The following is a 52,836-nucleotide window of genomic DNA, read 5'->3' as shown; positions in this document are numbered from 1 at the left end:
TTGGATGTCGCCAATCGTGAGGTGCCTGGCAACAAGTTTGATGCAACAACTTTTGTTTACTAAATTGCAGCCATTCAAACTTTCGACCTCGGGACTATTCAAAAAGTTTGTCCCTTAAACCATTCATTATCGTAACTTCGATTTTGATTTTATTTTCTTCCTTTAGACTTTTAGGGGTTTTGTTGCTAGGAATGGTTTATATGAGGAGTACAAGAAGACGTGAAGAAGAAAATGACACGTAGATGTTTTTTTAAAGAGGCGTGGGTAGCATTTTTCTTTAAACTAAATTTATCCCATTTATTCTTATTTTGTAAGATATAATGTTGGGTCGGCGAATTTTTTGTGACGACTAAGTCCAAAACAACAATAGTCTTTACAGAGTAATAATTTGACTTTATCTCTACGTGCGTTACAATGACAATGCATTTAATCTTAGTGTATTTGTATTTGTATTGTATTCAAATTAAGTGATGGTAAAGAGTTTATATAGATTATGAAATGATATATAGATATTTCTTGAAGCAATACCTTTTCAATTAAAAGTCCTAATCATATATTGGTTTATAAACTAACATGATTTAAATTACTAAAAGATATTTAATATCTTTTCTATAAATAGTTACACATTTTAATACGTAGAGTTGGCTGTAGAAAACAACACATCATTTGACCAAGTGATGATCATTACACCTTTTACATATGCCTTTAGAAATCAATTTTGGTATCCCTTGATGTCGTAACTTTTTACATAACTTTTCATATGAATATGTATTAAATTATATAAAGACATAGCATCTCATATAAATATATTAATTTATATGAGAACACAATACTCACACAAATTTATTAATTTAATAGATTTACATATCACTTTTAAAAAAAACATATTCTTTTTCATTTTAAAAATATTCTAACAGGTTATGCACTTGAGCAATTGCTTTGCTATGATGAAATGCCACACACGTTAATTAAGACTCTCCTTAGTTTCTTACTTCATCTCCTAGGTTTCCCCACTTAACTATTCTTTTCTGTTTTTTTTTTAAGTCTTATTAATGTTTGTGCTTAATTATTAAAGTGATACACAACATTAAAAAGCCAAGATTTTTTAAAATTGTTTTAATAGAATATATTCCAATGTAGCATTTTTTGACTGAGGTCCAACTTTTGGTGACAGTGGGTTCAAACAGATGATGAGGCGTGTTCAGCTATTTAAGCAAATTATAGATATAAACGCTTAATTTCTCCTCAGCGGCTGTTATTACTTATATATCAGTAAAACTTAGTGCTGCTTCTCCTTGAAGAGAACGTCAAGCACGTCTGAATAGAACCCTGTCACTCTTTGAGGGCGATGTAGTTTTAAAAATACATATAATTCTTCTTGCATCTTTTTGTTGCTAAAAATTATCTATATTAATGGTAGAATTCATTTTGTTGCCAAATGATGCCTTTCTTGCTTTTTCAAGGGAGAGAAGGATTGAAGTTTTGTTTTAATGATATATAGGGACAATGTGTGTGTGTGTCAAAAACTACCGAGAGGTGTCTTGGAAGTTGCATACATCAAATTGATTGGAATACTTGTGACTGTATTTAAGTAACATGTATAATCACTATATATGTATGATTGTTTTACTTCCCCAGATGTTGTTGAAGAACATTGTCACAGTGATATTTGGTTTTTGGATAACTTATTTAGCTACACATAGTTTGAGTGGGTGGAAAGTATGAAATAAAATATAATCCTTTCTGTATTTACTACTATTATTTATGAGTTGAAGTTTTTATTGGGTTTGAATGAAAAGAAGGAACACGATGGAAGCACATTCCATTCCCATCACAATGATGAGCATAGAGTGTTCATCTTTTGATGTTGTATGATTTAGATAGTCTAGATTAAATTTAATTTTTTTATATATTTTAATAGATACAAAATTAAAAATAAAGATAATCTTATAGCTAACACTTTTTTAAAAGAATAAGTTTATCGTTGCAAAATTTTATATTAAAATTTTTAAATCTAAAGCATCTATATCAGATTTTGGATAATTTAGATTACATTATAGTAATGAGCACATCATACTCATCAGAAACCAATTTCAGTGCTCATCATAGTGATGAGCATTATGACGTTGATCACTACGGTAAAATCTAAATTATTCAAAATCAATTTTAATATTTTATATTTAAAATTTTTAATTAGTGATTTTGAGGTAAAAAATTTATTTTTTAAAAACTTACAGTTAAGATATTACATTTATTTTAGATTATGTACTTATTAAAAAGAAAATATTTTTTGAGAAGCAAAAGTATTAAATATTAAATATTAAATCTTGGTCTTTCATATTAAATTTGAATGGTTGAGATTTGATGAGAATCATGGTACTCATTACTACGATAAGCACTGAAACTGATTTGGTACTCATTATGTGATTGTGGTGATGAGCACGAATGAGGATCCAAAATGAAACACGATTATTCATTTGAGAAATTGAGATTGATTTGTTTGCAAGTGCATTGATTGCAAGGATCTTGAATTGGCAATTGAGTGATAGAGATTGCAATGTGTTTTGGAAATTGATCGATTTCATTGAAGTTAACTTTTCAATGCTAGTTGCTTGGCAATAAGTTCGCTGCAACTACTTTGTTTGCTAAGAGATTGCAGCTACTCAAACTTTCGACCTCATAACTATATATTCATTCCCACTCTCTTTATAAGTCATTTTATAAATTTTTTATTAAAATAAAAAAAATAAAATGCATGAATTCTATTTAAAAATTAGATATTGTTTACTTTATTCATATTAAATATACCTTTTAAAAGAATTTAGAGTTTTGATTCATTGAAAACTCAATCTCTGATTTTAACTTTCTACCACTTAATTCGCATAGTTTCAACAAATATATAATTTTATTTTTAAAATATAGAGGGACCAATATTTTATATAATTACAATTGTAGGGATTAAATTGTATTGAATCAACTAAGTTTTAACCAAATGAAAATTATAGTGATTGAGTTGTATCAAATCAAATTCCGATGATTGGGTTTTAAAGTTAATTAAAATTATAAAGATTAAATGATTAATTTTTTATATTTTATAATTATGATTACTACTCATTAACTTGTATCTTCTTGTTATTTTTAAAGAGAGCTAAGAATAGTCTTTTTTTTTAATCGGTAATGTAGCTTACTTTTATTTATTTTTTTATTTTCCTTCATATGTAAAAACAAACCATTTAATTAAGAAACAAAGAAACTCCTATAGAATAATTAAAAAAAATACTATATGCCGTGAGGAGGTTCCTTAACTAACTATTACACCAATCTTAACTAACTAATTATTAAATTTTATATAGCATAAATGAATATAAAATATTTTATAAGCTAAAGTGTATATTTGGTGGTTTAACTTTATATGAGGTTTTAATTCTAAAAAATATATTGTTAGTCTTTTAAACCTAAAATTATTCGTGTTGAATAATGAATTTTTGTAAAATCATATTTGTTTTGAAGATTAAACTTAATATATTAGTATTTGAGAATATTTTATCAACATTTAAGATCTTAATATCATAATTTTTTATTAAATATTTTCAGGTTAAAAGATTAAAAATATATTTTTTAAAGTTAAAAGAACAAATTGAAACTTTTTACAAAATTAAAAGATTAAAAATATACTTTAGCCTGTTTTATATCAACCAAATAAGAAATATCTGTAACTTGATTTTAACGTGATTAATAGCTGTGTTTGGGCCTAGATATGAGATGCCTGAATATAATTCTCATCCGTCAAGAAAACAAAAGGTCGAGCTGAAACACTTGGTAGCTACTATGCCAAGTTGCCAACGGATGTGAAGCGGGAATGCCTCGAGGGCCTTTGCTCAATCTTTATCTTAAAATTTATATTTTGAAAGACATATATCACTGATTTATTATAAATATATAAAAATTTTATTTTACTTTTTTAAAATTTTGCGTACATATTTTACATCTTAGGGTCTCATTATATGTCCTTGTTAATCATTAACCAATAAGATTCTCACATTGGTGGTAAGATTAAACCCATCATCATATAGATTATTAATCAAATCCTTACCAATTAGAGCAATAGTACTTGTTAACTATAACGTTACCGTTATCTATAAACCTATGATTGATGGCTTCGTTTCGACTAATGTTACTACTTTAAAATAGTACTTAGATTTAATAATCATTATTCCACATATATAAAGTAGGGGTGTGCATGAAACCCGTATGCCCAATGAGTTCGCCCGAGCCCGCAAGAAAAATGCTCAGTCCAACCTAGTAAAAAGCTGCCCAAACAAAAATGGACATCTTCAGGCCGGGCTGATTTACGGGCAGGGCAGGGAGGGCAGGGTATGCTGCCTTGCCCATTTGGCCTTGCCCAAAAAAAATATATAATTATATATATAAGATAATATTATTTTAAGCAATTATCTCTTTTATTTTGGCCAAAAAAATTAGCTAAAATTAGAAAAAATGAAAGGAACATAAAATTATAATTATATAAAAGAGCTAAATATCAAAATATAAGATTCAATATGCTAAATTACTCCAAGTCAAATTTCCTTCTTTTTCTTTTACATCCAAATTTTTTAAAACAAAAAAAAAGAAAAATAAAACCACATTTTAAATTTTGTGCTTTCACATGATTATAAGAATATGCCAAATATATGAATAAACTAAGGAATTTCACTACTAATTTAGCTTAATTATTAAATGTTCTAATTATTAAATTTTTTTTTTTACCTCCCATAAGAAATTGAGAGCTGAAGAACAAGACTACATAGGCCTTATATATATGATCGATAAACTCATTCATGATAATTTTTTTCCTTTGACTTGTCTCAAAACACGATAATTGAATTTTTTTTTCTACATATGATATAGGGCATGGTGTCATTATGCTAGGCAAAAAAGCCTGCCCTGCCCAGCCCAGCCTGCTCTTGCCCTGCCCAAAATGGTTAGGGCTTGCACTGGGCAGGGCTGGGCAGCGGGCTGCAAAACGCAGCCCGCTCATCTTTCGGGCTGGGCATCAGGCAAGAGGTTTGCCCTACCCAGCCTTGTCCGTGTGCAGCCCTAATATAAAGTGGTGATCAAGATTGAACATGATGCGTGAGACATCAGATTGGCACAATAATAACATACATCAAGTAGAATCTAAAACAAAATATTGTGATTACATTTGTTTAGGTTTGATATGCAGAGTTTTAATTTTCAAAGTTAGGATAAAGATTGATAAGGCGATTGGGCATATATATATATATATATATATATATATATATTCTCACCCCCATAAATAATTATAATTTTTAAAATCATTCCCAATAAATATTATTTTTTTGTCTTTCTTCATAATTTTTTCTTAATTTCTTCCAACTGTATGCACCATAATTAACTAACCTCTAATTATTATGGATTATATATATTTCCTCAGATTTAAAGTAAGTCACTTTAACGAATTTATCAAAATCAAAATATAATAGTTAACCCATTAAATTTATTTCGAATTAAATTTTTTTTTTTTAAAACTTTACCCATATTATGATATTGTCAAATGAGAGAGAAAAGTGCAAAAAATCACATCTAAGTATTAATTGCTGAAACAAAATTAATAAATAAGTATGAATTTTTTTCTAAGTAATTCATATTTTGACGCAAATGGAATATAATTACATCGTGTTGAAAACCAACCCTCATAAAGACAGTATCTCCTTCTTGGGAGGTGTTTGGATCGAACCAAATTAGGGTTTGAAAAATAGCTTCTGGAGAATAGATTCTAGGAAAAATAGATTTTCTGAAAAAGTGAGAGTGTTTGGATAGTTGTTGTCAGAAACACTTTTCATATATACAAATTACTAAAAAAGACATACAAATATGATAATTACATAAAAGATAGATTTTATAATATATTTCAATTTGAAGGAATAAAATTGTTAATAATATATTTTTTTACCAACATAATTAATAATATATAAGAAAATATAATTAATAAATAATTAATATATGTATATATATTTATAAAAAAGATTAAATATGTTTATAGAAAAATGAATAAAAAAGTACCATAATAATTAAGATATTGCATCAATATGGAGCATTTATAATAAGTTTTTTTTAAACTACATATTACTAGTCTGGTTGAAGCTTTCCTTCAATAAAAGTTTAAGACCTTGTCTATATATTAACTCTCAAATTAGGTTTTACATTAATGACCGGAATAATAATCTTACATTTAAGGACAATATTAACTATCCAATTAGGTCTTACATTAAAGACTGGAATAATAAATTTGTTAATTTTTTTTTTGCCAACATATTAAACAATGTATAAAAACATATATTAATTACTATATCTAGTTCTAAATATGAGAGCTAGTTGACTAATTTGAGTAGATTAAACAAATAAGTTAAGTTATTTATTTGTAATAAATAGGTGTTGTCTTTCCTACAATATCACTATTAATCAAGTTTATTGGTTATAACTTGAAAAACAATAGACAAATATGAGAAATAAAGTAGATTGAAGTTTTATATTTAGGACCAAATAAAAGTCAAATGAGGTCTTATATTAAAGACATGATGTAGTAATTGTTAATATGTGTATATATAATTATAAAATATAAGATTATGTTTTTTGAAAAATAAATAATTGTTTTCAACCAAAAGAAATTACCGTAGGGGGTGGGGGAAGAACAGCTCAAAAAGCAAAATTTTGTTGTTTATTACAAAACTTTAGTTTTGATATGCAAACCATGGTTTCAAAAAATTGATGGGCGTTTAGGTTATTTTTTTCTCAAACCATGGTTTGGGCAATCACCCAAACACCTCCTGTCAAAAAAAATAAAATAAAATAAAGACGGTATCTTCTTTATGCCCCCTTTCGACCACATATCTCCTTCCACGTGTTTCATTCCCTCCCATAACATTACCATCAATAATTTATTTATACCCACAAAAACTTCACAAGCATACTCCTTCACAGAAAGGAGGAGGAGGAGGATACGGAGGAAGCTAAGTATAAGGTATAATTGAAAATTTTTTCCATTTTCGAATAGTTTCACCTCTCATAATATGGTAGGTTCGAATTTTTAGTAAAAGAAATACTCACATGTAGTGTCTAGGAGTATTTCAAATATGAACCTCCTCTAATCAAAAGATATCTGTACCAATCCTTCAAAATATAGAATTGATGGTTTGCCTACTTGTCTTCAATTCTTAAAAAACATTTAGAATTGTCTTATAAAAACTATCCGGATATTTTAGGCTCGTTGGAGTAGTAATGACTTGATTTGATTGGGGAACGTACGCATTTGAACCAGATTGAATTTTCAACAGGTCTTCATGAAACACCGAAATATTAGTTTTCCTGATAACATTGTACCTGCTCATTATTAATGGAAAGTTTAGGGTGTAACTGTTACTCCATTTTTGTATCGAAGCAGAAGCGGATTTTACAAAAATTCATGGTTAAATAGTGATGCTTTTCAGATTATGGATATTTTCTCTTATATTCACTACAAAAAAATTGACTTTCAGCGGCGACAAAAGTCGCCGTCGAAAGTTTTTTGCGGCGACAAGTCGCTGCTGAAAAGTCGTTGCCGTAGCAGCCGTGGCTAAAAACTTTCAGTGGCGACTAAAAAGGTCGCCGTTAAAAGATACTTTCAGCAGCGACTTTTAGAAGTTTCAGCAGCGACAAATGTCGCCGCCGAAAACACTTTCGGTGGCGACATTTGTCGCCGCTGAAAAGCATTTCAGCGGCGACAAAAAAGTCGCCGCAGAAGTCACCGCCAGTGTCACGTCATCGTCTCCGGCCGCCACGTCAGCACCGTCGACCTCCACATCATCTCCATCGGCGGCCACGTCATCACCACCGACTGCCACATCATCACTAGCCACCTCCACGTCATTGCCACGTCACTCCTCCTCGCCACGTCATCGTCTAAATATTTTCACCTTAAATGTGTCTTCTTCCAGGTTCGAACTCGTGACCGCCTCCCTTCGTGTCCAACCTTCTTGCCGCTGAGCCAGATTGAATTTGTTTATTAATATTGTAAAATAAAATATATATTATTATATTATACTTTCGGCGGCGACAAAAAAAGTCGCCGCTGAAGGTCCATTTTCGGCAATTTTTTTATTAATATTGTAAAATAAAATATATATTATTATATTATACTTTCAGCGGCAACAAAAAGAGTCGCCGCTGAAAGTCCACTTTCGGCGGCGACAAAAAAAGTCGCCGCTGAAGGTCCATTTTTGGCAATTTGTTTATTAATATTGTAAAATAAAATATATATTATTATATTATACTTTCAGCGGCGACAAAAAGAGTCACCGCTGAAAGTCCACTTTCGGCGGCGACAAAAAAAGTCGCCGCTGAAGGTCCATTTTCGGCAATTTGTTTATTAATATTGTAAAATAAAATATATATTATTATATTATACTTTCAGCGGCGACAAAAAGAGTCGCCGCTGAAAGTCCACTTTTGGCGGCGACAAAAAAGTCGCCGTTGAAGGTCCACTTTCGGCGGCGACAAAAAAAGTCGCCGCTGAAGGTCCTTTTTCTGCAATTTGTTTATTAATATTATAAAATAAAATATATATTATTATATTATACTTTCAGCGGCGACAAAAAAAGTCGCCACTAAAAGTCCACTTTTGGCGGCGACAAAAAAAGTCGCCGCTGAAGGTCCACTTTCAGCGGCGACACTTTTGTCGCTGCTGAAAGTCTTGGTTTCAATGGCGAACTTTCAGCGGCGACTAGAAAAGTCGCCGCTGAAAGTCGACTTTCGGCGGCGACACTTTTGTCGCCGCTGAAAGTCTTGGTTTCAATGGCGAACTTTCAGCGGCGACTAGAAAAGTCGCCGCTGAAAGTCGACTTTCGGCAGCGACACTTTTGTCGCCGCTAAAAGTCTTGGTTTCAGCGGCGACTTTTTTTGTCGCCGCCGAAAGTCGTCGCCTAAAGTCTATTTTTTTGTAGTGATTTTTATTATTTAATATTTATGGCTATTTTTTCATAATCTTTATTCAGCAACACACAAAAAATTATTTTTCACTTATGAGTTGTGTTTGCAATAAAATGGCTATATATGTAACGAAATTTTATTTAGCCAGTAAATTATAATAAATTTATTTTTATATGAAAAAAGTACAAAGAACAAAAAAGGCTGGCTGATCTATAATTAGGCAAGTTTTGATCAGTTTGGAATCAATATATATGTATATATATATGGATATATTTCATCATATCAGTTTAATACGCAATCCATGCAAGTTTGATAAGAGGTTCGAATTACTATGAAATTGGTAGTGACAGCTCAACTATAAAGAAGAGCAACGTGATAAAAAAAAGCTGGTGTAGTAAAGAATGTTAAGATGAATATTTGATCATATAAAAGATGATAAGTAATAACATATACCAAAAAAGGGGGAAAAAAAAAAGAGCCGGCGTCTATTGGAAAAAAATGGTATAATATCATTTAAGGTGGCAAGGATATGTACAAAACTGATCATCCGAGGCGCTGTTAAGGAGATCTTGAATAGATAGTTTGAGTCCTTTTTGAAGTTTGATAGAACGAAGACAAAAAAAAGAAAAAAGAAAAACAACATTAAAAAAAAGATGCTGTTAAGCGATACCTTTTAGTAAATAATACTCCTTCGGTTCTTAATATAGGACCCAATTCTTGAGTTAGTTTTAGTCTTAAATATAAGACCAATTTCTCATATTTATCAACTTTCTCTAAATTACCCTTATGGATACTCTCTCAATCATAATCAAGTAGAAAAGAGAGATGTGGTATTAAGAAAGATGATTATGGTGTTTTAGGAAAAATGTGTCATTTTTCTTATAATTAACTAACTTACCTAACTTCCTTAATTTAATCAAATTAGTTAAATGGGTCCTATATTAAGGACCGGAGGAGTACTACCTCTTATTTTTAATATAAGACCCAATTGACTAATTTGAAAAAATTAAAAAAGTTAATAAATTACATTAAAGTTTTTACATTTATCATTTTTCTCCAAACTAATTTGATTCACTTTTATTTTATAACTTGATATACCATCTAATGATACACATCAGTATTTTAAAAAAATCATGTAACATATACTATAATTAAGTAATTTAGTAACTCTTTTAATCTCTCTAAATCAATCAATTGGGTTTTATATTAAGATTGGAGGTAGTACATCTGAGGAAGGTGATTATTGAGACGGATTCAACTGTGATTGCTTTAGGTTATGTTTGATTCAATGAAAGAAAGAGGAGGGGGGTTTTAATAGAGGGAAGGAGAGGGAAGGAGAGTGGAAGGATTTTAATATTATTTTGTTTGGATTTATAACAAAAGAGGGAAGGGGAGGAAAAAATATTTTAGTATGGACAATTTTGCTCTTATTTTATTTAAGATATGGGCATAATGGTCACAATATGACAGAATATGAACATAATAGTCACAACATGACAAAATATGGACATAATAGTCATAATATGGAAAAATATTACCCTTTCCCTCCAAATCCTCCCAATTTTGGAGGGGAGGCTGAGGAGGAGAGAGGAGGAAAAATTTTAAAAATTTTTTCCTCTCCTAAAATTTGTGTATTGCCAAACAAGGAAAAATGATTAAAATCCCTCCCCTTTCTTCCAAATCGCTCGTACCAAACACACCCTTAATGTTATTAGGGCAGTAAAATCCTCTAGTAGTAGCAAAGTCACTTGCAACAAGACACTCTATCACGTGACTGTTTTGTAGATATTTTCAAATGAGCTTTTACACTGTGCCGTTGCCTTCAATATTTTATTGTTTGCTCTAGCAACTTAGAAAATAAGAAATCTTTAGCTTACAAAAATAAAACGTGAAAGGTGTGGATCCATGCATTTTAGAATCCAAGATAAGCTCGAAACAAGGCGGCTCTCTCTCTCTCTCACACAAAAATAAAACATGAAAGGGTGTGGATCCATGCATTTATTTAGAATCCAAGATAAGCTCGAAACAAGGCGGCTATCTCCCTCTCTGTACCCCACCCTCACCGCCAGGCTTATTTAAGGCTCAGCCAAATGAGGTCATCGCATGTATCCTTAGTTCCTAACTTAGCCGTACGTCAACATGATGAACCTGTTGCTCCTCAAGTCTTTTTTGATAGCTGCTTCAGCTTCTGCTTGTGTTCATCATGAATTCAAATATGTTCATCCATCTCTAATATTTTCTTGCTTCTCTGCGTCATTCCTCCTAACCCTAGCCATTTTTCATCACTTGAAGAGACAGCCAAGCAAAGTATACTTAGTAGACTTTGCCTGCTACAAACCAAACGATTCTTGTGCTCTCACCAAGGAAATGTTATTGGAAACACTAAAGAGCTTTGGAGTTTTCTCAGAGGAGAACGTGAGACGAATGGGGAAAATTTTGGATAAGTCTGGTTTAGGATCTAAGACGTACATCCCTCGAGCTCTAATGCAGAACCAACCAAAAGTATGTCTGATTGAGGCAGGGAAGGAGGCAGAGACTGTGCTTTTCGGAGTCATTGATGAACTTCTGGAGAAAACATGGGTCCACCCAAAGGATATAGGAATTCTTGTTGTGAATTGTAGTACGTTTTGTCCCACACCATCTCTCTGTGACATGATCGTGAATCGATATAAACTCAAACACAACGTTTTGTGCTATGATCTTAGCGGCATGGGGTGCAGCGCTGGAGTTCTTGCTATTGACTTTGCCAAACGCCTCCTCCAGGTTCTTCATATTCTTTTTCCAAATAATCTAATTGCAAAAGAAACAAGAAAAAAAACAAAACACATTTCAGAAGTTAGGGCATTGCAAAAGGCATTATATGGAGGGATGTTAGAGGCCCCAAACCCTAAAACGAACTAGGCTAGTTGCTATGTAATCAAACAACTTGATTATTTTGCGTACCTATCTAACTTGTACACCTTATTGTTATGCTTTGGCAGTCACACCCGAGCTCGTATGCCATGGTTTTGAGCACTGAAAATGCAATTATGGGGACGTACTTGGGAAACGACCCTTCAATGCTTCTCATCAATTGTCTCTTTCGCATGGGTGGTTCTGCTTCTCTTCTCTCCAACCATCCTTTAGATCGTCATCGTTCCAAGTACCAAATCATTCACACACTTCGCACCCACATGGCTTCCGATGACAGAAGCTACAACTGTGTGTTTCAACGAGACGATGACCAGAAAATAATTGGTGTTTCCATCTCAAAAGACCTCATGAACGTTGCAGGTCACGTCCTCAAGTCTCACATCACATCGCTCGCCCCATTGGTCCTTCCTGTCTCAGAAAAACTCAAGTTTCTTGTAAACTCTGTCGGAAGGAAGGTTTTGAGATTGAAGATTGAAGCTTATGTTCCGAATTTCAAGTCGGCTTTTGAGCACTTTTGCATTCACACTGGAGGAAGGGCAGTGTTGGATACGATGCAGAAGAGTCTTGAGCTTCAAGACTGGGACGTGGAACCTTCAAGAATGACACTTTATGGGTTTGGGAACACATCTTCGAGTTCAGTGTGGTATGAATTGGCTTACTGTGAAGCCAAAGGAAGAATCAAGAAAGGTGACAGAATCTGGCAATTAGCATTTGGGTCAGGGTTCAAGTGTAACAGTGCAGTGTGGGGTGCATTGGACAACGTTGAAGCAGGTTCACTGAAGAATCCATGGAATGATGAGATTCATAAATTCCCTGTTAATGTGGTTGGAGAGGGTACCTCCCGTTAGTTAAGATATATGTCGGTCAATACTAGCTAGGAAGTTTGGTGTATATATATGCAATCCTATTAACTATTGTCCTAATTATTATGGTTGGGTCGCTATGTTGTGCTATAAAAATATGTTACTGTTTTGTGGAATAAAGACTTGTGGCTTTGATGGAATTGAGGAGAAAATGAAAATTGATGATATTGTTGATTGGTGTGTGATCCCTTAATTAGCTGCAAATCAATCTTCTATATTCTTCCCACTAATCTTTCATTTGGTCTTTAATTTTCAACATACCCTTGATTATATTCAACTACATAAGAAAAATATTTCCTCCAGCTCTATTTAAAGGCCACTCATATGCTTCTAAACATGAAGACTTTCTAAAGGGGTCCTTTGTCTCGTCATTCTCCCCCAGTAACTATATAAAAACAATAGAAATTAAAAAGAGAGACACTGCAGAAGTTTACGATGAGGATTTCGCATTTTCTAGATAATTGACTGCTAGAAGTGGGAGACAATGGGGAGAAACCACCCTAATTCTTTTCGATGAAAGCATGGTGAGAAATGAATTTTCATTTTCTAAATTTTATTAAGAGTAATTATGAAAAACTACAAAAGATTTTGACGCTTAATTAATTTTTTTAAATTTTTGTACTAGATATATACTTACAATAGGGCCTTGGAAGAATAAGTATATATTAATACATCATTAGCAGAGTTGACACCCAAAGTTGACTTTCTTTTCATGAGAGCGTAGTTTCTGAACTCAATTCATTGAAAAGGCACTTTAAACAGTGAATATAGTGGCAAAAGTTTATATTGGTAAGCATGAGGAGCATATGGATCCCACATACTAACAACTCTAATTTCATTATATAGAAGCCTTAAAGCAAATTATAGATTTATTCATTTATTCATATAACAACCTAACCTTCGATTATTAATATTATGTATGATTAAAATAAAAAAAAAAGGTCTAGCCACATCCAACTATAATCAGAGGTCAATTTGAATTTTCTCAGTAGTGGCAATCATTGATGAAATATCGACGCTTACAAATTAAACTTTTAATTTGCCAGCAGCAACCAATCGCTAATGAGATGTTTAGACAGGAGATGCGGGGAAAAAAAAACCAGGATCAAAAGAAGGTTGTTTCATTTCACTCATATGAATGTTTGAGTTTATCATGGTCAGGGAAAATTGTGGTAATGTAAAAAATATTCCCTTGGAATTTTAACCTTCCTCGCGTAAATTTTCTAGCCCTGTGCTGACTTGAGAATGTTGCGAATATCATAACTGGATAACTTAGAGATATGAACTAAATTTAAGGCATTAGAATTACAAGAAAGGCTTTTGTCAATTACAAATTTCCGTGAGGCTGTGAAAGTAACCTTGGAATTTTTGAATTATTTGTCATGATTTGTTGATGAATTCTTTACGAAGAGCCTCAATTCACTTAATCTAGATGAGATTGAGTAAGATGATCGGTCATTTTAACATTGTCGCGTTGCGGTCAGAAAATAGCTGATGCACTGTTCTACAAAGCGATGCAAGAAAGCCTTGTGCGGAATAGTCACCTAATTAAACAGCAAAAATAATGCACCAAAAATAGACGGCCTTTACATAAAGGCAAGAGTACAGGAGATGATCAACTGTTTCAACCGTATGATAACCAAAGACATAGCCAAGTTGTACATTTAATGATGCTTTCTCAGCACCTTTCTAACAGTCATTGCAGAATGGACTGGTTTCCAAATAAATAGGAGTTGTTTGAGGCAGATGGATATTTCATATGAAATCGCAACGTTTTAAATGGAATGAACTGCTTCATCATAGCATTCTGAATAGACAAAGTATAGTCCTGTTTAACGCTGTACTTGCCAATGATGTCACATTACAAAGTGAGATAGGTGTTCAAAGAATGATAACAACCACCGCTAAACAGTATGTGGATTTAATTAGAGGCGCGTTCCAAGAATGTGAGAGTCAAGAGTTAGGATTATGAATAGAAACTTCAGAGATACTTTAATTTGAATCCTAAGCCGTGGATTGATGAGTCATAGGCCGCCAAAGGTTGTGATCTAAGAGAATATACATATATATATAGAGAGAGAGAGAGGGAGAGAGAGAGTCTTCTAAGACAACTTGTCAACGAAGGTGTTGAAAAATGAGATTAGATCATTCCAAAATTTCTTTCAAAACCAAGAAGCATTATAAGGCCTTTTCAGCTTACAACTCGAAGAGAGATCCAAATATTTTAATCTCAAAGTGTTGGTGAGAAGAGAGTGAGGTTTAGATAATAGAATCCTTCAAATTTGTTTGGCCAATAAAATTAGATTCATGTGAGCCGTAGATCTGATACCTAAGCCACTATTGCTTCTAGAAGTGAAAAGTAGACTCTTCTTAACCAGGTGAATTCTTGGTTTTTTATCATCTTATCACTATAAAAAAAATCAACAAGTCTAGAATCAATTATAGTTGTTAGTATTAAGGGACGTCTGAATGAAAACCAAATCATGATTTTAAAAATAATTTTATGAAATTTGAGGTAAGTATATGAGAAGAGTTTTGTCTCGACTTATATGAAAATATTTTTTTTAAAATACTTCCAAGAGCTCCCAAATACTCCCTGACTTTTTACAGGTTTGAAAGAAATATTTATTACTCATTTTCAAAAATATCCTTATTTTTTGTTCTTCTCAGCGAACTGTGAAAAATAGAAAAAGATATGCACGGTTTAAAATGAGGACTTGCCACCTTCTGCCTTGGATAATTGACTCCAAAGTATTTGAGGGATTGAAAAGAAGCCACCATTTTTTCAATGAAAGTTTTGTGGAAAAGGAATTCTATTCTTTTTAACTTGATGAGACTTGAGAGTAATTCTGAAAAATTATAAAATATTTTGATGCTTAACTAATTAATTTTAACTAACAATTTGTTAAATCTAAATCTAAATATATAATAATTAATGACAAAACGTGGCCCATTTTGAACGAAAATTATTAGAAACAAAACAAAATATGCACTACACATCTTGCAGAGGCTCCATTATCAAATGCCTCTATGAATCTCACTACACAATTGGGCCAACACTTAGGATCTATAACCTCATTCTCTTGGGCTTCAGAAACCCACCTTTTCATTTTAGACTTGCTTTAAACAGAAAAAATTGGGGGAAAGTCCCTTTAACAATTTTATTAATAAAATTCTTTTCCGATAATTTTAATACACAAAAACTACTGGTTGGTTTGCAAATTTTGTACCCACAGAGTATCAGTGCTGTTGTCACAAATTAATATATCAGTACTCTGATTTAAACTCTTCTCACTAATAAAATTTTCAATGCAGACCCCCCCCCCCCAAATTTTTCACTTTTAAATATTGCATCAGTTAAATTCTAAAAAAAAATGCTTTAAATGTGTAAGTAATATTTTCTGGCATGCATGTTTACGTAATATTTCTTCATGCATCCCTCGTAGTATGTAGGCATATGTCACTTTTATGTCCACATAAGATTATTTCGTTTTCCTAGCTTTATATTCAAAAGACATGTTAGTCATTTAAACTCTGAGCAACATGAATTTAATTTGCTAATGAATCTATATAAACTACAGAGTTTAAAATACTACTACTTCCAGTCCTTACTATAAGAGCTAGTTGACTAATTTGAGCAGATTAAGGAAATTAGTTAAATTAGTTATTTATAATAATTAAATAGATGTTGTCTTTCCTAAACCGTCTTTGTTAATTAAGTGTATTGACTAGAATTATCATTAAACTATCTTAGAAAAAAATAGATAAATATGAGAGACAAGGTGGATTGAGGTCTTATATTTAAGACTAAAATAAAAGTCAAACAGGCTCTTATATTAAGAACTAGAGGTACTATATTTCAAAGTTAAAGAATATCTTATTCAACTATAATTATATATATTATCGACACTTCACCAACTATTAACCTCAAACGTACATATATAGAGAATTCTCAAGCGCCATTGCTGCTTAATTAATTAACCTTCAACATCAACATGATGAACCTATCATATTACGTTCTTTGCATTTTTCCTCCTAATAAGCCTAGCCATTTTTCTTCACTTATGGAGACAGCCAAGAAAAGTCTTCTAGTGACGACTTTTTTGCCACATAAAATCGAGTTTCAGCCGCGACTTTTTAAAATTGCAGCAAAAAATCACCCCGAAAAGTCTATTTTTATTTATTTTTGTAGTGGGTGAATGAAACCAAAAGCCACTCTTAAAGATTTTAGAAAAATTTGGTTTGAGATTTGGAGGCCGAGATCCCACCTAAAGTTGTCTTTGGTTGAGGCAAGGAAGGAGACAGAGACTTTACTGTTTCTACCAAACTCCTATGAATAAATTTGAACATTTCATTATCAATTTCTTGCACACTTTTGTCATAGAATTTGAGATTTTTTTTTGCCAATATGAAATTTGAGAATTTTGACTCCTTTAACTGTAATCTTTTGATGAAAAGTATTCGATATCACTAATGCAAGAGATCACCATAATATAATATCAAGATGCATGGTGTGTATTAAGCGTTGCTTAAAAAGCAGATGATATATATGCAATATAATCTCTTGATTGTGAGTATCATAATCCTATGAATAACTTTGAAAAATTCATTATCAATCCCTCGCATTTGTTTTTTGGCTAAGCACATGATTCTCTTGTTGAAGGTAATTATATTTCAGATATTGTTGGATACTAATTAAGTATCAGGATTTGAGATCTCGAGTAGAACAGTGAAGGCAAAAAAGTAATTAGGTTTTGTTTCATAGACAAAGTATTGAAAATCAAGCTCCTCCTTTGTTTTTCATTTTTGGTAGGGATCACTAATTTAGAGATTCTGTTACATCTGCTCCTTCCCCACCATTCTCCAGACATTCTCCTCCTCCCTTCGGTTTCTCCTCCTTCTCGTTCGTGAAGGTCCACTTTTCAGTCAAACTCAATTCTACTTGGGATTGATTTTAGCAAAGGGCTGAAGAAGGTTAAAAGACTCAATAAATTAAAAAAGGAAAAAAAAAATTTAAGGAAAACTATAGAGATCTCCAAATTAGTTCTTCCATTCTGTTATTTGTAATTCCTTTACGTTTTGATATAAATCCATCCAGTCACTTTTTTTATACGAAGGAAAAGAAAAAGAAAAGAAAATTAAATGGGCCAAATCAAGTCTGAATATGATATACAGTGTGGGATTAAATTTGAAATCATATACTAACAAGCTACTGGCTCCAGTAAGAAAAACACAAGTTCGAATCACTACAAAAAAAATTGACTTTCAGCCGTGGCTAAAAACTTTTAGCGACGACTAAAAAAGTCGCTGCTAAAAGATACTTTCAGGGGCGACCTTTAGAAGTTTCAATGGCGACAGACACTTTCAGCGACGCAAATAGTAATGCCTAACAAGAATATGCTTTACCAACACCACGTTATTATCGCCGACCGCCACGTCATCATCACCGGCTGCCACGTCATCACTAGCCACTTCCACATCATTGCCACATCACTCCTTCCCGTCACGTCATCGTCCAAATATTTTCACCTTAAATGTGTATTCTTCAAGGTTCAAACTCGTGACCACCTCCTTTCGTATCCAATCTTCTTGCTGCTGAGCCAGATTGAATTTGTTTATTAATATTATAAAATAAAATATATATTATTATATTATACTTTCAGCGGCGACATTATAAAGTCATCGCTGAAAGTCAGACCTTCAGCGGCGACCATAGAATGTCACCGCTGAAAGTGAATCTAATGATTCTCAAGGTATACTTTCAGTGGCAAAAAAAAAAAGTTGCCGCTGAAAGTCTTAGTTTCAGTAGCGAACTTTCAACGGTGACACTTTTGTCGCCACTGAAAGTCTTAGTTTCAGTCGCGAACTTTTAGCCTTGACTTTTTTTGTCGTCGCCTAAAGTCTTTTTTTTTTTGTAGTGAATTCTGAAAAATCTATTTGTTAGGAGAATTTTAATCTTAATACTTTCGGCCCGACAGAGAGTAGTCTTACACCCAAAATGACTTGATAATACTTTGATAAATTATACAAAAAAAAAATGGAAAGACATGAAAACGTGCAGTAACAAATTTTCAGCTGTGCAATAAAAGAATATCAATATGTTTATATTTCCTTATTCGATATATCCTATCAAGACACTAGCTTTTTAATTTTCCTCACATATTTTGTTATATATTTAAGTTTTAATTTAAATACGTACTATATTATTTTGATAAGATATATAAATCAAAGGGCAAGATGTAATTTTCCATTAAATAAGATGTCATTACATATTAAAAACTATAATGAATAAAAGACATTATCTTTTTTCAAAAAAACAATAACCACACATGAAATTTGGATATGTTTGGGGTGGCAATTCATATGGGTTACAACATGAGTTTAAACGTTATTTTTATGGTCAATAGGTCATTTAAAATGTGAGCAATAAGAATTTAAAAAGAACAAGTGTTGACAAATACCATAAAGGATGACCTGTCTTCTTATTTGGGAAAAATTGGTTGGACAAAAATGCCCTCCCTCTTTTTTCTTCACTTTGCCCCTTTAATTACAACCTATATTGTGGAAGCCACAGTTTTTACAAGCAATCTTTTAATTAGAATTTTTTTTTAACATCGGCACTTATAGTTCATTATACAAAATCTATGAATCAATTTATTTTCCATTAGAGCCCTTAATATAAATATTGTTGAAAGATGATATAATTTTAACTTATAATTAACTAATTTTTCTGATTTATATAAAGTAATTAAAAATAACTTATAAATAGGATATCGAGTGAGTACGGATTTGGTTCCATGGTTGATAAATGCCTTTTTCCAACTAATATGGACACCTCAACAGCCATTAAATAATACTACATAGGATTATAGTATCACAGTATAGGATTTGTCATATCAAATGATTTGTTTGTGTGAGTAAACGTAACTATCTTTGTAATAATGGGCTTCATGGTTCGTTAGTTTCTTCGTTTTATCCGTTTTTAACGACAAATATATAACTTCTGCAGGCCAAAGGGATGTAGTCGTCAAATGTTATCATTTAAGAAATGTGCAATATTATGTATTATATTTTTAATATAATTAATCCATGTGTGAATTAATGATTACCTTAAACATCACAATCTACATTTCAACAATATTTAATTCTTTATAAGTTGAAATGAATTAATGTGCATACGCGCGAGGATGGACTGAAGTTAATTCTGCACTACTTAGGGGTAGCCTATTCACTAAAACCGTAACGCCAAAATTGAGAGGAAGCTTATTGATTGTTTATATTGAAAAGAAGATTGTAAATAAATTTTCTCAATTAAAGACATGCAAAAATTCCATTCATCAATTAAGTATCACAGAGCATGATGATTCTGTTGGGGAAAAAAAAATTGTAAGATTCCGATTACTATTACAAATACATATATGGGTGGTAAAACAATTATATTGTATCTATTTTGATGTTGATATATTTTTTATTTTCTTATTATCAAATTTTATTAAATTTATTAAATTTTTATTCTTATATAGGAAAGTATTTAATTAAAATTATAATTTTTTGTAATTATTAATTTGTGTGGGCTTATATATCTTCTAATTATACATTAGATTTACTAAATACGGGGCAGTACATTTTAACAAATATTTAACCATAGTAATATGATTTATACATAAACATATTTGGCACATTTTAGTTAATCAAATTATTTATAAATCATGAAAAACATAAATCACCCCAAAACGTGTACAAAACATGATCCCATAATCTACTTCAACAAACGAGTCTACAAAAAATAAACCGTAGTTTCTCCTACGTATAAGCAAAAAAAATAATGTAATTTTCATCTAACTTTTCTCTATATATAAGCTCAGAAAATGGAGAATTCTCAACTGCCATCACTGCGCTTAGCCTTCACCCTTTGAGATGATGAACCAACTGTTCATATCGTTTCTGGTAGCAGCTGCTTGGGCTTTTGTTTTCATTCATAAGTTCAATCATCTTCAATCATCCCTAAAAGTTTCTGGCTTCTCTACATTTCTCCTCTTAATAACCCTAGCCATTTATCACCATATGAAGAGAAAACCAAGACCAGTATACTTAGTAGACTTTGCATGCTACAAACCAAACGATTCTTGTGTTGTCACCAGGGAAAGGGTGCTGGAAAGAGCGAAGACCATTTGGGAATCAGAACAGAGCTTGAAGCTTGTGAAGAAGATTTTAGATAAGTCTGGTATAGGACCCAAGACGTACGGGTGTCAGGCTATATTGGAAACCCCACCAAATGACTCTCTAGTTGAAGCAAGGAAGGAGACAGAAGCTATATTTTTCCGCGCCATTGATGAACTTCTGAAGAAAACGTGGGTTCAGCCAAAGGATATGGGAATTCTTGTTGTGAACTGTTCAGTATTTTGCCCCACGCCATCCCTCTGTGACATCGTTGTGAATCGGTATAAGTTCAGAAATAATATATTGTGCTATAATCTTAGTGGCATGGGATGCAGTGCTGGGGTTCTTGCTATTGACTTTGCCAAACACCTCCTCCAGGTATATATTCTCTTAATTTTAAATTTAATATTGTTGCTGTCTCAATTTTAATGACATAAACTTATCATATTGATATATACTCATATGAGCCTCATTATTATCATAACATAGTCACATCCTAACTCATACGCCATGGTGCTGAGCACTGAAATTTCCACGGGCTTGTATAAGGGAAGGAACCCCTCCATGATCCTCCCATTTTGTCTCTTTCGCATGGGTGGTTCTGCTTTGATTTTGTCCAGCCATCCTTCAGATCGCCTTCGTTCAAAGTACCAAATCATGAACACACTTCGTACCCACATGGCTTCTGATGACAGAAGCTACAACTGTGTCCACCAACAAGAAGATGAGCAACAACATATTGGTGTTGCGATCTCAAAAGACCTCATGCATGTTGCAGGTCAAGGGCTCAAGTCTCACATCACATCTCTCGCCCCACTGGTCCTTCCTCTCTCAGAAAAATTCAAGTTTCTTGTAAATTTTGTGGGAAGGAAGGCTTTTAGAATGAAGATTGAAGCTTATGTTCCAAACTTCAAGTCTGCTTTTGAGCACTTTTGTATTCATGCTGGAGGAAGGGCAGTGCTAGATACAATGCAGAAGAGTCTTGAGCTTCAAGATTGGGACATGGAGCCTTCGAGGATGACGCTGTATAGATTTGGGAATTTATCTTCGAGTTCAGTGTAGTATGAATTGGCTTATTGTGAAGCCAAAGGAAGAATTAAGAAAGGTGACAAGATCTGGCAATTAGCATTTGGGTCAGGATTCAAGTGCAATAGTGCAGTGTGGGTTGCATTAGACAATGTTGATGCAGCTTTATTGAAGAATCCATGGATGGATGAGATTCATGAATTCCCTGTTAGTGTTTCTTCTAAAAACTAGCTCCTAGATTTGAGCCATAGCTAAAATAAAGAAGAAGTGAATTTTAATTTGATCTTTCATGTATGGGTCATTTGTTAGTTTGATCCCTTTTTTAAATGTTCAATCATAGTTAATGGTGTTTGTTTAAAACCTTATATATATTCTCAAGTTGCTTCTTCTTAGTATAGCATGGAAGATGTATAAATATTATAAAGGTAAAATTAATTAGTTTTGATTCGGCAGTAATAGGCAAATTTGTGCCACATAGGATGACTTATACTGTAATTAATAGTATATTTTCTCGCATACATTCTCTCTATTCATTTTTACTATAATTAATAGAGATAGAATTAGAAATAAAACATTAAAAAGGATACAAGTGGCAAATAAAAACGGTCAACATTCAATCCTATAAATGATAAATAATAAGAACCAGAATGGAATATAAAAAGATAGTAGTATAAAAAGTCTGAAAAAAGTAAGGGGACACTTTAACAAATTGTACCTTTGAAGTACTACTACATAAAATGAAATTGAAACGATACAAAAATAATAAGGATAGAGATGAGACTAACAAAAAAGTTGCTTTATTGTCACCGAAAAAAAAAAAAGTTGCTTTATTTTATCAGGCCAACAACGAAAAAAGTGGTTTCAGTATCATGACCTCGTCATTATTAAGACCCTTCAACAACTAATAAATTCTAAGATTGTGATGTCATATATTTATGTATTTGGGTTGGGCATTAATGTTAATCAAATAAAATAAAATGAAAAATGTGCATAATAAATTATATTTTTATAAAGCATGGATTGTATGAATTGATTGCATATATGTAAGACCATATTGGGTTTATAATACATACCATGAAGATGAAGTGTATGGGGGGAAAAAAATATAATATATCAACGATATATAGGCTATTTAGAATGTGAACAGTATGAATTATTATTGATTATCAATATAGTAATAAACCTGAAAGGCAAATCAAAGTAATGCATTATTTTATCTAAAATATCTATTCTTCATTTTTCTTGTGCTCTTAAGGCTTGATAATTATTTGATTCGTTACTTTACCACTAAACGTTTTAAATAATAATAATAAATAAATCTGATGAGAGCTAATAATAATAACAAAAATAATAATAAACTGAATTCAAAATAATTTAAAACTACAAATATTTAATTTGAAATAAGGACAAAACTTGGATTAAGTTCTCCATTACACATGCTATTTTGTTATTATTAATTGTTAAAATATGTATGTGCACTTGTAAATTCACCTATAAAAACTTATAAATTTTTGTATAAGCTCTTGTAATATAAATTAGGATTTATAAATTTTTATATTGACACTTGTTATTTCGTTATTATTAATCATTAAAATGCGTATGTGTACTTATAAATTCACATATGAAATACTCCTTTGGTCCTTAATGTAATACCTAATTAACTAATTTGAGTAGATTAAAGATATTAATTAAATTAGTTAATATAATATATTTTTTCTAAAATACCCTAATCATCTTTCTTATTTTCCTTCTTTTCTTCTTTACTTGATTATTGCTGAGGGTATCAATAAGGTTAATTTAGAAAAAAAATTGATAAATATATGAAATAAGTCTTACATATAGGACTTACATCAACTCCCAAATTAGGTCTTATATTAAGGTCCAAACGAGTATGAACATTTATTATTTTACTATTATTAGTTGTTAAAATATACACACATGTAGGGTTGGAAATTTGCCTACACTACTAGAAAAAAGACCTTTAACGTCGCAAACTAACGGCGGTTCAGCAGAAAAACGAAGTGGAAAAAAACGCGGTGGCATTTTTGTAAATAAGTTGAAAGGTTTACTACTTTCCACGGCGGTTTCTAATAAAACCGCCGTGGAAAATATTTTTAACGGCGGTTCTTTAAAGAACCGCCGTTAAAAACACTTTCCACGGCGGTTTTATTGAAAACCGCCGTGGAAAGTGTGTTCTTCTTACCCCTTCGGGCCGCTCGACTCCTCCACTTTCTTTCTCATTTCTTCAGTGCGCCGTGGTCCCCCTCTGCCCCACCACCGTGAAACTGCCATTACCGGCCATTCCCGCCTCTAGCCCACCGTTTAAACTCCTCCATTGAGCCCTTGGAGCCTTGCCGCCGTGCGCCGCACCCCGCCGTGGTCGACGGCGCCTCCCATTTCCGTCCGTCGCCGTCCGCCACTGAAAACCGTCGTACCCTCCACTATCTAACCGAAGACCAGTCCGTTGCCGCCGTCCGCCACCGTCCGCCGCCGCCTCACTTCTAGTTTAAAGCTTCTCTGCTCTGTGAGTTTCCTCTTCTTTCATTCTTTTCAATTTTTCTTGGTTTGTTGAATGTTTTAGCCATGAAAATCTGTTATATATGAAATGGGTTGTTAGTTTTACATTGTGGTTAGCTTCTATTGTTCATTTTGCATTTTTATGTGGTTGAACCGTTGATTGGTGTTAATTGGTAGGCATTAGATGTGAGAAAACCTTAATTCCTTTTTACATACTGTATTAGAAATATGTTAAAATGTTTGGAGTTGATTAATTGTGAAGTTTTTAATTTTTTTAATAATTTTTTGATATTTATTTCGAATTTTTGATAATTTTTTGTAATAAATATAAGAATTTAGTGATAAATAATCTGTTAGTTATTTTGTGTTTTTTTCCTTCGTTATGAATTTTGATTGATAGTAAAGTATTGTTTAAATAATCTGTAGAACAATGGATCGTAGTTGGATGAAAGCTAGGAGAATTAGCAAGAAATATGAGGATGGGGTTGAAAAATTTCTTGAGTTTGCTCAGAGAAATGCCCCTAGTAAAGGAAATGGATTGTACTATTGTCTTTGTGTCAAATGTTTAAACAATAGTCGACGGAGTATTTCTGAGATAAAAGAGCATCTTATCTGTAATGGGATAAATTTGAGGTATACAAATTGGATATGGCATGGAGAAATTAGAAAGACTACACTGTCTGCAAATGAGAAGGTTGTTAATGAAGACTTTGGTGATAGAATTTCGGATATGTTTCGTGATATAAGGTCTGAATCCTCTACACAGTTTTCTTCCACCTTTGAAACTTTGTGTAGTGATGCAGAGACACCTTTATACCCGGGGTGCAAAGATGATTACACAAGATTGACAACCGTATTGAAACTGATGAATTTGAAGGCAAGAAATGGTTGGACCGATGCTAGTTTTACGGAATTGCTTGAATTGCTGAGTGATATTCTTCCCAAAGGGAATTCACTTTCGAAACGAATGTATGAGGCAAAAAAGATTTTGTGTCCGATGGGTTTGGAATATGAGAAGATACATGCGTGTCCTAATGACTGCATATTATTCAGAAATGATTATGAAGAGTTGAATAAGTGCCCTAAATGTGGGACTTCAAGATACAAAATGAAGAAAGATGATGGTGATTATAATGAGATGACCAAAGGTTCTCCTTTAAAGGTTCTGTGGTATCTTCCAATAATACCACGATTTAAGCGTCTATTTGCTAATGCCACAGATGCAAAGAACTTGAGATGGCATTTTGATGAGAAAATAGGTGATGGAAAGCTTCGTCACCCAGCAGATTCTCTTCAATGGAAAACAATAGATCAAAAATTTCCTCAATTTGGTAGCGAGCCAAGAAACCTTCGGCTAGGGCTTTGTACGGATGGAATTAACCCATATGGTAATCTTAGTAGCACACACAGTGCTTGGCCACTAAACAAATGAGAGACCGTCTGTTGAAGCAAATTGCTGAACGGTGGAGGGATTTTAAGTCCATGCTTACAACACAGTATATTAATGGAAAAAGAAAGGGTGTGCATCCTAAGGAACGATACCAGTTTATTAGCGATGAGGCATGGGAGAATTTTGTGAAGCAACGTGAAGACCCCGCATTTCAGGTTTGGTTTCTTCAAACTTAATTTTTAATCAGGTCATATTTTATTTACCTAAACTAATTTTGTCGATTTGGTTTCATTGTCATAGGCATTGAGTCAGAAGAACAAACAAATATCTGAGCAGAATGTATACCCACATACCATGTCTCGTGCAGGGTATGGTGGGTTGGAAAGAAGTATGATGGAGGAACGACTGAAGAATGCACAGATGGCTGCTGTTTCAGATCCTACTGGCTACATGCCATCCATTGAGCGTCCTTCTCGCCAAGAAAAATGGAAGGCGGCGAGGATTAAAAAGGGTCAATACATTACTCCACAGTCTGCTACTGTTGCTGAGAGGATTGTAAGTAATATTTAAGAATTATGCTTCATTGATTGTTTTTTTTCAATTATCTTAAATTGAATTTGTTGTTTTAATGATATAGGATACACTTGAGGAGCAACTATCTCAAGGTACATTCATCCCTCAAGGACGGATGGATATCTTGGCCACTGCTATTGGAAAGGCTGACCATCCCGGAAGAGTCCGAGGGGCCCCTAAAGGGATTGGTATTAAAGAATTTTTTGGCTCTGCTTCACGAAGAAGCACCAGATCATCCTCCGCTAACATGGTATCTAAAGAGGAGCTCGACCAACGACTACAAGAAGAAACAGAGAGAGTTCGAGCTGAACTAAGTCAACAACACATGGCAGAGATGCAAAAGATGCGTGATGAATTCGATGCCAAGTTTCAACAGACTTTGATGATGATGGGTACGAGCGGATTCCAGATGCCCCGAGTATCTGAACCTTCCCAGGTAATAATCACACATCTTTTTAAATCTTCTAAAGATTCATTTGATCCATTTAAACTTATTTAATGTTTCTTAACTAATTTCATATTATGTTTCAGGGTTCACCTGTGATAAAAAGCGGAAAGGGCAGTAATAATCAGACTGTGCCACTGACAGTGTCTGACCCTGACCCTAGCCCTGACCCTGTCGAAGACAATGGGATGCCGTGTTCTCTCTATGTGGATTATGAAAATTCACATGTTCATGTTGCTAATGGTCGAGCATTCATGGGCACAACGATTCACGGCAACAAAATTCCGAGCAATCAAGCAAGGGTGACAGTGGAGAGGATTGTTCGTGGTCAGGGGGGTACACCAGTGCCTAATCCTACTGATGAGGTTCGACTCTTGGCCCAAGCTAAAGGACATTTCATTTTGTGGCCAAAGAGACTTATTACAAAGCCAATAGTGAAGAAGGCGGCAGCAAAGAAGGCCACAACGAGCGCATCATCTGATCCTGTACTCTTGCCTCTTCCTAGTGATGTTGCGCTTATGTATTCCAGTTTGGAGGTTCTTCATTCCATAGTGCCAAACATGGATAAGCCTGTGACTTTCAAGATGCCGTTGGGGGTTGTGGGTTCAGATATAACATACGACTTCACCATTGACAAGAGGGACCTCGTTCAGTTCCTCAACTTTGAGGAGCTTGATATAGCCTTCATGCAGCTTGCTATTTTGTAAGTTACAATATCATTTTCTTATTACATATTATACTTCATGCATGTCCTAATGTTTTTTACTTGAACAACAGGCATTTTAATCAAATCTGTCGAAACGGAGGACTTGAAAGAACATATGGCTTTATGTGTCCTCAAAGGGTGCAGAAAGAATTTAATACTGTGGAAGCAAGGTCAATCTACATTATGACCGTAATGAGTCAGACCAAAAAGCAAATATATTTTGCACCTTACGTGGAATGGTAAGTGTATTATTGTATTTGAGATATACAAGTTGTATGTGTCGGGTTATAATTAACATGGTTTGCCTTTTGCAGTTATCATTGGACTCTAATTGTTTGTGCCCCTTTTGACAACAAAGTTTACTGGTTCGATTCACTCTGTGGAAGTCCATCCGAAGAAACCAAAGATGTCATCGACACGTTAGTTTTTATTTATATATTTATTACTTGTGAAGTTTATACAAGCATGCTCTAATATCATTTTCTCTTATAATGTTGATAGGGCTTTTCATAGTTTTAATGTCGTGGCGATTAAACAAAATAGACAAGCACCAACATGGATTCTTCCACAGGTATATGTTGTTTTGAACTAACTTTTAAACATTTTTTGATGAATTAAAGTTAATGTTTATAATCAATAATGTCTAATATTCAATTTTATATCTTATTTTTTAAGTATCGTTGTCAACAAGGACATGTTGAGTGTGGATATTATGTCATCCGCTACATGAATGACATAATTGAGACAGGAACGACTGAGAAATTAAACGAGGTAAAGATGAGTTACGTTGCATGACGTTCTTCAATTTATTTCACATTTTTTACTAAGTTTACTATGTTATTTTTGATTAACAGATATTTCAAAATACTGCGCCATATCTCATGGATGACATCAACTTGATGAGGGACACTTTGTCAACAACATTGGTAGAAAAAATTGAAATTTAGCTTTCAAATAGATAGGTTATTTGTCAAAAAATTCATTGTTAGATGCTTTCTCTCGGTTCCCTCTTATATTGTTCATGATTTCCATTGTACAAAGAAGTAGTTACTTCTATTTCAGAATTGTTGGACCTAGCTAGCCAATACGTGTTCCTTGGTTACCACTTAGTTCTATTATGTTGGCCGGTTTCCCTATTTTGGAATTGTGTAAAAAAAAATTTCATTGCTGTATATTAACTAGCTAATTGATCTTGTTCTGCGTGATCTGCACTGCCTACATTTGTTTGGAGCTGTAAACTGCAGGGTGGTAAACACGAAAATTTCACAGAATTTTTTAAAAAAAAAAAATTTAACGGCGGTTATACATATAACCGCCGTTAAAACCATTTTCCACGGCGGTTCTATAGTTAACCGCCGTGGAAAGTGGATTTTCCACGGCGGTTCTATAATTAACCGCCGTGGAAAGTTGACTTTCCACGGCGGTTAACTATAGAACCGCCGTGGAAAATCCACTTTCCACGGCGGTTAACTATAGAACCGCCGTGTTTTCCTTGCCTTTCAACGTCGCCTTCAACAACTACGCCTTCAAAACCGCCGTTAAAAGCCACTTTTAACCGCCGTTAAAAGCCTTTTTTCTGGTAGTGCTATGAACATATTATGATATAATTTTCAATTTTAAAATATTTTCCCCACTATAACTAATTGAATGGACACTTCAACCGCCATTAATTTCGATCTTTGACCATAATGCTAACCCAATATCATGTCCACATCTATCTCACATAAACCTTGTCAAATTAATTGATTTGGGATATGTGATAATTAAGGCAAGAATAAATTTCCAACACGTCTTTAAAATGCACACCACACGCATTTCATTTATATTAAATATGTAGTCAAGATTAATGTGTGAGAGTATTTGGGACCGAGGGGTTGAGATTCCCCACCCCCCCCGGGTCACCATCAAGAGCGGCTGAGATTAAGGATTTAAAATATTAGTCCTTACTTTTTAGAAAATAAAACTGTAATGACTAAAGTTATTTATTGAATGTTAGGAACCGATGTTTTAAATGGTTAAAATTGCAAAGATTTAATTGCATCAAATCAAAGTTTAAAGACTGAATTTTAATTAAGTCAAAACTATAGAAATTGAGTTATTAAATCAAAATTTATATGTCAGTTTGTAGCTAAACCAAAACTATAAGAATTAAATAATTAATTTTTTTAATAAAATTCCTCAATGCTTTTCAAAAGTTTAGAAAAATGTCCTTACTATCATAAAAAAAAAAAAAAGAAGGAAAAAAGTCTTTACCATTTATTTCTAAATTCTGTTAATCTCTTTCCATCTCATGTGTATACTACTGAGGTAATGACCTAAAGAGCCACATTGGTGCCATCTAGTCCATTCTTTTATGTGATTTCATGGGCTCTTAACTTTTACTTGCATTTCAGTGCTAATTTTTTTTTTAAAAAAAAGCAGCAGCAAATTCAGAGCATACTTACTTGTGTGCTGTAATAATCAACCAAGATAAATGCTTCTCCCTTTGTATGTATTCAAAACTTATTATAAACGAACTACGTTAGTCTTTGAAATTGGCTATGCGGTTTATTTTCTCTATTTTAACTGATAATTTAATAACATGAATAGGATTAGGAGCCATTCTTATTCCTGGTTCTTTTTGGGACATTCTCTCATCATATCACCTTTTTTCTTTTTTCCCCCAAATATATGAATCAAAGGGAACATCACAGTCTAAAAGTGATAGAGCCGCTACAAATAAATGACATAAAAAGGGTTGCGTTATATATGGTAGCTTCAAACTTAAATATGAACAACGTAGTTTTATATTAAAATCATTAGTAATATTTATTTCTCCATCTGTTTTTCTCTTTTTTGCCTATTTAAAGCTCAACCATATGGAGACACTGCAGCATATCTATCATTACTTAGCCCTTCACATGATGAACCTATTATTGCTCATTTCGTTTCTAGTAGCAGCTTCAGCTGCTGCTTGCGTTCATCATGATTTCAAATATCTTCATCCATCTCTAAGAATTTCTTGCTTCTTTGCGTCATTCCTCCTAACCCTAGCTACTTTTCATCACTTGAAGAGAAAACGAAGCAAAGTATACTTAGTAGACTTTGCATGCTACAAACCAAACGATTCTTGTGCTTTCACCAAGGATATGGTGATGGAAGCATGGAAGAGCTTTGGAGTTTTCTCAGAGGAGAACCTGAAACGAATGGAGAAAATTATAGATAAGTCTGGTTTGGGACCTAAAACGTACGTTCCTGAAGCTATAATGCAAAAGCAACCAAGATTATGTCTAGCTGAGGCAAGGAATGAGGCAGAGACTGTACTTTTCGCAGCCATTGATGAACTCCTGGAGAAAACAAGGGTTCGACCAGAGGATATAGGAATCCTTGTTGTGACCAACAGTGTGTTTTGTCCCATACCATCGCTCTGTGACACCATTACGAATCATTATAAACTCAGCCACAGCGTCTTATGCTACGATCTCAGCGGCATGGGGTGTGGTGCTGGGGTTCTTGCTATTGATTTTGCCGAAAACCTCCTCCAGGTTCTCCATATGTTCTTTTTCTTTCTTTTTTGCATTTTTGTCCCCTTAATTAAGAATATGAAGAATAATTTAGTGTACCTATCTAACTAATACACCTTAATATATTATTATGCCATGACAGTCACACACTAGGTCCTACGCCGTGGTGTTGAGCGCTGAAATTACAAACACAGGGTTTTACTTGGGCAACAACCCTTCAATGCTCCTTGTCAATTGTCTCTTTCGTATGGGTTGTTCTGCTTCTCTTCTCTCCAATCATCCCTCAGATCGTCATCGTTCCAAATACCAAATCATTCACACACTTCGCACCCACATGGCTTCAGATGACAGAAGCTACAACTGTGTGTTTCAACAAGATGATGACCAAAAAGTAATTGGAGCTACCATCTCCAAAGACCTCATGAATGTTGCAGGTCATGCCCTCAAGTTTCACATCAAATCCCTTGCCCCACTAGTCCTCCCTGTCACAGAAAAACTCAAGTTTCTTGCAACTTTTGCGGGAAGGAAGGTTTTGAGAATGACGATTGAAGCTTATGTTCCGAACTTCAAGTTGGCTTTTGAGCACTTTTGTATTCACACTGGAGGAAGGGCAGTGCTGGATGCAATGCAAGAGAGTCTCGAACTTCAAGACTGGGACATGGAACCTTCGAGAATGACACTTTATAGGTTTGGAAACACATCTTCGAGTTCAGTGTGGTATGAATTGGCTTACTGTGAAGCTAGAGGAAGAATTCAGAAAGGTGACAGAATCTGGCAATTAGCATTTGGATCAGGGTTCAAGTGTAATATTGTAGTGTGGATTGCATTAGACAACGTTGAAGCAGGTTCATTGAAAAATCCATGGAGGGATGAAATTCATGAATTCCCTGCTAATGTCGTAGACTCTCGAAACTGTTAGGAACATCAACATGTCGGCCAATACTATGAAGCTTGGATTATATGCTCCTATATATTGGCTATTGTCCTAATTATTATGTGGTTGTGTTGATGCATTTTGTGCTTTTATATATAAAAATGTTGTAGTTTTGTGGCATATAAAAACTTTTGGCTTCGATGAAAGTTGGGTAGAAAATAAAAATTGATGTTTGTCGATCGCCGTGTGATCCTTTAATTACCTATAGATCGATCTTCTCTTCTGTATTCTTACCATTGCTCATCTTCGATTAATTAGTTTTGAATACCCCAACTCCAATAACTAACTTTTAGTGTGTGATTTGTACTTTTCTTCTTTTCGTTAAATTCCATTTCTATTTCGGACGAAATATTAATTAGGTGAGTTAAACTCCAGCGTGCACAAATTTGAAACTCACGGCAACAATTTCATCCACACTTATTCATACTCTATATAATACTTCCTTGATTTTTTTTGTCCTTAAATGCTAACTAATTTGGACAAATTAATGTAATCAAAGAAATTAGTTAATCATGACGAATGTAACATGTATAATATTTTATTTATTAGTTTGTAAGTTCAGTAAATTAGTTGGAGAAAAATAATATATATGAGAGACAAATAGGATTAAATATTATATTTATGACCAAATCAAACCTTAATTAACTTCTATATTAGGAATTGAAGGGAGTACATCTTATTTATGAAATCTTATACCAATATATAATATATTTCACTTTTCATATGAAATCTAATATAAGTTATGTTATTCGTAATTGATGAAAATATAACTTCTAATGGATTGTGTGTACTATATAATGAATGCATTGCCAAAGAAGATCTCTCGAGATCCGTCCATTGTGTCCTAAAATTTAAAATTTTTTAATTATTTGTAAAAATGAAAGAAATTTAACCATCCAAACATCTATATAAGAAGTTCTAGTCCAGAAAATGACAATAGATTTATACTATTCACTTGTTAGGATTTCTTAATGCTTAAATCCATCTCTTGAGATTTCATAGTAATTTTTCCTAACAAGTAAATGTATTAAGATTTTGTATGGTTGGGTTGGGCCAAGCACAACCCTAGCATGGTGCCCATTTATCTTTGTAAAAATGATTTTACAAAGTCCGAAATAAGTATGTAATAAGAGTTTTGTTTTGATTTAAATGAAAATAATTTTTTAAATATTTTTGGGATTCCAAACACTCTTGAGCCAACTTGATGTTCAAGTGGTAATGACATCAAGCTAGATTTGGCCCTAACCCAAAAAAATAATTAAAAAAAAAGGTTAAAACTATGAAAAGAAAAGCTTGTTCATTAAATAAAGATAACTAGCATAAATGAAAATATATGCCTCTTAAAAATAATATTAACATAAAAATTTATTTTTAAATACGTAAAAATTATTCATGATTTATGCATACTATTAAATTAACAAAATCAATTTAAACTGTTAAATCCAATTGAAGATAAAAATCAGAAACAAAAGAAACATATACATGATAATTGTAAAAGTAAAATATTAAATAAAAAATACGAAGAAATTTTAATTAATAAAATAATTTATATTGACAAAAAACAAAAAAAGAATGAAAATTTTTCGCAAAGATACAATGTAGGGTCGAGTCAAGATAAAACAAGCTAGACTCTAACCATGCGTTCGGCCTGACCAGCTTGAATGGCCCGACCTGCTGTGAGCGAGCAAGCAGAAGCCAGCCCATTAATGGATGTCTCTAATTGGGCTGACAATTGGGATTATGGCCTCATTTTCTTAGGCCTCAAAAGCCCAACTTTCGTGGCACCAAGTAGCCCAGGCCCATCTCTCAAGCATGAGAGGTTTGCCCTCTTGCCAAGGAGACATTTTTTCTCTCTCATAGTTGATAAATTTTCAGAATTTATTTACATTTTTTCCAGCTGATGTTTTACATATTGCATCAGTGAATTTAGATATTATTTTTAAGAAATTCAAATGATTCAAACATAATCTGAATGTTGCTGGTCAAAAAAACATAATCTGAGTGTTTTTATTTTAAATATAAATCCTATCATATCTTTGGAAATAATCCATATTGCGAAGACGCAATAGTATCTGACTATCTGAGTACTAACTATTATCTCCGGTCCTATTTATAAGATCTTATTTGTAGATTATAAATAAGTTCTTATAGATAAGATGGGGGTAGTAGTATCCAATGAGCCTGTTGTTCTTAAAGTGATTGGTTGTTAGTTTATAGGAGGTCATATAAAATCCTACTTTGAAACAATAATATAAGAGCTGGTAAAAAAGAACAATATAAGATGTTTTATTTTGTTTTTTAATAATCAGACATTTTTACCCATATCTCTTTAATTACAAATTGTAAGACGAGTTATTTTGCTTTGAACAGGAGTAGATGTAATACTAATTACTTTTAATAAATAGAAGTAAAAGTGCTTACGGAAAAAATAAATAGAAGCATAAGTGGAACATTAGCTTACTCTTGTACCATTTTAATCATCTAACAAATTTTTATTTGTCTACATGATATAGTTGGAAATAACTTATGTATAAAATCAGAAGTATTAAAGTTGACAGTATAAACTTAAAACTAATATATATATATATATATATATTTACCTACCAAATAAGAAATGCACGCATACGTATAAAACCTAATTAATAAATAGGGAAAAAGACAGAAAAAATACTCTCAAAAATACTACTCCCTCCGTTCCTTATTATAAGAGACAAATAACCGAATTACGTTGAAAAAAAACAGTTAAAATTAGTTAAGAACAATCAATGTGTAAAAAATATAATTTTTTTCCCAAAAATGCCCTCATTAATAAGGAGAGAGAGCATGAGAGAGAACAGTTAAATTATTAAAAGAAAGAGAAGTAGGAGGGAGAGAGAGTGAGTTGGAGACAATAAATATGGGTAAAATAGGAAATCAACACAAAAAAATAGAGACAACTTTTAAGTGTCTCTTATATATAGGAACATGCCATAAGCATCAAATGTCTCTTATAATAAGGAACGGAGGGAGTAAATGACAAATAATGGCAGGTGAATTTCAAAATCTTAATTCAGACCCCAGGCACCATTTTAGAATTTTCAAATCTTGTAAAATGACAACACTATTTTTACTCTCAGTGACTACTTTCATGTAGCTATTGACTACTCTAATTTAACTATTAACTACTTTTGTTTTCAAAGTTCCGGTGACTATTTTTATATAGCTATTGACTACACAAGAGTAATAAATAACTAAACAAAAAGTATTCACTAAATTTCCAACAACACTTAATGCATTTTTTGAATTTTTGAAATAAAAGTAGTTAATAACAGAATTAGAGTAGTCAATAGCTAAATAAAAGTAGTCATCAAAATTTTAAAAATAAAGTTAGTCAATCGCAATATTAGAGTAGTTAGTAGCTTAACAAGAATAGTCATCAGAGTTTAAAAACAAATATAGTTAATAACTAAAAAAGAATAATCAATACATAAGAAAGAGTAATCATCAGAGTTCTGGTGACTAGTCATCAGAGTTCCGGTAACATGTCACTGGAGCTCCGGTGGCTAGTCACTGGCAAGGTTACCGATGTCAAAGCTCCGGCGGCCGGAAGTGCTAAAATGACAGTATTTTAAAAAAATAGTAAAAAAATAATAAAAGGTATTTATATAATTTTACAAGATTTAAAAATTCTAAAAAAATACCTAGGATCTGAATTGGGATTTTGAAATTCACATACCCTTATTTATCATTTAGTATTTTTGAGGGTACTTTACTATCTTTTTTCCTAATAAATAATGTGATAATTATATTTGTTTAGTTTTTCTTTGTCAACTACATTTGCTTAGTTTTGTTGCATAGACTATAGAGCTTTTCTTTTTTTTGACCAGCAAGCATAGACTATAGAGCTTTATTTTGAAAACTTAAGAGAAGGATTATAAGATGTGATGATTATATATGTCGGGCGACGAAATAAAATGTCTGGCTAGAATCACTAGATAGGCTATTCGCTATTGTGCCAACGATGTGAAAGCCTCAAACGTCTTGCTCAACACTCATCATACTTTAATGTCTAGGAAACAAACATGTAACTGTTTTTTTTCCCCTTAAGAAACATATGGAGCATGACTGATTCTTGTTTTTAGAATAGTTTTTTAGTCTATAAAATAAATATATAAGTTTTTTTTTGGAAAATATGTTTTTGGTTACATATTCTGAAAAATTAAAAAAATTAAAAATTGTTCCGAAAAATATTAAAATATTTTCTTACCTTTTGTTCTACAAATTTTTAAAAAAGGTGGAGAAACATGTTTTTATTAAGAATGATTATGTAAATATAAGAACCGATATTTCACCTTTCGTTTTATTGCTTGATATATGTTTCTCAAAGTAATGATTTAAATTTTTGTAGTTTTTGGTTTTCAAAACTTCTTCTAAAAACTATTCTACAGAATTGTTTTAAAAACATAAAAATAAAGAATAGAATCAAACAAGCTCATAACTTTTGCCATTAGCGAAATGAGTTCATGAGTTAAATAGTGATGATTTTTTTTTTTTCCAGATTATGGATATTTGATGCTACTATGTATGTAGTCCCTATATGTGTATTTTCACTAAATATGAATGATTCGTCATAAGTTTCAAACTATTTATATGTGATTATTCATGGAAAATTATGGGTTTTGAGTAGTATATTTGGGTTTGATGTGTTGGAGATCATATTGATGCATTTGGTTGTGGCCAACGTTGCCGATTCTCCCTGCTTATCCTGTTTTGATATTTTTGTGATTTTTGGCTTTTCCTATTGGCTCCAAACATCTCCTAAACTTATTTCACCAATGGATTAATTTAAATTCTCCATAATATATATACGTATGCACATATTTATACAAAGGGAGAGGCCTAACGCCCAAAACTTATGCTTTTATTTGTAAATCACTTTTAATATATTTTACAAGAAATAAGAAAAATTTTAAAATTTATTAATGCTGTCCTAAAATTTTAAAAAACTTTAACGTTTTCCTATTTAATATATACTTTTTTTAAAAAATAAAATTTATATAATAATAAATAAAAATTAAAATAGTATACTCATCTTATAAATTTAATTAAATAACTTATAAATAGGATAAAAAATTTTAAATATTTTATTATAAATAGTATTCTAGCAACCGATGACTGACACCATCAACAGTGAAGTGATGAAGAAGGTTATTTGGCAATTAGGTGTTTTTTTTTTAATCAAGGGCATCCTGATAATAAAATATTTTTGACAAATAATTAATTCAATTAGTTTTTAATTAATTTAAATTAATTAAATAGATTTTATCTTAAAAAGTAGTAAATTTTTTTAACAGTTTGAGACCTTGAAAGACAGAAGAAGTACACTCGTTGTTGTTTTTTTTTTTAATGCCAACCAGAATAAGTGCACTCTAGACAAACAACATAACTAATTAGTTTTTTTTTAAGAAACTGTACAATCATCTTCCCAAACAATGTTTGTCTAAGAATACTACACACACACACAGGTTTGATTTTAACAATTTAAAATCCCCCTTCGTTATAAGGCCAACATTCATACACTCCTCATGTGCGCGCGCGCCCTATTTTATCACTTCTGAGATGTATAAAAGGAGATGTAAACTACCACTTCAACAATGAAGTTTTTTTTATATTTATAAATCATTTTATTAAATTTTCATTAAATAGTTATTTTTCTGAAAAAAAAATACTCTTCTAGTTTTATTTTAAGGTATTTTTAATGTAGATTAATAAAAATTTAAATTACATTAAATTTTTATTAAAATATAATAAGTTTTTAATTTTATTTCTATTTAATGTATATTAAATAAAAATAAAAATATTAATTAATAAAATTTAAAATTTTTTTATGAAACATATAAGATAATGGTGAAGGGTGGGCCCCATGATGGGCCCGGAACCCTCCTCCTAATTAATACACCTACAGTGTTTGAGAAGACGTTCCACCCTGCAGACTAGACTGCTATTGGATGTCGCCAATCGTGAGGTGCCTGGCAACAAGTTTGATGCAACTACTTTTGTTTACTAAATTGCAGCCATTCAAACTTTCGACCTCGGGACTATTCAAAAAGTTTGTCCCTTAAACCATTCATTATCGTAACTTCGATTTTGATTTTATTTTCTTCCTTTAGACTTTTAGGGGTTTTGTTGCTAGGAATGGTTTATATGAGGAGTACAAGAAGACATGAAGAAGAAAATGACACGTAGATGTTTTTTAAAGAGGCGTGGGTAGCATTTTTCTTTAAACTAAATTTATCCCATTTATTCTTATTTTGTAAGATATAAGTTGGGTCGGCGAATTTTTTGTGACGACTAAGTCCAAAACAACAATAGTCTTTACAGAGTAATAATTTGACTTTATCTCTACGTGCGTTACAATGACAATGCATTTAATCTTAGTGTATTTGTATTTGTATTGTATTCAAATTAAGTGATGGTAAAGAGTTTATATAGATTATGAAATGATATATAGATATTTCTTGAAGCAATACCTTTTCAATTAAAAGTCCTAATCATATATTGGTTTATAAACTAACATGATTTAAATTACTAAAAGATATTTAATATCTTTTCTATAAATAGTTACACATTTTAATACGTAGAGTTGGCTGTAGAAAACAACACATCATTTGACCAAGTGATGATCATTACACCTTTTACATATGCCTTTAGAAATCAATTTTGGTATCCCTTGATGTCGTAACTTTTTACATAACTTTTCATATGAATATGTATTAAATTATATAAAGACATAGCATCTCATATAAATATATTAATTTATATGAGAACACAATACTCACACAAATTTATTAATTTAATAGATTTACATATCACTTTTAAAAAAAACATATTCTTTTTCATTTTAAAAATATTCTAACAGGTTATGCACTTGAGCAATTGCTTTGCTATGATGAAATGCCACACACGTTAATTAAGACTCTCCTTAGTTTCTTACTTCATCTCCTAGGTTTCCCCACTTAACTATTCTTTTCTGTTTTTTTTTTAAGTCTTATTAATGTTTGTGCTTAATTATTAAAGTGATACACAACATTAAAAAGCCAAGATTTTTTAAAATTGTTTTAATAGAATATATTCCAATGTAGCATTTTTTGACTGAGGTCCAACTTTTGGTGACAGTGGGTTCAAACAGATGATGAGGCGTGTTCAGCTATTTAAGCAAATTATAGATATAAACGCTTAATTTCTCCTCAGCGGCTGTTATTACTTATATATCAGTAAAACTTAGTGCTGCTTCTCCTTGAAGAGAACGTCAAGCACGTCTGAATAGAACCCTGTCACTCTTTGAGGGCGATGTAGTTTTAAAAATACATATAATTCTTCTTGCATCTTTTTGTTGCTAAAAATTATCTATATTAATGGTAGAATTCATTTTGTTGCCAAATGATGCCTTTCTTGCTTTTTCAAGGGAGAGAAGGATTGAAGTTTTGTTTTAATGATATATAGGGACAATGTGTGTTTGTGTGTCAAAAACTACCGAGAGGTGTCTTGGAAGTTGCATACATCAAATTGATTGGAATACTTGTGACTGTATTTAAGTAACATGTATAATCACTATATATGTATGATTGTTTTACTTCCCCAGATGTTGTTGAAGAACATTGTCACAGTGATATTTGGTTTTTGGATAACTTATTTAGCTACACATAGTTTGAGTGGGTGGAAAGTATGAAATAAAATATAATCCTTTCTGTATTTACTACTATTATTTATGAGTTGAAGTTTTTATTGGGTTTGAATGAAAAGAAGGAACACGATGGAAGCACATTCCATTCCCATCACAATGATGAGCATAGAGTGTTCATCTTTTGATGTTGTATGATTTAGATAGTCTAGATTAAATTTAATTTTTTTATATATTTTAATAGATACAAAATTAAAAATAAAGATAATCTTATAGCTAACACTTTTTTAAAAGAATAAGTTTATCGTTGCAAAATTTTATATTAAAATTTTTAAATCTAAAGCATCTATATCAGATTTTGGATAATTTAGATTACATTATAGTAATGAGCACATCATACTCATCAGAAACCAATTTCAGTGCTCATCATAGTGATGAGCATTATGACGTTGATCACTACGGTAAAATCTAAATTATTCAAAATCAATTTTAATATTTTATATTTAAAATTTTTAATTAGTGATTTTGAGGTAAAAAATTTATTTTTTAAAAACTTACAGTTAAGATATTACATTTATTTTAGATTATGTACTTATTAAAAAGAAAATATTTTTTGAGAAGCAAAAGTATTAAATATTAAATATTAAATCTTGGTCTTTCATATTAAATTTGAATGGTTGAGATTTGATGAGAATCATGGTACTCATTACTACGATAAGCACTGAAACTGATTTGGTACTCATTATGTGATTGTGGTGATGAGCACGAATGAGGATCCAAAATGAAACACGATTATTCATTTGAGAAATTGAGATTGATTTGTTTGCAAGTGCATTGATTGCAAGGATCTTGAATTGGCAATTGAGTGATAGAGATTGCAATGTGTTTTGGAAATTGATCGATTTCATTGAAGTTAACTTTTCAATGCTAGTTGCTTGGCAATAAGTTCGCTGCAACTACTTTGTTTGCTAAGAGATTGCAGCTACTCAAACTTTCGACCTCATAACTATATATTCATTCCCACTCTCTTTATAAGTCATTTTTATAAATTTTTTATTAAAATAAAAAAATAAAATGCATGAATTCTATTTAAAAATTAGATATTGTTTACTTTATTCATATTAAATATACCTTTTAAAAGAATTTAGAGTTTTGATTCATTGAAAACTCAATCTCTGATTTTAACTTTCTACCACTTAATTCGCATAGTTTCAACAAATATATAATTTTATTTTTAAAATATAGAGGGACCAATATTTTATATAATTACAATTGTAGGGATTAAATTGTATTGAATCAACTAAGTTTTAACCAAATGAAAATTATAGTGATTGAGTTGTATCAAATTCCGATGATTGGGTTTTAAAGTTAAAATTATAAAGATTAAATGATTAATTTTTTATATTTTATAATTATGATTACTACTCATTAACTTGTATCTTGTTGTTATTTTTAAAGAGAGCTAAGAATAGTCATTTTTTTTAATCGGTAATGTAGCTTACTTTTTTTTTTTTCCTTCATATGTAAAAACAAACCATTTAATTAAGAAACAAAGAAACTCCTATAGAATAATTAAAAAAAAATACTATATGCCGTGAGGAGGTTGCTTAACTAACTATTACACCAATCTTAACTAACTAATTATTAAATTTTATATAGCATAAATGAATATAAAATATTTTATAAGCTAAAGTGTATATTTGGTGGTTTAACTTTATATGAGGTTTTAATTCTAAAAAATATATTGTTAGTCTTTTAAACCTAAAATTATTCGTGTTGAATAATGAATTTTTGTAAAATCATATTTGTTTTGAAGATTAAACTTAATATATCAGTATTTGAGAATATTTTATCAACATTTAAGATCTTAATATCATAATTTTTTATTAAATATTTTCAGGTTAAAAGATTAAAAATATATTTTTAAAGTTAAAAGAACAAATTGAAACTTTTTACAAAATTAAAAGATTAAAAATATACTTTAGCCTGTTTTATATCAACCAAATAAGAAATATCTGTAACTTGATTTTAACGTGATTAATAGCTGTGTTTGGGCCTAGATATGAGATGCTTGAATATAATTCTCATCCGTCAAGACAATAAAAGGTCGAGCTGAAACACTTGGTAGCTACTATGCCAAGTTGCCAACGGATGTGAAGCGGGAATGCCTCGAGGGCCTTTGCTCAATCTTTATCTTAAAATTTATATTTTGAAAGACATATATCACTGATTTATTATAAATATATAAAAATTTTATTCTATTTTTTTAAAATTTTGCGTACATATTTTACATCTTAGGGTCTCACTATGTGTCCTTATTAATCATTAACCAATAAGATTCTCGGTGGTAAGATTAAACCCATCATCCTATAGATTATTAATCAAATCCTTACCAATTAGAGCAATAGTATTTGTTAACTATAACGTTGCCGTTATCTATAAACCTATGATTGATGGCTTCGTTTCGACTAATGTTACTACTTTAAAATAGTACTTAGATTTAATAATCATTATTCCACATATATAAAGTAGGGGTGTGCATGAAACCCGTATGCCCAATGAGTCTGCCCGAGCCCGCAAGAAAAATGCTCAGCCCAACCTAGTAAAAAGCTGCCCAAACAAAAATGAGTATCTTCAGGCCGGGCTGATTTACGGGCAGGGCAGGGAGGGCAGGGTATGCTGCCTTGCCCATTTGGCCTTGCCCAAAAAAAAATATAATTATATATATATAAGATAATATTATTTTAAGCAATTATCTCTTTTATTTTGGCCAAAAAAATTAGCTAAAATTAGAAAAAATGAAAGGAACATAAAATTATAATTATATAAAAGAGCTAAATATCAAAATATAAGATTCAATATGCTAAATTACTCCAAGTCAAATTTCCTTCTTTTTCTTTTACATCCAAATTTTTTAAAACAAAAAAAAAGAAAAATAAAACCACATTTCAAATTTTGTGCTTTCACACGATTATAAGAATCTACCAAATATATGAATAAACTAAGGAATTTCACTACTAATTTAGCTTAATTATTAAATGTTCTAATTATTAATTTTTTTTACCTCCCATAAGAAATTGAGAGCTAAAGAACAAGACTACATAGGCCTTATATATATATGATTGATAGACTCATTCATGATAATTTTTTTCCTCTGACTTGTCTCAAAACACGATAATTGAATTTTTTTTTCTACATATGATATAGGGCATGGTGTCATTACGCTGGGTAGAAAAGCCCGCCCTGCCCAGCCTGCTCTTGCCCTGCCCAAAATGGTTAGGGCTTTCACTGGGCAGGGTTGGGCAGCGGGCTGCAAAACGCAGCCCGCTCATTTTTCGGACTGGGCATCAGGCAAGGGGTTTGCCCTACCCAGCCTTGTCCATGTGCAGCCCTAATATAAAGTGGTGATCAAGATTGAACATGATGCGTGAGACATCAGATTGGCACAATAATAACATACATCAAGTAGAATCTAAAACAAAATATTGTGATTACATTTGTTTAGGTTTGATATGCAGATATATATATATATTCTCACCCCCATAAATAATTATAATTTTTAAAATCATTCCCAATAAATATTATTTTTTTGGTCTTTCTTCATAATTTTTTCTTAATTTCTTCCAACTGTATGCACCATAATTAACTAACCTCTAATTATTATGGATTATATATATTTCCTCAGATTTAAAGTAAGTCACTTTAACGAATTTATCAAAATCAAAATATAATAGTTAACCCATTAAATTTATTTCGAATTAAATTATTTTTTTTTAAACTTTACCCATATTATGATATTGTCAAATGAGAGAGAAAAGTGCAAAAAATCACATCTAAGTATTAATTGCTGAAACAAAATTAATAAATAAGTATGAATTTTTTTCTAAGTAATTCATATTTTGACGCAAATGGAATATAATTACATCGTATTAAAAACCAACCCTCATAAAGACGGTATCTCCTTCCTGGGAGGTGTTTGGATCGAACCAAACCAGGGTTTGGAATATAGCTTCTGGAGAATAGATTCTAGAAAAAATAGATTTTCTGAAAAAGTGATTCTGATAAAGTGAGAGTGTTTGGATAGTTGTTGTCAGAAACACTTTTTATATATACAAATTACTAAAAAAGACATACAAATATGATAATTACATAAAAGATAGATTTTATAATATATTTCAATTTGAAGGAATAAAATTGTTAATAATATATTTTTTTACCAACATAATTAATAATATATAAGAAAATATAATTAATAAATAATTAATATATGTATATATATTTATAAAAAAGATTAAATATGTTTATAGAAAAATGAATAAAAAAGTACCATAATAATTAAGATATTGCATCGATATGGAGCATTTATAATAAGTTTTTTTTTAAACTACATATTACTAGTCTGGTTGAAGCTTTCCTTCAATAAAAGTTTAAGACCTTGTCTACATATTAACTCTCAAATTAGGTTTTACATTAATGACCGAAATAATAATCTTACATTTAAGGCCAATATTAACTATCCAATTAGGTCTTACATTAAAGACTGGAATAATAAATTTGTTAATTTTTTTTTTGCCAACATATTAAACAATGTATAAAAACATATATTAATTACTATATCTAGTTCTAAATAGGAGAGCTAGTTGACTAATTTGAGTAGATTAAACAAATAAGTTAAATTAGTTATTTGTAATAAATAGGTGTTGTCTTTCCTACAATATCACTATTAATCAAGTTTATTGGTTATAACTTGAAAAACAATAGACAAATATGAGAAATAAAGTAGATTGAGGTTTTATATTTAGGACCAAATAAAAGTCAAATGAGGTCTTATATTAAAGACATGATGTAGTAATTGTTAATATGTGTATATATAATTATAAAATATAAGATTATGTTTTTTGAAAAATAAATAATTGTTTTCAACCAAAAGAAATTACCGTAGGGGGTGGGGGAAGAACAGCTCAAAAAGCAAAATTTTGTTGTTTATTACAAAACTTTAGTTTTGATATGCAAACCATGGTTTCAAAAAATTGATGGGTGTTTGGGTTATTTTTTTCTCAAACCATAGTTTGGGCAATCACCCAAACACCCCCTTGTCAAAAAATAAAAAAATAAAATAAAGACGGTATCTTCTTTATGCCCCCTTTCGACCACATATCTCCTTCCACGTGTTTCATTCCCTCCCATAACATTACCATCAATAATTTATTTATACCCACAAAAACTTCACAAGCATACTCCTCACAGAAAGGAGGAGGAGGAGGATACCGAGGAAGCTAAGTATAAGGTATAATTGAAAATTTTTTCCATTTTCGAATAGTTTCACCTCTCATAATGTGGCAGGTTCGAATTTTTAGTAAAAGAAATACTCACATGTAGTGTCTAGGAGTATTTCAAATATGAACCTCCTCTAATCAAAAGATATCTGTACCAATCCTTCAAAATATAGAATTGATGGTTTGCCTACTTGTCTTCAATTCTTAAAAAACATTTAGAATTGTCTTATAAAAACTATCCGGATATTTTAGGCTCGTTGGAGTAGTAATGACTTGATTTGATTGGGGAACGTACGCATTTGAATCAGATTGAATTTTCAACAGGTCTCCATGAAACACCGAAATATTAGTTTTCCTGCTCATTATTAATGGAAAGTTTAGGGTGTGACTGTTACTCCATTTTTGTATCGAAGCAGAAGCGGATTTTACAAAAATTCATGGTTAAATAGTGATGCTTTTCAGATTATGGATATTTTCTCTTATATTTTTATTATTTAATATTTATGGCTATTTTTTCATAATCTTTATTCAGCAACACACAAAAAATTATTTTTCACTTATGAGTTGTGTTTGCAATAAAATGGCTATATATGTAACGAAATTTTATTTAGCCAGTAAATTATAATAAATTTATTTTTATATGAAAAAAGTACAAAGAACAAAAAAGGCTGGCTGATCTATAATTAGGCAAGTTTTGATCAGTTTGGAATCAATATATATGTATATATATATGGATATATTTCATCATATCAGTTTAATACGCAATCCATGCAAGTTTGATAAGAGGTTCGAATTACTATGAAATTGGTAGTGACAGCTCAACTATAAAGAAGAGCAACGCGATAAAAAAAAGCTGGTGTAGTAAAGAATGTTAAGATGAATATTTGATCATATAAAAGATGATAAGTAATAACATATACCAAAAGGGGGGGGGGAAGAGCCGGCGTCTATTGGAAAAAAATGGTATAATATCATTTAAGGTGGCAAGGATATGTACAAAACTGATCATCCGAGGCGCTGTTAAGGAGATCTTGAATAGATAGTTTGAGTCCTTTTTGAAGTTTGATAGAACGAAGACAAAAAAAAGAAAAAGAAAAACAACATTAAAAAAAAGATGCTGTTAAGCGATACCTTTTAGCAAATAATACTCCTTCGGTCCTTAATATAGGACCCAATTCTTGAGTTGGTTTTGGTCCTAAATATAAGACACATTTCTCATATTTATCAACTTTCTCTAAATTACCCCTATGGATACTCTCTCAATTATAATCAAGTAGAAACGAGAGATGTGGTATTAAGAAAGATGATTATGGTGTTTTAGAAAAAACGTGTCCTTTTTCTTATAATTAACTAACTTACCTAACTTCCTTAATCTAATCAAATTAGTTAAATGGGTCATATATTAAGGACCGGAGGAGTACTACCTCTTATTTTTAATATAAGACCCAATTGACTAATTTGAAAAAATTAAAAAAGTTAATAAATTACATTAAAGTTTTTATATTTATCATTTTTCTCCAAACTAATTTGATTCACTCTTATTTTATAACTTGATATAAGATCTAATGATACACATCAGTATTTTAGAAAAATCATGTAACATATACTATAATTAAGTAATTTAGTAACTTTTTTAATCTCTCTAAATTAATCAATTGGGTTTTATATTAAGATTGGAGGTAGTATATCTGAGGAAGGTGATTATTGAGACGGATTCAACTGTGATTGCTTTAGGGTATGTTTGGCTCAATGAAAGAAAGAGGAGGGGGGTTTTAATAGAGGGAAGGAGAGGGAAGGAGAGTGGAAGGATTTTAATAGTATTTTGTTTGGATTTATAACAAAAGAGGGAAGGGGAGGAAAAAATATTTTAGTATGGACAATTTTACTCTTATTTTATTTAAGATATGGGCATAATAGTCACAACATGACAGAATATGAATATAATAGTCACAACATGACAAAATATGGACATAATAATCATAATATGGAAAAATATTACCCTTTCCCTCCAAATCCTCCCAATTTTGGAGGGGAGGCTGAGGAGGAGAGGGGAGGAAAAATTTTAAAATTTTTTTCCTCTCCTAAAATTTGTGTATTGCCAAACAAGGAGAAATGATTAAAATCCCTTCCCTTTCTCCCAAATCCCTCGTACCAAACACACCCTTAATGTTATTAGGGCAGTAAAATCCTCTAGTAGTAGCAAAGTCACTTGCAACAAGACACTCTATCACGTGACTGTTTTGTAGATATTTTCAAATGAGCTTTTACATTGTGCTGTTGCCTTCAATATTTTATTGTTTGCTCTAGCAACTTAGAAAATAAGAAATCTTTAGCTTACAAAAATAAAACGTGAAAGGTGTGGATCCATGCATTTTAGAATCCAAGATAAGCTCGAAACAAGGCGGCTCTCTCTCTCTCTCTCTCTCTCTCTCACAAAAATAAAACATGAAAGGGTGTGGATCCATGCATTTATTTAGAATCCAAGATAAGCTCGAAACAAGGCGGCTATCTCTCTCTCTCTACCCCACCCTCACCGCCAGGCTTATTTAAGGCTCAGCCAAATGAGGTCATCGCATGCATCCTTAGTTCCTTACTTAGCCGTACGTCAACATGATGAACCTGTTGCTCCTCAAGTCTTTTTTGATAGCTGCTTCAGCTTCTGCTTGTGTTCATCATGAATTCAAATATGTTCATCCATCTCTAATATTTTCTTGCTTCTCTGCGTCATTCCTCCTAACCCTAGCCATTTTTCATCACTTGAAGAGACAGCCAAGCAAAGTATACTTAGTAGACTTTGCCTGCTACAAACCAAACGATTCTTGTGCTCTCACCAAGGAAATGTTATTGGAAACAGCAAAGAGCTTTGGAGTTTTCTCAGAGGAGAACGTGAGACGAATGGGGAAAATTTTGGATAAGTCTGGTTTAGGATCTAAGACGTACCTCCCTCGAGCTCTAATGCAGAACCAACCAAAAGTATGTCTGATTGAGGCAGGGAAGGAGGCAGAGACTGTGCTTTTCGGAGTCATTGATGAACTTCTGGAGAAAACATGGGTCCAACCAAAGGATATAGGAATTCTTGTTGTGAATTGTAGTACGTTTTGTCCCACACCATCTCTCTGTGACATGATCGTGAATCGATATAAACTCAAACACAACATTTTGTGCTATGATCTTGGCGGCATGGGGTGCAGCGCTGGAGTTCTTGCTATTGACTTTGCCAAACGCCTCCTCCAGGTTCTTCATATTCTTTTTCCAAATAATCTAATTGTAAAAGAAACAAGAAAAAAAACAAAACACATTTCAGAAGTTAGGGCATTGCAAAAGGCATTATATGGAGGGATGTTAGAGGCCCCAAACCCTAAAACGAACTAGGCTAATTGCTATGTAATCAAACAACTTGATTTTGTGTACCTATCTAACTTGTACAGCTTATTGTTATGCTTTGGCAGTCACACCCTAGCTCGTATGCCATGGTTTTGAGCACTGAAAATGCAATTATGGGGACGTACTTGGGAAACGACCCTTCAATGCTTCTCATCAATTGTCTCTTTCGCATGGGTGGTTCTGCTTCTCTTCTCTCCAACCATCCTTTAGATCGTCATCGTTCCAAGTACCAAATCATTCACACACTTCGCACCCACATGGCTTCCGATGACAGAAGCTACAACTGTGTGTTTCAACGAGACGATGACCAGAAAATAATTGGCGTTTCCATCTCAAAAGACCTCATGAACGTTGCAGGTCACGTCCTCAAGTCTCACATCACATCGCTCGCCCCATTGGTCCTTCCTGTCTCAGAAAACTCAAGTTTCTTGTAAACTCTGTCGGAAGGAAGGTTTTGAGATTGAAGATTGAAGCTTATGTTCCGAATTTCAAGTCGGCTTTTGAGCACTTTTGCATTCACACTGGAGGAAGGGCAGTGTTGGATACGATGCAGAAGAGTCTTGAGCTTCAAGACTGGGACGTGGAACCTTCAAGAATGACACTTTATGGGTTTGGGAACACATCTTCGAGTTCAGTGTGGTATGAATTGGCTTACTGTGAAGCCAAAGGAAGAATCAAGAAAGGTGACAGAATCTGGCAATTAGCATTTGGGTCAGGGTTCAAGTGTAACAGTGCAGTGTGGGGTGCATTGGACAACGTTGAAGCAGGTTCACTGAAGAATCCATGGAATGATGAGATTCATAAATTCCCTGTTAATGTGGTTGGAGAGGGTAACTCCCGTTAGTTAAGATATATGTCGGTCAATACTAGCTACTAAGTTTGGTGTGTATATATGCAATCCTATTAACTATTGTCCTAATTATTATGGTTGGGTCGCTATGTTGTGCTATAAAAATATGTTACTGTTTTGTGGAATAAAGACTTGTGGCTTTGATGGAATTGAGGAGAAAATGAAAATTGATGATATTGTTGATTGGTGTGTGATCCCTTAATTAGCTGCAAATCAATCTTCTATATTCTTCCCACTAATCTTTCATTTGGTCTTTAATTTTCAACATACCCTTGATTATATTCACCTACATAAGAAAAATATTTCCTCCAGCTCTATTTAAAGGCCACTCATATGCTTCTAAACATGAAGACTTTCTAAAGGGGTCCTTTGTCTCGTCATTCTCCCCCAGTAACCATATAAAAACAATAGAAATTAAAAAGATAGACACTGCAGAAGTTTACGATGAGGATTTCGCATTTTCTAGATAATTGACTGCTAGAAGTGGGAGACAATGGAGAGAAGCCACCCTAATTCTTTTCGATGAAAGCATAGTGAGAAATGAATTTTCATTTTCTAAATTTTATTAAGAGTAATTATGAAAAACTACAAAAGATTTTGACGCTTAATTAATTTTTTTTTTAATTTTTGTACTAGATATATACTTACAATAGGGCCTTGGAAGAATAAGTATATATTAATAAATCATTAGCAGAGTTGACACCCAAAGTTGACTTTCTTTTCATGAGAGCGTAGTTTCTGAACTCAATTCATTGAAAAGGCACTTTAAACAGTGAATATAGGGGCAAAAGTTTATATTGGTAAGCATGAAGAGCATATGGATCCCACATACTAACAACTCTATATATCGAAGCCTTAAAGCAAATTATAGATTTATTCATTTATTCATATAACAACCTAACCTTCGATTATTAATATTATGTATGATTAAAAAAAAAAAGGTCTAGCCACATCCAACTATAATCAGAGGTCAATTTGAATTTTCTCAGTAGTGGCAATCATTGATGAAATAACTTTTAATTCGCCAACAGCAACCAATTGCAAATGAGATGTTTAGACAGGAGATGCACTACAAAAAAATTGACTTTCAGCGGCGACAAAAGTCGCCGCTGAAAGTACAAAAGTCGCCACTGAAAGTTTTTTGCGGCGACAAGTCGCCGCTGAAAAGTCGTTGCTGTAGCAACTGTGGCTAAAAACTTTCAGTGGCGACTAAAAAGGTCGCCGCTAAAAGATACTTTCAGCGGTGACTTTTAGAAGTTTTGGCGGCGACATTCTTGTCGCTGCTAAAAGAATTTTCAAAATGTCACCGCTAAAAGAATTTTCAGCGGCGACAAATGTCGCCACCAAAAGTGTTTTCTGCGGTGACTTTTTTGTCGCCACCGAAAGTAATGCCTAAGAGGAATTGGCTTTACCAATGTCACGTCATCACCGCCGGTGCCACGTCATCGTCTCCGCTTGCCACGTCATCATCGTCAACCTCCACGTCATCACCATCGGCGGCCACATCATCACTAGCTGACCGCCACATCATCACTAGCCACCTCTACATCATTGCCACATCACTCCTCCTCGCCACGTCATCGTCCAAATATTTTCACCTTAAATGTGTCTTCTTCCAGGTTCGAACTCGTAACCATCTCCTTTCGTGTCCAATCTTCTTGCCGCTGAGCCAGATTGAATTTGTTTATTAATATTGTAAAATAAAATATATATTATTATATTATACTTTCAGCGGCGACAAAAAAAGTCACCGCTGAAAGTCCACTTTCAGCGGCAACACTTTTGTCGCCACTGAAAGTCTTAGTTTCAGCAGCGAACTTTCAGCGGCGACAATAAAAGTCGCCACTAAAAGTCCACGTTCGGTGGTGACAAAAAAAATCGCTGCTGAAAGTCTTGATTTTAATAACGAACTTTCAGCGGCGACTAAAAAAGTCGCCGCTAAAAGTCCACTTTCGGCAGCGACAAAAAAAGTCGCCGCTAAAGGTCCACTTTTAGCGGCGACACTTTTGTCGCCGTTGAAAGTCTTGGTTTCAATGGTGAACTTTCAGCGCCGACTTTTTTTGTTGCCGCCGAAAGTTGTCGCCTAAAGTCTGTTTTTTTGTAGTGATGCGGGAGGAAAAAAACCAAAATCAAAAGAAGGTTGTTTCATTTCACTCATATGAATGTTTGAGTTTATCATGGCCAGAGAAAATTGTGGCAATGTAAGAAATATTCCCTTGGAATTTTAACCTTTCTCGCGTAAATTTTCTAGCCCTGTGCTGACTTGAGAATATTGCGAATATCATAACTGGATAATTCAGAAGTATGAACTGAATTTAAGGCATTAGAATTACAAGAAAGGCTTTTACCAATTACAAATTTCAGTGAGGCTGTGAAAGTAACCTTGGAATTTTTGAATTACTTGTCATGGTTTGTTGATGAATTCTTTATGAAGAGCCTCAATTCACTTAATCTAGACGAGATTTAGTAAGATGATCGTTCATTTTAACATTGTCGAGTTGCGGTCAGAAGATAGCTGATGCACTGTTCTATAAAGCGATGCAAGAAAGCCTTGTGCAGAATAGTCACCTCAACAGAAAAATAATGCAGCAAAACTAGACAGACTTTATATAAAGGCAAGAGTAGAGGAGATGATAAACTGTTTCAAACATATGACAACCAAAGACATAGCCAACTTTTACATTTGATGATGCTTTCTCAAAAGCTTTCTAACGGTCATTGCAGAATGGACTAGTTTCCAAGTAAATAGGAGTTGTCTGAGGCAGATGGATATTTCATATAAAATCCCAAAGTTTTAAATGGAATGACCTGCTTGATCATAGCATTCTGAATAGACAAAGCGTCGTCCTATTTAACACTACTTGGCAATGAAGTCACATTATTACAAAGTGAGATAGATGTTTAAAGAATGATAACAACCACCCTTAAACAGTATATGGCTTTAACTAGTGGCGCATTCCAAGAACGTGAGAACCAAGAGTTAGGATAGTGAATAAAAACTTCACAGATACTTTGAATCCTAAGCCATGGATTGATGAGGCATCAGCCACCAAAGGTTGTGATCGACAAATATATATATATATTTATATATATATATATAGAATCTTCTAAGACACAGAGAGAGAGAGAGAGAATCTGCCAAGACAACTTTCCAATGTTGAAAAATGAGATTAGATGATTCCAAAATTTCTTTCCAAAACCAAGAAGCATTATAAGGCCTTTTCAGCTTACAACCGGAAGAGATATCCAAATATTTTAATCTCAAATTAAAGTGGTGGTGAGAAGAGAGGGAAGTTTAGATAATAGAATCCTTCAAATTTGTTTGGCCAATAAAACTAGACTCATGTGAACCGTAGATCTAATACCTAAGCCACTATTGCTTCTAAAAGTGAAAAGTAAATTCTTCTTAACCATGTGAATTCTTGGTTTTTATCATCATATCACTATAAAAAAAATTAACAAGTCTAGAATCAATTATAGTTGTTAGTATTAGGGGGCATTTGGATGAAAATCAAATCATAATTTTAGAAGTGATTTTATAAAATTTGAGGTAAATGTATGAGAAAAATTTTGTCCCGATTTATATGAAAATGCTTTTTTAAAGTGCTTTCAAGAGCTCCCAAATACTCCCTGACTTTCTACAGGTTTGAA

The 52,836-nt window shown here is 32.4% G+C and overlaps 2 protein-coding genes and 2 pseudogenes across 2 annotated transcripts; all 4 read left to right on the top strand.

The window, feature by feature from the left end:
- Positions 1 to 11,124: 11,124 nt before the first annotated feature.
- Positions 11,125 to 14,256, top strand: LOC114717042 (3-ketoacyl-CoA synthase 2-like). The gene is made up of 3 exons (XM_028902113.1): positions 11,125 to 11,748; positions 11,967 to 12,722; positions 14,194 to 14,256. The coding sequence occupies exons 1-3, from the start codon at positions 11,125 to 11,127 to the stop codon at positions 14,254 to 14,256; spliced, it is 1,443 nt and encodes a 480-aa protein (XP_028757946.1).
- Positions 14,257 to 20,681: 6,425 nt separating this feature from the next.
- On the top strand, positions 20,682 to 29,977 carry LOC114717041 (3-ketoacyl-CoA synthase 11-like; annotated as a pseudogene).
- A 459-nt stretch (positions 29,978 to 30,436) lies between these two features.
- On the top strand, positions 30,437 to 32,000 carry LOC114717040 (3-ketoacyl-CoA synthase 2-like). The gene is made up of 2 exons (XM_028902111.1): positions 30,437 to 31,102; positions 31,224 to 32,000. Exons 1-2 carry the CDS (start codon positions 30,437 to 30,439, stop codon positions 31,998 to 32,000), a joined length of 1,443 nt encoding a protein of 480 aa, XP_028757944.1.
- A 15,728-nt stretch (positions 32,001 to 47,728) lies between these two features.
- LOC114717071 (3-ketoacyl-CoA synthase 2-like) lies at positions 47,729 to 49,184 on the top strand (annotated as a pseudogene).
- The last annotated feature ends 3,652 nt before the right edge of the window (positions 49,185 to 52,836 follow it).

This window comes from Neltuma alba, unplaced genomic scaffold, assembly GCF_004799145.2.
Source record: "Neltuma alba isolate B1F8T4 unplaced genomic scaffold, ASM479914v2 tig00011705_pilon, whole genome shotgun sequence".
NCBI lineage: Eukaryota > Viridiplantae > Streptophyta > Magnoliopsida > Fabales > Fabaceae > Neltuma > Neltuma alba.
Note: the sequence above shows the minus strand (reverse complement) of the source record. Positions and strands in the feature narration are given on the sequence as shown.

What these genes read in the sequence shown, in the direction of transcription:
- LOC114717042 (XM_028902113.1), top strand. Translation starts at nt 11,125, where the DNA reads ATGATGAACCTGTTGCTCCTCAAGTCTTTTTTGATAGCTGCTTCAGCT. An exon ending in TTGCCAAACGCCTCCTCCAG is followed by an intron (nt 11,749 to 11,966) that starts GTTCTTCATATT and finishes ATGCTTTGGCAG; the next exon opens with TCACACCCGAGCTCGTATGC. An exon ending in ATAAATTCCCTGTTAATGTG is followed by an intron (nt 12,723 to 14,193) that starts GTTGGAGAGGGT and finishes CACTTAATCTAG; the next exon opens with ATGAGATTGAGTAAGATGAT.
- LOC114717040 (XM_028902111.1), top strand. Translation starts at nt 30,437, where the DNA reads ATGGAGACACTGCAGCATATCTATCATTACTTAGCCCTTCACATGATG. An exon ending in TTGCCGAAAACCTCCTCCAG is followed by an intron (nt 31,103 to 31,223) that starts GTTCTCCATATG and finishes ATGCCATGACAG; the next exon opens with TCACACACTAGGTCCTACGC.